This window comes from Macadamia integrifolia, chromosome 12, assembly GCF_013358625.1.
Source record: "Macadamia integrifolia cultivar HAES 741 chromosome 12, SCU_Mint_v3, whole genome shotgun sequence".
Lineage (NCBI taxonomy): Eukaryota > Viridiplantae > Streptophyta > Magnoliopsida > Proteales > Proteaceae > Macadamia > Macadamia integrifolia.
This window is the reverse complement of record NC_056568.1, coordinates 19,615,261-19,674,487: the sequence shown is the minus strand read 5'-3', so window position 1 is coordinate 19,674,487 and position 59,227 is coordinate 19,615,261. Positions and strand designations below refer to the sequence as shown.

The following is a 59,227-nucleotide window of genomic DNA, read 5'->3' as shown; positions in this document are numbered from 1 at the left end:
AGACATTGAATTCTACTTTGTATCCAATGCTACATAATTGACTTACACTTAGGAGATTGTAGTTCAAATTTTTCACAAAGTAAACATTCGAGATTGAGATACCTCCAAGTTTTATTTTTCCAATACCAGCAATCTTTCCTTTGCTGTCATCTCCAAAGGAGACCCATCCTCCATCATAGTCCCGTAAGCTTGAGAATAGGTTCTTGTTGGATGTCATGTGTTTGGAGCATCCACTGTCGATGACCCATTCAGCTTCCACCTTATTCTTCAAGCAAACCTATAACAAAAATTTAATTGTACATTGGTCCCCATAATCTCATGGGTCCATTATTGTTAGTGTCAAACTTCCCGACTGGAACCCAAATGGTTTTGTACTTTTTAGGATTTTGGTTCTGCCTTTGGAATGGCCTTAGGTTTCTTTGAGTCTTCTGCTTTTCATAAGATCCATTTGATCTTTGTGAAGTATAGTATCTATAGAGTCCTTGGTTTTGGTATTTCCCTTGTGATCTATAAGTCTCCCTAGGATAGTTATTGTATCCTTGGAATTGCCTTTGGATCCTCTCAATGGAGTACTCTCTATGAGGTTGGGTTTTTCTATACCTAGGCATAGGTCTAGAGTTTTCTTGAGGCCTATATTGCCTTCTTAGGGGTGTGTAATAGTAGGCATGGTTTACTCTTGATCTCTCAGTTTGAGAGTTGGGTTTCTTCCTTTTCTTGGAGTGACACTGGTTTATGAAGTGTCCTGTCTTTTTACAAAAACTACATTTGATGTAGGAGGTGGATGGTTGGTTTCTTTGGTCACCCTTTCTTGGATTCCCATTTCTAGATGGATTTTGTCCATTATAACCCAGTCCTTCTCTTTCATTTTGACTCTTCCTTTGAGAACCTAGAAGATTGTCAAGGTTCTTTTGCCCCTGGGTAAAGGTGCAGAGGGTGGAGTTCAACTTAAAGTTTTCTTCCTCCAGTTCACTTACCTTTGAGGTTAGTGCCTCCACTCTCTTATTTAGTGTTTCAACCTCTTTTTCAAGTTTACTTTTATCATACTCTAATTTTATACTTTCTTCATATAAGGCCTCGAAGGCTTCTTGAAGTTCCTCATTAGAGTCCCTTGCTAAAAGTTCAGGTTGAATTTCACATACCTCTTGTTCTTCATTTCCTATGGCCATCAAGGCGAGGTTGGTGACTTCTTCTTCAAATTCACTTTTCTCTTCTTCATCACTTGAGTCCCATGTAGCTGCATAGGCCTTTCTTTTTGATTTATTTGGGCATTCAGTTCTGAAATGTCCAGGCTTTCTGCACTCAAAACAAACTATGTCTTTAGTAGGAATTTCCTTGGGTTTAATTTTTGTTTTACCTTTCTCCCCATAGGATTTGTCACCGTAGGATTTGTTCTTGTGTTGGAACCTTCCTTTCTTTTTGAGGAATTTTTTGAATTTCCTCGTGATGAGTGAAATTTCCTTTTCCATGTCAAATTCTTCATCTTCTTCATCATCACTTACTTCTTCGATAGGTTGAGTTGATTTCAGCGCTATGGTTCTTCTTTTCTCAGAATTTGGTTTGTCGGCGTTCAGCTCTACTTCATGTGTTTGTAGAAATCCAAGCAAATAGTCCAATGAGATTTTAGTCAAATATTTGGCTTCTTCTATTGCTGTCTTCTTGGGTCTCCAAGTTGCAGGTAAGGCTCTTAAGATTTTTCTGACTTTTTCAGCGTTAGTATAAGTCTTACCTAAATCTTTAAGATTATTTACAATATCCGTAAACCTAGTAAACATAGAAGTTATTGACTCATTTTCTTTCATAGAGAATGACTCGTAATCAGAGACGAGTTGATCTACCTTTCTTTCTTTTACCTCTGCTGTACCTTCGTGTGTGACAAGAAGCATATCCCAAATTTCTTTAGCCGTGTCACATGCAATGACTCGGTTGAACTCTTGTTTATTGAGGGCACATTGAAGGAACGTAATGACGCGGAAGTTGTATTGGATGAGGGTGATGTCTTCAGCCATCCATTCTCCTTCATCCTTAGGTACTGTCTTTCCATCAACTATCTTGGTGATGGTGTATGGTCCATTCTCTATGGCTCTCCATACAAGAATGTTGTGACCACACACAAAATTCTTGAATCTGCACTTCTAGAAAGAAAAGTTTTCTCCATTAAAGTACGGGGGTCTCGAGGTGTTCATGCCTTCTGGTGGTCCTTGGAATGTGGCCATGGTCTTTGACTCACTATTAAGACGATATAGTCTTAAATAAATTGAGCTCCCGCTCTGATACCAATTGAAATAACCTAGAGGGGGGGTGAATAGGTTATACTAGTGGAATTTAACTCTTTTCGATGTATAGGTCACAAGTGTAACTATAAGTTAAAAGTGATGCTGAATAAATAAAATAACAACATCCACAACACAAGATTTATAGTGGTTCAACTCAATTTGAGTCTAGTCCACTCCCTACAAGAATCCTTTTGTAAGGTATTCCATTAGGTTTCCCTTTAAGTACAGTAGGTAGGGAAGAAACCTTTACAATCTTTTTACGGATAAGAGCATCCTTACAAATCTCCTTTCCAGGCAGAGAGACGCCTTCACAATCTCTTTAAGAGGTAGAGAGAGACCTTTCTCTTTTTAGGATAAGAGTATCCTTACAATCCTAAGTACAGTCTAGAATTGTAAAAACATAAAATAAGAAATAGTGGAATAAGAGGAATACCTCAAGTGTGGTGCAAATGAAAATGAATAATGATGAGTGATGCACCTTTTGTAAAGTCCTCTCTTATGGCTTTGACTTGCACAGGAGAGAGTAGAGGACTTTGATTGAGACTTGAGCCTCTTGTTTGTGATTTGTGTGATAGAATAACTCAAGTAGAAAATAACATTCTCTAATGCTTGCAACAATGCTCTTAAAGCTCTTTCTTAATGAATAATTAATTAAGAGTGATTAGGGTATTTATAGGTGAACTTAGTGAAGCATTTTAGGTAGGGAATCAAGCTCTAACGGATATATTCTGGGTCTATCGGTCGGCCGCCATCGGTAGCTGATCGACCGCCAAGAGCTGTTGTAGGAAAAAAATAGCCATTGGAATACTTCCAGACAGGCACCGGTCGACCGGGACTTTCAGTCAGTCGATCGCCTATAGTCTCAGACAGGTTCGATCGACCGGGGCTTCCAGACGGTCGACCGCCTATGGTCTCGGGTGGTTCCGGTCGACTGGGGCTTCCAGTCGGTCGACCGCCAACATGACATGCTCTGTCATACTGACCAATCACCAGTGTTTTGACCATAACTTTTTGGTCCGACTTCAGAATGATCTGAATATAGTTGCGTTAGAATCACAACTCAATTTTCTACAGTTTCTATGAGGGATTCATCTCCTAATACTAATCTTAAGATTCCCTAAAATACCCTTAAGTCAAGTTACTATGTGTTCCACGCCACTTAGTGACTTTCCATACCTGGTCAAGGCATGCTCTATGGTCATTCTAATATGATATAATGCACATGCATGAGGTGAGTGCATATAAGTAGGTGGAAATTACAAATTACATTATAACTGACTTAATCTATCCTAGTGATCTTCTTCTTCACTTGAATCTTCCATTCTTTGGCCCTTCATCTTCTTTCCTTCTTGTTTGTTGTTTCATGTCTTTAAGCTTAGCTTCATGTCTTGATTCGACCTTCGATCTTCTAAGGGTTTCTTCAAGCTAATCACACTTTAATAATCAAGTTAAAGATGTATGTTTGTTTGTTAACACCAAAACATGGCAAGGAGTGTGGACATGTTTCCCAACACAATGCTCCCAGATGAACTCCAGGAGTCTGTCGAGGCTCAAACAGAAAGGACTCGAACATTGTATGTGGATGGTGCATCCAACAGTGTGGGAAGCAGTGTTGGGATCATACTTGTTAGCCCTGAGGGATTCAAAATCGAGTATGCAATATGGTTTGACTTCGATGCATCCAACAATGAAGCTGAGTACGAAGCACTAATAGCCGAAATAAATTTGGCACGGGCCTTAATGGTATAAGAGTTAGTAGTACACAGAGACTCATAGCTCGTGGTGCAACAGGTGAATGGGGACTATAAAGCCAAGGAGCAAAGGATGGTCGAGTACTTGAAGACGGTGCGAGAGAAAGTAACAACCTTCAAGGAGTTCGAGGTAAGGCAGGTGCTGCGGGCAGAGAATGCCAGTGTAGACGTGCTGTCACAATTGGCCACCTCTGACTTCATAGACCTTGGACAATCGGTGTATTTCGAAGTATTACCCCAACCAAGCACCAAAGGACCCTGGAAGGTATTACCCATTGGCGAGGACAACCCTAGCTGGATGGATGCCATAATCGAATACCTGAAGGAAGGAATACTCCCCAAGGAGAGGGACGAGGCAAGGAAGGTACGAATGTGGTAAGCACGCTTCCTTTTGAAGGACGAGACGCTGTACAAAATAGGGTTCACCACACTATACCTCAAGTGCCTGAACCCTGCCGATGGTGAGTACGCACTCTGAGAAGTAAATGAAGGGATATGCGACCAACACCTCAGAGCTTGGGCCTTGGCCCATAAAGTGCTAAGGCAGGACCTGTTCTAGCCGACCATGAGGAAGGATGCAAATTTGTTCGTCAGGAAGTGCGTTGAGTGTCAGATGTTCACCTCCGTCCCTCGGCAGCACCCTATCGAGCTTTCTTCCCTTTCAAGCTCCGTACCATTTGTCATGTGGGGAATAGACATCCTGGTCCCATTCCCCCTGGTCACGAGGCAAAGAAATTTTGTTGTGGTGGTGGTAGACTACTTCACGAAGTGGGCAGAAGTCGAAGCCCTGGCTATGATATCCAAAAAGAATGTAAGGGACTTCTTTAAGAGGGCAATAATCTATCGATTTGGAATCTCTCAGGTGGTGGTAATGGATAATGGAACTCAATTTTTCAACCCAACTTTTGGCTTGTTTTGTGATGCCCTCATCATTTACCACAAGAAAACGTCCGTCGGTTACCCATCAACCAACGGACTGATAGAGGTAACAGATCATACCCTGCTCCAAGGGATAAAGAAGAGATTGGATGACGCCATAGGGTTACTGAAAGATCACCCACCGGAGAAACACCCTTTATTTTAACCTACGGTACCGAAGCTATACTCCCGGTGGAGGTAGGAGTCGTGACCCATCAGATTCAATATTACAATGAAGAAGAAAACGACAAAGGACTCCAAGCTAATTTAAACCTCTTGACTGAGGTCAGAGATGCCTCACAAGAAAGGATGTCGCCTACCAACAAAAGGTTGCGAGGTATTACAACTCCAAAGTCCAAAGGAATGAGTTCAAAATGGGTGACCTCGTCCTCAGAAGGTCAGAGATATCAGACCCGAGGCATCAAGGAAAGCTAGCTCTAAATTAGGAAGGTCCTTACAAAGTCTCGAGGATAATATGATCAGGATCCTATCACCTGGAGACTACGGGGGGAGAAAAGGTACCCCGATCATGGAACTCAAAGAACTTAAAGAAATTCTACCAGTAGTGAAGTAGCACGCACATTTACATTTACATTTTATAATTTTTTCCCTAAGCACATCCAAGTTGTAACTCTCCATCCCAAACACTTCAAAGGATTTTCATTTCATAAATATGTGAGCTGGCTTACGGCAATCACTTCCCGATAGTTGCTAATACAAGGCACTCACTTCGGTTGGGCGCTTTGGCCGAAGCCGAGAAAACATGGTCAAAAGAATAACCTTGGTTGGGAGCTCAGGCCAAGGTAGAGTAGACCTCGCCAGGAACCTTAGATAGGACCTTAGTTGAGAGCTGACAACAGATAGGGGTTATGAAGGAAGCACCTGAGGCGAGGGCTGAATGAAGACACCCCGAGGTTCGTGGGAGCCTCGGCCTTTATTCCCACACAATCGGACCAATGACTCAATAAGACCGAACCCTATGATAAAGGTTGGCTCCCACTGAACCCCTTGAATGAGAGCTTCGGCCTTCATACCCCCACTTGTAGGCCAAAGATCTAGGACATCCCTTAGGATTCGGAATCGGTCTTTGGGATTGCAAAAAAAAAAAGAGGCAAAAGACAAATCGAGAAGACAAGTATCTGAGAAAAAAGAATTTCATTCATAAAGATGCCCGAATGCCAACATTACATTAAGATGCCCGAAGGCCAACATTACATTACGATGCCCGAAGACCAAAATTACAAAAAAGAAAAAAAAAGGGGGGCCTCATGGAGCATCTGCGGGAGGGATGGCCTCGTCCCTGGTATAGTTAGTAGCGTCCACATCGGAGTCTTCTCTCCTAGGAGTAAGAGGGACTTCACGAGAAACCTGAGGGACCTCATGAGAAACCTGGACCCCTTCTCCCTTAATACCGCTATCATCACCATCTGCAACCTCGGTGGTGGCAGGAGTTGCATCGGGGTCCTCAAAGATGAGGCCACTCCCCTCGAAGGATAACTCGGGATGATGTTTGAGGACCCAGTCTAGAACATCGGTGGCGCCCATGATGAACCCGGGGGTGATAGTGTGCTTTACCACCTCCCGAAAGTCCTTAGAGGACTTGTAGCTCTCTACCGCTCGGGCTTTAGCCTTCCTCAGCTTTACAGCCATCTGTGCCTCTAGTTCTCTGAGCTTTCAATCGCCCTCCCGCTGTGGTCAGAGGAGGTCGGCCTCCAAATGTTCCACCTTCTCAAGGAGGACTGTGTGCTCCTTGTCGAGGGCTAACTTTTAGCACTCGGACGCCTCAAGGTCCCTAGCCAGGGCTTTGGCTCGGATAGTCAGCTGGCCCACTTGGTTCTGAGCCTGAAAGAGATCAACAGTTGGAAAAAATGAATAAAAAAAAATTACTAAAGGCCGAATGCCAAAGATTACTACTGCCATAAACACGTAAGTGCTTGAAATCATGGCCTTGGTCCCTTAGCTTTGGGCCTCGGTCGCATCTCCTAGCAGGCTCCCCTTCTGAACGAGCTCTCGGGCAACCCACCCAATGGAAAGTTTCTCGCCCTCCTTGATGGACCACTGAGGGACGAACCCAAATTTGGCTCGAGAATGACTGCCTCTCGGGCTTCAGAAGTTGGCACCAGGGGAGGAGGCCCTCAGAGGGGATGTGCCTCAGCTTGGGGCCTCGAGCGCCTGAACAGCCTCTGTGGTGGGGCCTTCAGATCTGGGCTTCTTCTTTGGGAGGGCGTGGGATGCCAAAGCCCCTCTTTTCTTACCTTTCTTCAGCTGCCTCTGCTGGGTGTCTTAGGCCTTGGCTTCCTTCAGCTGGGCCTGTCTCTCGGTCATGGTCGCTCTGGTTTTTGCTCTCAAAATTTGCATTGCAACAAAGATGGTCAAGATCAGTATGAGAATTCTAAATTCGAAGCAAAAATAGCAGCAAACCTAGGACTCACCTGAGCTAAGCCTGAACAGGAACAGAAAGGCATCCAACTAGAGGCTACTGGACTCAACAGGCCGACAAAGTGTCTTGTCCTTAGCCATTGACAGTGACTCTGCATCTGTCCCAAAGAGGGTAGGTGCAGAGTTCACGTCCTTTAGGTCTGGGATGTCCCAAGTATTATCGAAGGGGAACCCTTCTGACACCCTCATAAAAAAGAACTTTAACTTCCAACAGTGTATCGAGGTTAGGTATCGGTTTAGAAATCGAAGGTCTTTCCTAGGGCAAAAGTAGTACCAACCCAAGTCCCCCTTGCTGGAACCGAGAGACATACAGTTGAGGAAGAGAGGAAGGGAGAGTGCTCTCCCCATCCGAGAAAAGAAGACGATGAAACTAAGGACTTTCCACCACCCGTTCGGGGTCAGCTGGGCTGGAGAGATGCCATAGTGCAAAAACACCTGGCTGAAGAAGGGGTGAAGAGGGAGCGGAGGCCCAGCCTTGAAGGCATCCTAATAGAAGCAAAGCTCTTCGGGATTTCGGGAGCTCCCTCTATCTTTAGGCCTTAGTATCCGAAGGATGAACTCGTCCAGGATACTACATGATGCACGGAGCTCCATTAGCTCCTCCTCAGTCATGATCGACACGATATTCCTGGCTTCGACCTCCAGGGACTCGTTTACCTAGGCCCTGGAGTCAAGAAGCCCCTCCTTAATACCTCCACCACTCATGTCACTGGTGGTAGAGGACGAGGAGGCATCCGAAGATGTGGATGTGGAGAACGAGTCCGAAGACATCCCTCGGACCTGACCGAGACTCCAACGCCTAGAAATTGCGCCCTCGGATGACGTGGGGCCACTACCTAAAGAGCTAGACATAACTTACTTCTCAATGACTTTGGCCGAACCGAAGATCAGAGGAAAGCTAAGGACGAAGGACGAAGGGTCAGAGAAATGAGTAGAAGATGACAAAATGAGAGAAAGTGACACTATTTATAGGCAACAGTGCGTCGATATGACTCTCCAGCCTCATTAAATGCAATACATGTCATCTACGCGAGATTCTCAAAGTACACTCTAGCAAAAGCGTACGAGCGTAGTACCGCACCCGGATTCGAGCAGACATGATCAAAGATCTCAACCTCAGTAGGGGACTCAGGCTAAAGCTGAGTGGACCTAGCCAAAGGTCTCAACCTCAGTAGGGGGCTCAGGCTAAGGCCGAGTGGACCTAGCCGAAGGCCTCAACCTCGATAGGGGGCTCAAGCTAAGGCCGAGTGGACCTAGCCGAAGATCTCAACCTCAGTAGGGGGCTTAGGCTAATGCCGAGTGAATTTGACCGAATGTCTCAATCTTAGAAGGAGGCTTAGGCAAAGGCCGAGTAGACCTAGCCGAAGGTCTCAACCTCGGTAGGGGGCTTAGGCAAAGGCCGAGTGAACCTGACCGAAGGTCATTACCTCGGAAGGGAGCTCAGGCTATGGCCGAATAGACTTAGTCAAAGGTCTCAACCTCGGTAGGGGGCTCAGGCAGAGGCTGAGTGAATTTGACCGAAAGTCTCAATCTTAGAAGGAGGTTCAGGCAAAGGCCGAGTAGACCTAGTCGAAGGTCTCAACCTCCGTAGGGGGCTTAGGCAAAGGCTGAGTGAACCTGACCAAAGGTCACTACCTTGGAAGGGAGCTCAGGCTATGGCTGAGTGGACCTAGCCTAAGGTCTCAACCTCAGAAGGGGGCTCAGGCCAAGGCCGAGTGAACTTGACCGAAGGATACTACCTCGGTAGGGAACTCAGACCAAGGCCGAGTGAACCTGACCGAAGGTTAGGACCTCGGTTGGTGGCTCAGGCCAAGACCGAGCATAACTAACCAAAGATCGTGTTTTCAAGACGAATGCCAAAACCGAAGGCTGAAGGGCACACGAAAGCGAAATTAAGTAGTTACTTCCACTGAAAGAGCGTCCTAGTGGAAGTAAGGGGGCTGCTGATATGGTAGAATTTGTCACCTAATAAGACAAAGACACGTGGCATCCGAGGGAGGAACACATGTTGCCCATCCGATGGAGGCCGTAAGACTTCAAACCACGTGAAGAGAAGATGCCCGAGGGGGGTTCCCAAAACCCTAGGCCAAGAAACCCTATAAGAGGGAACCCGAAAGAAACCTGGAGGGAGGTACGCCGACACCCACTGTTCTGCCAGTCACTAACTTGGGCATCGGAGGACTAATCCCAGAGATACCTCTGGGCCTCTATCTTCTGTGCTTGTGCAAGGTCGGCTCATATGGATTTTTGGCAGTAACAGGTCTGTTATCAACTATTTCTTTAGGAGACAGAATGAGGAACGACATGTCATTACAACCCTATAATTTTTCCTTGAGAAAAAGAGGTTAGCTACCTCCTAATTACGTCAATTGAGTTCTGCGGTTATTTCACTTCTCTTACCTTAATTACCTTCAAGATAGGAAAGAGGGCAATCGGTGCACGTACCAAGTTAATTATTCCACAAAGGTAAATTTTTCAGTGCATATTCCTTCTCAAGTGCAGCCCATATGGTATTAGCATAGGTATATTGAGGAACATACACATTCGTTTGATAACAAATTCAGGATTTGATTATTCTTGCTTTGGCAATCTACTTGAATCCAAGCGGCCCTCTTTTCCTTGAGACTAGGATCATTACTCTCTTGTAGTAACGGATCTATCAGAGCAAATGACATTGCCTATTTGCCCAAAGCATATGTGATCATTTGCTTCCACCATTGTAATGTAGAGAAATGTGAGTTTCATCTTCTCATTATAAAGGGAAAGTACCCTTTAGATACACCTATTTGAGAAGATACACCTCCCCATAATTAAGGATAAAGAGACAATTTATTGCAAAGTCATGCCCTTTACATAAAGTAAATGACATTGCAAAGTCATCCCTTATGGTTGTCTTTTACATCTCTTTGTATTCAAGTTTATAGACACATTTTATATATAGGGATATGTCTCTAGAGGATATCCACATATGGAGGTATTTGTAGTAGATATCCATATGTAAGGTACATAAGAGTTTCAATTTGGTATCGATACCAAAATCGACTAGTTAAAATCGAACCAAATAAAATTCAATATGGTTTCGATATTAAAAAAAAAAAAAAAAGGGATACCTTCCTCGGTTCGGTAAAATACTGGTTTTTAATATAAAACTGTTTGGTATATACACTAAACATACTGATATATATATATATGGGAAAAAGGGTGGGTATGCCGCCGATATCAAGTATGCTAGCACCCATTGTGTCTATCTCTCTCTTTCCTTTTTCTGAAATGACCCTCATATCCTTCCTGAATGATACTCCATCATGTGATCCTATTGGTGCTATCCGCTAGCATACTTGATATCGGCGGCATACCTATCCCTCTCCATATATATATATATATATATATATTTTTAACCAAATACCAAATTACCAACTACATATATGATATATCTCGTAAAAGGCAAAAATACAAAATAGCGAACAGAAACGTCATCAAAACCATATTTGTACCGAATAGAAACCATATTTATAGCGAATAGAAACCATATTGTACCGATTTAATATTGGTATTGAATTTTAGGATGTTCTTGGTATGGTATGATATGATATAGTTTTTGTATCTATTCATTGTCTTCTATACCATGCCAAAACTATACCGAAATATCAAAATTGTACTAGTTGCCATCGTTAGGGATACATCTCTACAAAGAGATGTGTCTACCAATGTAGAAGCATGTTTCTAAACCACATATAAATATAAGAGGTAATTATTTGAATCTTCTAATTGTATTTTTGAACCTTAAAATACAATACAAGTGTAAGAATTTTTTTTTTTTGAAATTTAGGTTTTTATTATATAAGAAACGTGCAAGAAAATATGAAAATAGATGTGATCCACACATTTCTTAAATTTCCCTTTAATAATGTTCAGAATGATGACCGGAGAAGTTCAAACTTTGAACGCACACTTGTTTCTAAAAGATCCATATAAAGTATAAAGTAATAACAATATCTGGAAAGATGCACAACTTTCACCTAAAAAAGAAAAAAAAAAGGATCTACAACTAATCACATTTCAATAAACTTTGATCATAAGAGATAAAGGAGAAAAGATAAGAGAAACTCAATACGTACATCAAGAGATATAGTGAACCAAATCTCAAGAAGAAAAATATTAACACCAAATAAATTCATATATTCCCTCATTTTTCACCATTACACGAGTGGACAAAAATCCATAAAATCCCAAGAGGAGTCAATAATTGTTCATGTGAAAAACGGTCCATAATTGTTCATGTAAAAAACACTCTTTGAGAGGGGCAAAGAGTAGCCAAGGGTTAAAGAACAACATTCAAGATTAAACATTCCCTTGCACCAAATATGAGAGAGAGAGAGAGAGTGCACGACTGTGTGTTGGCATTCACGAATCAAGCCTCGTGAGTGCATCTTCTCTTCTATTTTATTGGGGAAAAGAATGTTGCATAGCCACTATGTTCAAACACAATGTTGATATGTGAAATTACCATCCCACCCATTAAGAAATAAAAAAAATCTCATTCATATTGATGTCTTTGCATACACTCTCATTGACCCCCACATTAGTACAGGGGCCACGTGATTAGGCAACAATCTTTTACTCTATTTTATTAGAAAAAAAAAAAGAAAGTTGCTTGGTCACATGGGCCCCAAACCCAAACAAAGAGGCATGTAAGATTACCACACCACCCCCTATGAAATAACAAATCCCTTTCATGTTGATGCCCTTGCATGCACTCTCATTAGTCCCCGTGCTGGTGCAAAAGCTACACGACCAGGCATCGATATCTTGCCCATTTTATTGTCATAAGCAAGTGTAGGGTGTCAAATAGTCAGTTTGGACCAATTTCGATCAGGATAGATTGGTTTCGTTTTAGAAATGAGTGAGATCAAGACCAAACCATTAAGGAATTTTGTCTAGTACAATTTTAAATTTTTTTTTTTTTTCAATATTTGATTAATACCAATTTAGATCAATTTGCTTCGGGTTTTAACGACAATGAAATCTTATGTTCATAACCTTTAATGAAGAAAGGATTCGATAAAACACACATTAAATCATCTTCCCCAAGTCAAACAAGTAAACAATATCAAGAATAGAAAAATTGATTTCATGAGTTCATGTTGTAATCGGAACAAAGATGAATAAATTGCAAGAGGAAGATAACTATTGAAATCAGTGGACGAATATAGTTTGTAGCGAAATCATTTTTACAAATCAAATCGTTGTTTATCATTGTAAGGGGAAGACAAATAATATCGAAATCAAAAAATCAACCTTACTATCAAATTATTCATTTAACTATCCAACTAATTTTGTATAATAAACAAGGAGATCAATGGAAGCATTATCACATAACAATTTCCCTTGTCATAATATCATACTTATCGATTCTAAAAAATTCCCCTTAAAATAAAAAATCTTTTCACTAATATTGAAAATAAATGGATAATCAATTCACTTATTCATAACCTTGTATTCAATGATATTTTTCAATCAGTTTTTGGTATGGATATTGATTTAGTTCAACATGATCCAGCTTTCAGCCGGTCCCATCATACCCCAATCCAACAAAATCAGTCCAATAAGAATCCATTCGATTCAGTCTGGGTTTTTCCTGTTAATTTTACCAGTTCGGGCAAAGTTTTGACGTCCCTAGGGAAATATTTCTCTGAACAAGCGGTGTAGAAGAACATACCCATCAATGCAGAGGGTGCTGGCGTACCTTCCCTTGGCGGTTGAGAGATTAGGATTAATTTCAACCAGAACGTCCAACCAACGGTCTCTTTTACACATTTCCACCTGCCCCATTCAAGAAGTATACAATCTCCCTTCACTTATAAAGAACAAATCCTTGAGCCCTCAACGCCTCAGTCCTTTCTTCCTCATAGCGTAAGTCTCTTCTCAGGAAATCTCAAAGTCCAGACAATGTCGCCTGCTGGAATCTTAGCCGTTCTGTTCCTCATTGCAGCTCTCTACTGTGGAATAGACCCTTTCAAGCACAGCGCAATTTCTGACTTCCCAGATTTTGAGGCTTACGAGATTGATTCGGTTCCGTGGTCTCAGCTCCCCACCGACAAAGACACTGAAAATCTGTTGCAGAGATCGGAGATTAAGTTTCTGAACCAGGTCCAAGGTCCCGAAAGCATGGCTTTTGACCCTCTTGGTCGTGGGCCTTACACTGGAGTTGCTGATGGGCGGATTATTTTCTGGAATGGCGAGTCTTGGACTGATTTTGCTTATACTTCTCCCAATAGGTGAGTTGGGTTTAGTTTAAGTTCAATTCTCTGCTTCGGGATTCTAATTTAGCCGCTCAGAATTTCAAAAATTGTAATTTTTTTTTTTTTTTGGTTGGGGGAATACCAACAATTGTAATGGACATAACTGATATTTGGCAGAAGCCACTCTACTCTGAATGTATAAGCTTTGTTCTTATGCATATCTTGTTCAGGATTAGATCTGCCCCTTGCATCATAGCTTAGAATTTGACCTGATTGGAAATTGACCATAGGAGAAGTAGTGAAATTGACCACTGGAGTAGTGAAAAATTATATGCAGTCTCGGTCTTATCCAAGTATGACCTCGATAGAGCCTATTGGAGGGCAAGGATCCATGTAGTCGACTAGCTGAGATTCTCCTGACTTCATGGGCTGTGACTCGTTCCTCTTACTACCATCTCTTTGTTCCCCCTTTTCTGTTTAGACTTCTTTTTTCCCTTACTTTGGGTGTATGGATCCCTGTAGCCGACCCCATTGAATTGGGATAAGGCTGAATTTTTTGTTGTTATTGTTGTTGTTGTAAACTTCCAAACTAACATGGTGACTTGCAAATTATGTTTCCAGCCTTCCAGGAAAGAAACAAACTGATAACTGGAAATTTCAATTTTAAATTTTAGTCTATTGGGTGAATTTCTGTCTCTGTTGGTATTCCCCCAACCCAATCCTCCCCCTAAACATTGGATTGTTTACATCTGGATTTGGTTTGGCCCTAGACCTAACAATAGTCCAATGTCCTTCTCACTGTGAAATTCACTTGTTGGTTGATGCTTTTTTTAATCACCCAACTTCATTGTTTTTAATTAACAAGAACACAAACGAACAGGGCCAGAACTCAGAAGTATATTTTGTTTTTTCCAAAGATTTTTTCTTAGTTGATGTATTCTAAGCATTCGTTCCTTATTAATTGCCACTTTCTGAATTCTGTGTTTTTCCTATCTGCTATCTTCTATCTGTGTGTAGGTCAGTACTATGCAGCACAAAGCCATCACCTTTGAGTTACTTGAAGAATGAGCACATTTGCGGCCGGCCTTTGGGGCTTCGGTTTGACAAGAAAACAGGGGAAATGTATATTGCTGATGCATATCTTGGGTTGATGAAAGTGGGGCCAGAAGGTGGGTTGGCAACATCACTTGCAACGGAGGCAGAAGGGGTGCCATTAAGATTCACAAATGACTTGGACATTGATGATGAAGGAAATGTTTATTTTACAGATAGTAGCAGCAAATACCAGAGGAGGCATGTTGTTTCCAGAATGAAACTATTCGTCATTTCCAGTAGTTTTAACTGTTGAATTATTTCTACATTGACTGTATGAAACCTGAATGTGGTTTTTGTTCTTGCTGGAATTCAACAAGAAGCACATTTTCAACTTTTGGTTTATAAGGAACACTCAAGGCAGGATTCGAGTAAAGTGGGATTTCAGTCTTTGGCCTCATGGGTCGTTGATATGCATCCTATTGAATTAATAGAGCTCAGAAATCTGAAATGAATGTTGGAGATTTATGAGATATTGGAATTCTCTGACTATCTGCAAAACTAGTTTAGCAAATCCTAGTTCAGAAACTAGCAGACTGAATAGGTAATTTTGCTTTTATCTGGCTGAGCACTAGTTATTGAATCCCAAATCCTTTTAATATACAAGTGTAGGAGCTATTATATTGAAACCTGTTTGTATTAGAATAGTTTGAGAAACGTCCTCTTGATCAAAATCCATTGCTTTTATTGGGGCATCTATTTTTCTTTGTGACTAATTGCCTTAATGATCTTCATTTGGTATAGTTATAAAGCTTCTTGAATCACCAACAACATGTGTATAATTGAAAAATGATCCGAGCTTCTACTCGCAAGTTTCAAATCATTTTAATCAAGTCTAGGTTTTAGAAGGAGTTTTGTGGGTCATTAGATTTAATTCCGAACTGGAATTATATTTCTTTCCTGATTGTTACAGAAGTAATAGTCTTCTTAGTTTTTGTGGTAGACAGGGATTTGGGAAAATAATTTTTGGAAGGATTCCCAAACTCATAAAGTACTAAAGAAAATCCTGGCCTTATGCTCTTTGCTTATATATTCTTCATTTGTTTCTTACAAATAATGTATTTGATTTCTAAATTGACTTGTGTGCTGTGGAATTCCTTGCTTATGTGGTGCTTTTTGATCCACTGGAAACCCTTTAGTTCATCCTACTGATTTTTGGGCATCAACTGCCTGGGAAATGCCTGAACATCTGGCTCTCCAACTCCAATTTCTCTTGTTGGACCCTGAAGCACTTTGGTAGGCTGCTTTTATCCATTGTATGGCGGGTTGGAGGTTGTATTCTTCTGGACAGTGTGTATGTCATCTGTACTTTCTATGATCAGTTTAATTGGAATTAATGTCAGTTTGATGGGTTATCTTAGATTTCCTCCATTGTGTCGATTAATTACTAGATATTGATTTGCCTTTGGTGGTTCCCTGATTGGACTCCATATTATGGAGAATCGAATAGGTTCTCTGCTTTGCTTTGCTTCATGTAATATTGGTTCTTAAAGGATGTTCTGTTACCTGTTAGCTTTTTTCCATGTTGAATTCACTAAATGTCTTCTGTTAGATCATTTATAGTACCCTATGCCAACATTCTAACACACTATCTTATTGTAGGAACTTCATGCAGCTGGTTTTTTCTGCAGAGGATAGTGGGAGGGTTTTGAAGTATGATCCAATTACAAAGAAAACCACTGTCCTTGTTCGTAACCTCCAATTTCCAAACGGTTTGTCCTTGAGCAAGGATGGATCTTTCTTTATCTTTTGTGAAAGCTCCCCTGGCAGGTAATTTCTGCTTCATTCAAAATGCTTGCAACTTTTCTGTGCCCATTTCCCCTAATTATCTGCTTGTTCCAAAAGAACATGATAAAATGGTAAAGGGTCACTTGAACCATTGGGTTTTTTTCTTACTTCTTCTTCTTTTTTTTTTTTTTTTTGAGGGGGTGGGGTGGGGTGAGGGGGAGGTTTTTAGGTTGCTTAAACAAGTTTGTTGCTCAGATTACTAGTCCATGAATTAGCTGGGGCCTTTCCTAAGAGAATCCTAGAGTTCCTTCTTTACCTTCCGATTAGTCTTGCTTGACTGTACATGACCTTTTAGATTGTTTTTAGGTGGTTTTCAATTGGACTAACAAATCTCTATCCATGTTAACTCTTATTTCTGCTAACTTAGGTTAATGAGATATTGGCTGAAAGGCGAAAAAGCAGGGACATCAGAGCTATTTGCAATCATGCCTGGATTTCCAGACAATGTGCGAACCAATGAGAATGGTGAATTCTGGGTAGCAATCAGCTGTCGTCATTCTTTGTATAACCATATATGTGGTCTCTACCCTAAACTCAGGAAATTCTTGCTCAAGCTTCCTGTTACAATCAAGTATCAGTTTTTAGCAACCATTGGAGGTTGGCATCATGGAGTGGTTGTCAAATACAGCCCTGAGGGGAAACTTGTGCAGATATTGGAGGACAGTCAAGGGAAGGTGGTGAGAGCAGTTAGTGAAGTTGAGGAAAAGGATGGAAAAATATGGATGGGGAGTGTCTTGATGCCTTTTGTTGCAGTTTACCAGTTGGGATGAGGTAATGTCTTTGCTCAACTGGCCTATACTTCGAGATTGAATCCTGAACTAGCTTCAAATTTTGTCAGTTTTCATTCTCTTCATCATGTTAGCTGTTTTTTTTTTTTTTTTTTTTCTCATGTGTATGTCACTTCTCCCTTCTTTCACCCTTCCACCTTCCTCCTTGCATTTCATTTACACTCTATGTGATTACAAAGCAATATATATATATATATATATATTGTAATCCCCCTCTTTCTCTCTCTCTCTCTCTCTTGGAATTGTTAACAACCAAAACTAGTACTTTCCTGCAATTTTAGCCATTTGGACAGTTAGTTTTAGCTGACTGAACTTGGGATGAATTGTACATCTGTAATAGCCACGTGTCAAATTTCAGACTCAGTTCATTCAAACAACTTCCCGAGTATTGCTGTATTTTTTTTTTCCCAGTCCTGGCTTTTCAAGGTTTGCCACTTGAAAAAATCTGTTTGAGCTGAAACTTGACATTTAGGCAGAGGACCTTGTAGGTCTACCCATCCACAAAGTTTGGCCCTAATCAAGTTGTAATGTGGAAGATATATATCATATGGGTAAAACCTTCCAGCATAGGCCGTTTTGATAAGCTTATGAAAACCGCTCAAATATCTACCATGGCAGATTGAATAGGCCAACTTTGGAGACAGGTGGGCTCTAAGGTTCATTTTTCACATGTTAAATTTCAGCTCAAATGGAGATCACCAAGTGGCAATAGGTGTGCATGGACATACAAGAACCTTAGGGCATAGACATACAACATGAAAACGTGGTTTTAAAAATCGCCTGGATTGGATCGGTATCAGCTGAGATCAATCCCTGATACTGATTCAACCTGTACCGATCCATTAGTAAGGTATAAAGATAAAATGATTCAAAATACCATTTTTTTAATAAAAATAAGGGTAAATCAGTCCGATTCAGATCTACATTGGAATCGGTTGAGACCGATCCCGAGTTTTAAAACCTTGCATGATAAAACACAGAGGGTATTTGCTTGAAACTTGACACATGACCGATCTAGTCTTTGTCTGCTTCTATCCAGTAGTCAAAATAACCACAACGGGATTATTATTATTATTTTTTTTAAATTATAAAGCTTATAATTTTTCTACAGATTAAATATTAGGTACTCACCAAATCCTATTTATAATGTATACTATATAAGGCTGTGTTTATATTAAAAGAGAGAAAAGGCTCTTTTAAGCCGCTGGGGCAGAGGGCATCTTTGTGTCACAAGAAATGACACTACCTCCCTCCTATGTATGAAACCCTTTCACCACATCTCATTGGTGTGTTCTTCTACGCCGCCTGCAAGACAGCAATTATGAATTGTATTTTTAGCAAACTGTTCAAAATGGGGCAGTAGCTTCAGCCTCCTGATGAGATATGTGAAGTGTGAACTACCATGTCCTACTAAGCCCATGTTTGGTTTAAATTTTTTCGATTCAGGCTAAGAATTAGAATTGATGTCATGATGTATATGCATAGCTCTGATTATAAAAAGAGCACACCTAGTGCATAAGGCTTCCACCACTGCGGGATCTAAGAAGGATCATAACATATGCAGCCTTATCCTGCTTCATGGAAAGGCTGATTCAAAAATTCTGCCAGATCGTTACACAAGAGAGCAATTATGGGAAGGCATTGAAGACTTTAAAGATTGTGCATTGCACGTGTTTTAGTGCTGGTATTCGCAGGAGAGGTGTGTAGGTTATCATCAACCAAAGGAGAGGAGGAGAATTGGAGATGCAAATACTGGATCCAAGTATAAATCTCCAATTCCGAGAAACAGAGGCTGAACAAAGAATTAGAATTGGATCAAAATGTGCCCTAAAGTCCACCTTCTTTCAATAACAACCACCATAACCTTATTCCAACTTGATGGGGTTGACTACACGAACCGATAAAGTCTAAAATAATAATAAGCATAAGCATAAAGAAAGGCAATTCTAATAATTAATTTCCCATACATCTTCAGCTGTAATAAAACCAGATGATATACCAACTCCAAAAGTTGAATAAGAACTATGAATTCTGTGAATGAGTTGGAATGCCCTGTGGTTTTTCTGTATACAAAACATGTCCCAAGGCAGTCATATGCTAAATTCTCCAACCTAAAATCAATCAAGAACCACAAAGCTCAGTTTCCATAGCACTCCATTGCACAACCTGGCAGCCGTCAATCCAAGTTTATGCCCTAATTAAGCAGAGAGTTTATTTCATTTTTTGTAGACAGCTCATCTTTTCTAATTAGTAAATACAGAAAATTAAGAATGAGGATTATAAAACGACCAAATATAATTCAACTCCCCCAACTAATATGAGATATTGTTAGGAAATATCAAGGCATAGGTCCCCAGGTCTGATCTAATTACGTAAAATTTTATTAAGAGGCAAGATTGCACCATATGGAATCCTCCCCATTATACATGGGAAGGTTGGAATTGAGGACTCCAAGGTCCAAGAATCTCCTCATCCAAAAGGTTTCTAAGGTTTCTCTTTCTAGTACCAACAGAATTTCACCTCATGTTATAATTGTCAATAAAATCACTTACCTTCGCAAAAAATATCAAAATTAACTGTAACATTCAATATACCTTCTTAGACAATTATCCACAAAAAAGAAGACCCTAGTTCCATCTACCAAAAGCCAGTTTAATATTTTTGGCAAGAACTTTCTCTAGTCAAAAGGAATGCCTCTCCAAACTCAGCAGCCTTTAGAGATTATTTTTCTACACTGGCATAAAACTCAGAAAGGGAACCCCTGCTCAAGCCACAACACTTGGTTTACAAGCTTTGCTTTTGCGGTTCCATATTGGAGTGGTCTCAATAAGTTTATGTGGTACAAGCCGACTTTCCCTCTTCGAGAGTTTGCGGAAATTGCTGACTCTCAGTCTGGCTATCTCAGCCTCCTCTTCGGGGGTCATCTCCCTCACTACCACCGTCAACCTACACTCTGGTCTGACTTTAATTCCAGATCGCCCTTTTGAATGGTATGACACTCTCTTTTTAAAGAATCCCTTCCCGACAAATGCCTCCGCTGCAATAAGACACAAGAATCAGTATTGTGGTGCACTGATGGAAGAACATTTGTGGATCAGTTAATAGTTACCAACGAGAAGACGATCTGGATCCAACCCATGATTATGGGTTGCATTTGCACGGGCTGAGTGAATAACCTACACAATAAATAAAAAATAATGTTACAGAAGGTCTACCAAGGGAGAGTGGGAGACTGAAGGAAGCTTGTGAAACAGCACAATAAAAAAAAAAACTCAAGAATGTAGATAATTATAGGGAAGAAGAGCAGGTCAATAGCGTGTAGTTTGATGTTCTGGTGCTAATAACAATGTGAGAAAATGTCACCACCTGATAGACAGTCTTCACAGCACGTTTTATTGTTACTTGCAACTGCAACAATGCATCTTCAACACGCATGCCACGAACCAATGCAGCCACCAAATTGACCTTCTTGGGGCTCTGATACCACAGTGCATGTCAGAACCAAGCAGATAAGCATATATATCTGGTCTAGGTGTAATCAACTGATATGTTTTAATCTTCTACACAATAGAAATTTGGAATATGATTCACAAAGCAATGTATATGTTGGTAGTTCAGATTATCAGCAGCCAATCTAAAGTGAAAACTATCAAGAGCTTCCAGTGAGGACTAGCCCAAAAATTAAAAGAGGTGATAAACAATCCTCTAAAAGTAACTCAGAAGGAATAAAAGGTGATATTAGTTGCACAGTCAAAGTAATGCACATGAAAGTCAACTCTCTTTTTGGATCTTCAATGAGTGAAAAAGGCATAAAGGAATAACATCAATAGAAAGAAATTATTCAAATAGTGATTGATGGGTTGATCACTTGATCCCAACAAAGTTTCTTTATTAATAGAAATGCAAGCAAAGTTTGATAAAAATTTGGAATTTCAACTTCATTTAGCTTTCACACCACAGATATGGAGCTTAGAAGTTCTCTACATACATTGATAAGAAAAAAGATGCAACTGGTGGTATCTTTAGCACCTGTTTAATGCCCTTTAAAACTGCTTGAACTTTTGCAGGCTTAGACACAACAGCCTGGGTTTCAGTTTTTCCACTGTTTGGTGCTGAAATGGGTATCAATGGAGAAGAAATGGGTGTTATATCAGATGATGAATCTGCAAGTAATTTCCTTGAACTCGAGATGCCCTACAACAACAGAAATAGACAAAAAACCAATCTTCACACCAAAGTAACGGGATTTAAAAAAATAAAAATAATAAAAAAAAAATCAATCTTAACGCCAAAGTGAAAAATGGATTTAGAAATGTACTCTAAATGTTCATAAGATAAGGGACACAACAAAGAAGTATTTGATAGACCTGAAGCTCATTACCAACGTGCCCTATAACTTGCATTCCAAGTGGCTCACCAACTGTGTTGGCTTCGACCATTCGTCCGATGTGCCACTTAAAATAAAGTGTTTGTGCAAAATATTTGATTAATTACAAGACGGTCATTCTAATCTAAATATAGAAAGGAGACCAGTGGAAAAGTAAATGAGGCTCATGAAAACCCAGTTGCAACAATGTATAAATGTCCCCTCTGTCTGCTATTTGGGATTCAATCAAGAAGTTGCAACTGATTGGTAGTTTGTGTCAGTAGGTTAGATTTTTAGTGGGCAGGAGGAGAGGGATCCCTGAGAAATATAAACCTCATATATATGGTATGTTCTCCCCGCAAAACAATAATGCTATCATTTATCAAATGCAGCAGTAAGATTTGAAATCATTTTGTGCTAGACTGGTAAGAAGAGAAGCTAGAAGGTAGACCTTGGTGCAACGGTAAGGTTGCTCTCCATTGTGACCAAGTGGTCATGGGTCTGAGTCAGGAAACAGCCACTCTGTGAAGCAGAGGTAAGGCTGTGTAAATTATGACCCTCCCCAGACCCGCATTGCAGGAGCCTTGTGCACTGGGTATGCTATTTTTCCAGTAAGAAGAGAAGCTAGAAAATACTAGCTTGGTTAAATTAACCAATGCAAATCTCAGTACAAAAGAAACATGTTATCATTACCAACTGTTGTAAATATTGATGCAGAGGTCTTGGAATATTTGTGTATGGTAGTGTGCTCGGTTGATGTGGAAATTCACCTGCAAAAAAAAAAACCTAATCTATTTACTCAACAACCAAATTGCATTGCCTACAACAACAAACAACAAACTCAGCCTTATCCCAACTTAATGGGGTCGGCTACATGGATCCTTAAAAAACATAATAAGAAAAAAAAAGTCCAAACAGAATTGGGGGAAGGAAGAAATGAAAAGATGAAAAGAGGAGTAAAGAAAGAAGAAGATAGTAAGAGAAAAGAAGCACAGCCCAACAAGTCAAGAGAAACTCAGCTAAATGGGTCAGCAACATTGATCCTAATGAATAGAAATCTCTCTCTCTCTCTCTCTCTCTCTACACACACACACATCATTGACTTTTTTCTTTTGACACTCTATTCAATGACATGATCATTAGCATAAGATTTTCTAGTATGCTTTACCACAGAGAGTTCAGATTAATTTACCTAGTAAATAAGAGGAAATTTTACGAGCACTAGATAAATTCAAGGATGCACTCTCAATTTGGGCCTCTCTTCTGCCAACATGACAAAGTATAGACTGTAAATGCTTCTGCCACCTCATCATGACTACAGAAGCTTAGTGAAATCCTCTATCAACAAGCCTATCAAAGCAGGGTCAGTTCACCTATTGGATGAGGGAAACAGTCAGGTAGCAATAAAATATAAAACAATAAACACCGTATAATGAACACCAATTTCAACCAAAAGGGAAAAAAATGATCTCAAAACAAAAAAGGGGAAGGAAATTGAATCACATAAGCAGTTGGTACACAAAAAACTAATACTGTGCACCACCACTATTGTGCCTAATTGTTGCCGGAGAGACCGTCACATGAGAAATACATAGCACCAAGTGGTTCTGCCTAGTTTGTGAAACATACACACAATCACGAACAGAGAAACCAGAGGGGAAGGGTTGACTTCCACACTAATGCCATTTCAATATCTCCTACATTGCAATAAAAAATATAAGGAATTATATATTTCATGGGATTTGCTTTATTGAGAGCATGAGAAAACTATGATAGCACAAACATATTTTTACCTAATTATAACATGTGGAACACCCCCCAGAGGTCAAAAGAAAATATTATGAAGAATAGTTGTCACAAAAAAAAAAAGAGCAGAGCATAAAGACTTTACATTTGAAATGAACATTGACAGCAAATGTCAACATATTGGCTCGTATACCAGAATAAAGTGGCCATATTAGGTCCGACGACCGGCAAAAGCTCTTATTTGACACGATATGTAGTGTTCCATGGCATAGCCAACACAGGAAAGAAACTTAACAGGTAAACTAAAGCTCTTGAGAAAATGAATTGGGAATAAGCAGAACATAATCTTCAAAAGTCAAATCGACTGCCCAATATTAATTCAGTCAAAATCACCAAGTCACAAACTTCAGAAATTTGGTCAAATTGATGGCATTTCTGCATTTTTTTTTCCCCCCCAAATGACTAAACGAAATTCAAGTGTACCAGAAAAAAAATTGCTTCACCAGAAACAAGAGAAAATGACAAAAACGCAGAGGATACAAAAAAAGGGTTAAATCAGAAAACCAAGGTTCAGATTTCGGTCAAAATGACAGGACTCACGAAATATTTTGGTTCCAACCTTGGTCGAAATGAAATTGCATGCAACTCTATAGGCATGCAATGATCCGACCGAAATATTCAAGTTCCGGTCGAAATTGCGTACCGTTTCAGCTCCGTACCACCGATGGTACATCCCTTCTATTTAAAAACCAAATCTTGATTGAAATGGGTCTCTATTTCGACCAATTTCGACAGAATTCAACTGAAACCTGCTATTTTGACACCAAACCTTTGGAGTTTTTTGGCCATTTAACTTGCAAATCTTGGTGGAACGTGTCGGAGGCTTCTACAACACATCTACAACAAAGATTTGGTGCATTTGGGCAAGATTATGTGTAGCAAATGCTATATATATATAGATATATATATATATATTCTGACGGGGGGGGGGGGGGAGCATTTCAATGCATTTTGTATGTCATACTACTAAATTATGTGTAGCATACGCTACAACAACAACAAAAAACTCAGCCTTATCCCAACTTAATGGGGTCGTCTATATGAATCCGAGCAAGGACAAAATAGTAAAAGTAAAGGTGAGAAGAAAGTAACAAATTGACAGCAAAACAAAAGAAACCATAGACTACAAGGTATACTAAGCTCCTTTCGTGTATTCCGAGTTTAATTCATCAATCTGATAATAATAATATGCTTTTATCAATTCCTTTATTTGAAGAGATTAAAGGAACTTTCCTAGATCTTGATCTGAATAAAGCTCCAAGCCCAGATCGTTTTCCTGGTGCGTTTTATCGTAAATGTTGTGGTAATATTGGAGGTGATATTTGTCTAGCAGTTCAAATTTTTTTCCGAGAAGGGGTTCAACAGTAATTTTGTCACTCTTATTCCAAAGGTTGAAGGAGTGAAGTCCTTAGAAAAATTCACGCCTATTTGTGTGGAGAACTTCTTCTTTAAATTAATCCTAAAAATCTTGGCTACTAGGATGTCTACTTTGCTTCCTATGTTGGTTCAGAAGAGGAAGGTGATTTTTTCAAATATTAGTATGGCTTCAGAGTTGGCTGATGCCTGATATTATGCAAAAAAGAACTTGTGGTGGTTGTATTGGTTTGAAGTTGGATGTTCATAAGGCTTACAACACTCTTGCTTGGGATTTCTTATTTGATGTTATGAGGAAAAGTTTGGCTTCAGTGAAGTTTGGATACATTGGATTCATCAAATGCTCTCATCAACAAAAATATCTGTTCTAGTTAATGGAGGTCATGTTGGATACTTTGGTGTTTAGATTGGATTTTAAGGTAAGGTAATCCTCTTTCCCCTATGTTGTTTATTATTGTAGAAGTAGTTCTATATAGAGGCATTTCTGCTCTCAGGCTAGATGGGAAAATAAAAGCATTACAGGGCCCGAGGAACGCTTGGGTTCCAACACACCTACTTTTTTCTGATGATGTTTTAATTTTCAGCATTTGCACAAATATCTGAAAATAATATCAGCTTTATTCTGGTTAGATGATCCATTAAGAGAAAAGTAAATTATGCTTACAAAAATTTCAGCGGCAAGAAAAGCTAGAATTGTGGAGGTTCTTGGTTTTTCAAATCAAGTTTCCCACTAGATATCTTGGAATTGAGATAATTAAAAGGAAAAGTTAAAAAAGACTTCATTTTACCTTTGGTGAACAAATTCAAAGCTAAACTTGTTGGTTGAAAAGGGAAGTTTATCTCTATGGTAGGAAGGATACAACTGGCGAAATCTGTTCTTTCAAGTATTCCTATGCATAACTTCTCTATTTACTGGTGGCCGTAATCTTTGGTCAAATTAATGGAACGCTGGACGAGGAATTTAATTTGGTCTGGGGACCCGAAGCAATTTAAAGCTATCACAATGAAGTGGGACACTTTGTGTAAGCCCAAAGAAGAGGGAGGTTTGGGTATTCGAAGATTAAGGGATATGAATATGGCCTTGTTATCCAGGCTATGGTGGTCTATTAAAAATGAATCAACCATATTAGAAATTGAGAGTTAAATATGTTCATCCTGACGGTTCTCTCAGGAATTCATATCAATCCTCTTCAATATGGCCATGAAAGATGGGTTATAGGAGATGGAACAAAGATTAATTTTTGGAAGGATAGATGGCTGGGTGATTTCTCTATTGCAGAGAGTTCAAGGTTGGAAGAAACTTTTTTCAAGAACTTCACAGCAAAGATATCAAATTTTATTTCTCATGCAAAACGGTAATTCCCAATTGTTACCAGTTTTTTTGCAGGTTATCGTTTTGTCAACCAACAACATTCTTCCGGTCCATGGTGAAGAGGACACGCGAATTTGGAATTTCTCTCAGTTAGGTTCTTTCTCAGTCAAACCAGCTTTGATAGAAATTCGAGGTAAAAGTGCAGCTGTTCCATGGAGTTCATTTATTTGAGATGATTATTTTCAGCCTAGACAGTCAACATTTTTTTGGAGATTGTTGCTTCAGAAACTGCCTACAGATGACTTAATCTCTAAGAAGGTGGTTCCATTAGTATCCAAATGCAATCTTTGTTTACACTAATGTGAAAGTTTAAACCATATGCTTATGGAATGTTCTTTCTCTCGACAAGTATGACAGCAATATCTGGATGGATTTATCTAATATGTCTTGGCATGTTTGCTCTTCGATTCAGGAGCTGTTTTTTTTCTTTTGGTGGAAAAGGAAATTATCTATTACTTCTCTCAAGAGCATATGAATGTCAGCTTTTATCTTGGTGTCAATGTGAATCTGATTTGAACGAAAGTCATGGAGATTTGAAGGTAATCGTAGACAACCTCGCGAACTATTATTGAGGCAGTTAAGAGAGAAGTTCAAAAGCATCTTTTATTATGTCCCCCCCCCCCCAAAAAAAAAGAAGAGAAAATTGCATTGCCACCCCCTGAACTTTGGTCCTTATTCAATGCCACCCCCTAGACTTTTCGAAACACCAATGACACCCCTTGAAAATTCAAACAATTCCAAATCAGTCCCTGCAGTTAGCCGACCGTGTTAAGTGAATGAAAGTCTGTTAGTTTTTTTCCAAAATGCCCAAAACACCCCCAGCTATTGTGAGAGGACAATATTGCCCTCCCTTTCCCTTCTTCTTCTAAACCCACTCTCCCTCTCACTCCTCACTCAACTCATACAAACAAGGAAGAAGAAGGGAAAAAAACCTGCAACTCGACCGCTCCCCTCCAACGAGCGATTCTCAGGCCAATAGCTGACCGGCGTGCAATTCCCCAAGGATGGACAGAATTATCTGGACCACCTGTCTCTGTGCAAGGGTTGGAACATAAACGTCACCACAAAGAGACTTGAGCTATTTAGATTCCATACCCTCAAAACCTTTTTATTTGGGAAAAGTAATAACCCTAAAATCTTGTTGACCCTCCTAAATCCTTTTGTCACACTCCTTGAAAGAGCTGAAACTTCTGAGGCAGCTCAAAATCATTTAGATGCAAGTTCAAGATCAGGAGACCAAACACTAAACAGCCCATCTTCTTGGGCATATTCACCAGTGCACGCTTGCCACTGGCCAACTAAAAAATCAGGGGAAAGGCATCCTCATGGCATCTACATTCCAAATGAGTTCCTTGTGCCGTAATCTTTCTTGATTTTAATATGCCGCTTGAAGGTTGCATTAGAAACCATGACATTACTCCTCCATAGGCTGGTATTGGTAACTATTCCATATCTCTACGATCCCATCTTTTCCTCTTCTCGTCAAGCATGCTTGGACCAATAACCATTCTCTACTGGCTGTTTTTCCCCAACCTGAACATCCAAACCTGCTTTTATTATCGAAGGGAAAAAAGCAACTTTGATAGTACTTCGTTGATGGGATTACTCTTCTAAATCCAACCCAATTCTGCACTTTGGCAGCAAAGTTTCATTCATTTCTCTTCCACCCCCCCCCTCCCCCTCCCCCTCCCCTCCCCCCCTTTGGTGCCGCCGTCTTTAATCTGAACTTTCTGTGATGATAAGCCAGCTTGTTAAGTTGGTAACTTTCATAGTGTTTCACTTTGCAGATCGGGGCTTAGAAGCCTTTTTGTACTTCACTGCCTACAGATAACCAACTTGATTATCGAAAAATACGACATTTTGATTTAACTAGTTATTTACATTCTGGGATCTGTCTATGCAGTACTATGTATTCTAACTCTTTTAGGACATTTTATCCTGGGCTACAATGTTGAATCCTCAACCAGTGATTGGGATTTGTGTATGCTCTCCTCACTAACCCCCTCCGTCTTCCCTTCTCTCTCTCGCTCTCTCTCCCTCCTTCCCAAGGCAATGACAACAATTTCTGTGTTCTCATTTTCTTACTGCAAACAACAGTCTTTTGAATCTTTCCAACCAACCCTGCTTTGCCCTTCAATTTCCAGCATCACATTTCCATTTCTCCCTTTTCCAATTACACCCTCTCTTTCACGTCATGTATTTAATTACAACATCTGACAACCTCCACTCTTGTATCACAGGGGAGGGGAATCGCACGCCGGTCAGCTATTGGCCTGAGAATCGCATGCCAGAGGGGAGCAGTCGAGTTGCAGGTTTTTTTTCCTTCTTCTTCCTTGTTCGTATGAGTATGAGTGAGGAGTGAGAGGGAGAGTGGATTTAAAAGAAGAAGGGAAAGGGAGGGGAATATTGTCCTCTCACAATAGTTGGGGGTGTTTTGGGCATTTTGGAAAAAAAACTAACCGACTTTCATCCACTTAACACGGTCGGCTAACGGCAGGGACTGATTTGGAATTGTTTGAATTTTTAGGGGGTGTCTTTGGTGTTTCGAAAAGTCCAGGGGTGGCATTCAATAAGGACCAAAGTTCATGAGGTGGCAATGCAATTTTCTCAAAAAAAAAAATCTATGGCTGATCTTATAAATTTCAGACGATTGAGAATTTCAAGTCCCAATCCTCCTTCTCCAAGTATCATTGAGGTCACATGGCGCCGGTTGGATTAAATTGAATATTGATGGGAGTGCACTGAGTAATTTGGGGCAATCAGGAGCTAGAGGAATTTTTAGAAATCATGAAGGATCGCCATGTGGATACTACATTCATTACCTGGGGAAATCTACAAACTATTTTGCAGAATTTTCAGCTTTTCTCTATGGCCTCCTCTTGGCTAAGTAAAAACGAATTTAGTGCCTATGGATAGAATGTGCTTAACTGCAGTTGTTTTAAGCATTCAAAACAATTCTATTCCTTGGATATTCTTCAACAATGGCTTCATCTCAAGAGTTTTGAGAACTTCCAATCAATGTGCAGAAAATCCTTCTTTTATACAAAGTGATATCATTTGGGATGCACAAGACAGATCAAGATACCGGTTTGATAACTGATTTCTCAGTTATATCCATCTACGATTTTAATTGGTTTTTGTAGTTTTTTCCATCTGGGAATGCCTGGACACCATTTTGTACTTCTTTATATTTATTCTAATATATTGCTGACTTTTAGGAGGGAAAATATATATATATATATATATATATGATTTTATCAAAGTGAAACCTCATAGATGAATAGAAACATAGAAAATTTTCAGAGTAGAACAAGAATGTTTAATTCGTGACAGCAAAAAAAGAGGATTCTGTTCTGAGAAGAAAAGGAGGGAAAAACAGAACAGAAAAAATACAAAACAGCAACATTGATAATTTCAGAGAACAAAGAGAGTCACTGACCTGAGGCGAATCATGTAGCCTCATGCGAGAGAGCCCTCTGTAATCTGCAACTACACCTGATGCCCTGAGAAGAAAAAAAAAAAAAAAAAACTACACCCGATGCCCTGAGAAGGGAAAAAAAAAAAAGGTTTAGCAGACCATGAATGATCTTCTTGACTAGCATTAGGCGAAATCCTGTGCTTGGCCCCGCGAAAAGAAATTAAATATGATAGGGGAACGGCTTCAGTGACTGGGAAATGATTCGAAGTGCCCCTCTTATCGTCTCCATCAGTTTAATTCCCCTCAGCTTAGGTTATCACTCTTGGGTTTGAGCTACAAGTGTACAACAGCAGACCTCTGCATTTAACGTCTCACCCTCTTAATCAACACCAGAGCAGACAGGCAAGCCAACAACCTTCTTGCCCTCTCAGTCAATGGCAGATACAAAGGCCAGTAGCCCTCTTGATCAGGACCACCGACCACCTCCATTTCCATTGGTTGCCTCTTCTGTGTTGCATAGTGATGTTCTTTTCCTATATGTGTTTCCTATTATTGTTCTCTATTCAGTCATAGCGTGTTATGGAGCTTAATAAGATTGTTAATTGATCAACAAACAATAACTTCTTTAGATTGAAGCAACATTCTTTAGATATCAGCAGCAATTTCACTACGTCCATATTTCTTATCTAAGGAGGACATGAACTTCAACTGTAGAATGAAAATCTGAAAACGAAAGTCGAAAATCGCCATCCACACATTGCTGACTAAACATTTAAAGTGATAGATCTAAATCATCTAATATCCTTAGTTGAAGAAATCTCGACGTTACATTGAGATTTGAGGCTCAAATCTGAGTTCTCTAATTAATGAAATGGAGACCTAAGTCCCCAGACTTCATTAGGTTCATGGATGGCGGCTGCTATCCGAAATCTGCCACTGCCACCATCACCATCTATCTCTATAGGCATTTTGAAGAGCTCTAAAACCCGTTTGCCCTCCCAAAAAGATGAAGGTAGAGCTGGAGAGAGAGAGAGAGAGAGAGAGACTTACCTTGTTACTCCGACGATTCCAGAGAAGGAGAGAGAAAGGACAAAGGATTTGCAGAAAGGCAAATACCTCAGGTTTTTAAAACCATGAATCGGGGATAGAATCGGTCCCTGCCGATTATGTTCCGATTTCAGAACCCTAGAATCGGCCATTTGATCTGAAAATAACCGATTGAAAGGAAACTTGGCATGAGTGTTCCGATCCAAGTTGACAGGAATCGGGATCGGTTTGACCGATTCCCAATTTTTGAAACCCATTGTGGAACCATGAATGAGGGTTTCTGATTTCTGAAACCTGAGGTGATAAAAGGCCTTATCATTGTTGAGGATCCACTAGCACTGGGGGTCCAAGAGAGCAATGTTAAAATTCCTGAAATCCCTAAAACCTAGGCTTCCAACATATTTGCTATTGGAGAGTTTATCCCAGCTAATCCAAAAAACTCATTTTCCTCCTCATTTTTCCACCATAAGTGAGAGATGATATTGTTAAGTCTATTGCAAGTGGATAGAGGTTATAAAAATAAGGACATGGAGTAAAGTAATACAAGTAGTCACTGATTTCATCAGAATCTCTTTCCCCGTAGTAAACAAGAGGTTCTCTTTCCAACCAGCTAGCTTAATTTGAATTTTCTCTACTAGACTAGAGAATAAAGCTTTTTTTTTAAATCTCCCAAACTCCGTTGATAATCCCAAATATTTTCCATGAATGGGAATAACCTTAAAACCCAAGCCAAAGGAGACCTCAACTTTGACAGGTAACAAGACAGGGCTTCTTGGCATAAAATAAATAGATATGAACTAAAAAGACATTCCTGCCTAAGTCCATGGGAAGGGTTAACATGACCATTATATTCCTAGACTTTGATTTGGTAATACCATGACCAATATATTCCTCATTGACTTTGATTTGGTAAATAACAGTGGTCACAAATTGCATAACCTACTAGACCCATTTTTCAGCAAAACCTATTTTAAGGAGCATGGACTCAGAGAAGGTCCATTCAACCTTATCATAGACATAAATCTAATTTTAGGGCTATGAGACTGATTTTACCTTTAGATGTGAGCTTCTGATGAATGATCTCATGAGCAATATAGATGTTGTCAGAGATGGTTCTTAATGGAATAAAAGCACTTTGAGAGTGACTTATGAAGGAATTAAGAAGGGGTTTAAGCCTATGAACAGACATTTGGCAATTATTTGGTAGAAGACAGAGCACAAACTAATGTCCCTAAACTGGGTCACATCCTCGGGCATTTGACTTTAGGAATCAGGATTGCTGCAAAGAATGTCTTTTTAGAAAACAAAATGAGCAATTGGAAAATTTTCAAAACTTTCCATATCATTGGAAAATGTATTTTTTAGGAAACAAAAAATTATAAAACACATAAAGGCAAGGGTTGGACACGTAGATGGCTTTCTGCAAACTAGCGATATGCACCAATTTGGAGTGCGGGGTGGGCTGGGTAGTGACGTCATTTCCTAGGGGATGGGGAGAGAGAAAGACACATGCTTGGGAACGCGCCCAGCCTTTTTCCTTGAACAAATTATTATGTGTGGGAGTTGAAATCGAGTTTTCCTCCTAGGCCATCATGGTATTCAACACTTGGGTGGGATTCTTTGATTAATGGAAAGGTCATTTCAAACCTTGGTGAATCTGATGGTGAAGGAAAACTTTCCAGTATGATGTGTTTGCCCAAGAATCTATCCTTGTGCCAAGGTTCATGAAGTGGGTGTTAGGCTGAGTATACTTTCACCCTCCCTAAACCCAACAGTGGTAGGAACCTTATGCATTGGGTATGCCCTTGTTTATGTTTGAGATCCTAAATGCGCTTCATTGTTCCCACACACCCATCCAAGCGCAATGATGGCTATCAGTGAAGTATACGCCATTTTTTTTATGTTGGAGAATTGCGAGAACAACAGTTATTTAACGAGAAATGTAGGCATAAGGCTTAAACTCAAATTTGAGCTGACTGGTATGATGAGTCTCCCTAGCTATGTTTCTACATGCTTCGGAAGAGCGATTATTGCTTCTCTACTCCTTTTGCAGGATGCTGCAACAATCAACAGCATCTACCTCTTCTTTTATTTTATTTTTGAAAACAGACACTATTTATTAGGATCTTTCAAATAAGATACCTGACATTGAGAAACATTATCTTCATTTTCAAGAAATAAGGTAAGCTCAAGCAATTCAAGAGTAAACAAAAGGTATGCTAACAGTAATAGGTTGCCAGGAAATGAAAATAGTGAGCAGAAGTTATTGAAGTCAACGAGTGGTTCAATGCACGAGGCTCCCGTTACTGCAGGGTCTGGGAGGGACAAATAAAGAATGTACACAGCCTGTTTCCAAGAAGTTATTGAAGTCAACAAGCAATGAATTTGAGATTATATCTAGAGGAGTTACCCAGGTCTCCTTTAGATCCATGCATTGATCTCTATCTCCCTCTTCTGAGTTTCTAGCGACACCCACTCAAGTTTTTGAGTGATGCTCGCTGCTCAAAGAAGCAGAAGATTAGTGTTCTGTTGCCAATTTCCTTGTCATCCTCAAGTCATCTATACTCTCAGAGACTAATTGATTAATTCTGTCGACTAGCTTCTACTAAGTAGTTAGTGTTTTGGTAAGCAGCCACCACTCATCACCAGCCAGTTTGATAGATCACAAATATCCAAAGCCCACAAGTGATCAAATTGATTGATGCACCTCAATATGCAAGGCAAAAAAAATGTACATCACTGCAGTTGAAAGATCTTAGACATCCAAAACTGACATACAATAAGAACACTACGGACGAAGCTTCCTCGTCAACCACTTCTTTCGTAATTTAGCATCCAATGCCAAAAACGTCTTTGCTTTTACTTCATCCTCCAAAAGATCACATGCATCCAATAAGAGGTCTTCATCTATGTCTGGTATGGCCTGAAGCACTTCAATTACTTTTTCTGTTAAAATGGAGTCATCATTCTCTTTCTTCTTACTTGAGATTGATGTAACTGCAACAGCCATCTCACGAAGAACATCAGCCATGCCTTCATCTGACGTCATCCTTGGCTTTTTAGAATGTAGAGAGGTTGACGGCATCTCGGGTGGACGCTTACTTTGTTCAGATGAGTCCATGTCCCTCTCTGAAAGTAACGACTCCTGTTGTGTATTATCCACATGATTTTCATCATGCATAGGCACTGTTGAAGCTTGGAGATCCCATGATACTTCATCCCTATGGATATCATTGTCAAAATTTTCATCGTGAACAGGCACTGTCAAAGCTTCGAGACCCCATGATACTTCATTCCTATGGATGTCATTGTCAAGATCCTCATCGTGATCCAAATGAGTTTGCTCTGTATCAACAGTTGCATCACCGCAAATCACACACAAGCCACTATAATATGGGATGATTTTATTCCTGTACACTCTCACAGTAGGGTGTGCCTGCAAGGATCATATGTAGGTCAACAGAGACTGTCAATAGACTAATTGGGTAACAGGACAGAAAACAGACGTTGTACCTTGATATAATCATCCCAAACATTATCATCAGCAGAAATCATTTGCCGTGTTTTGTCCCAGCCAAACCCACTTTGGCCAAGAAGAACCTTTATAGTACTGTATTGCCTCCTCAAGCCTCTGTACCGATTTTTCAGCACATCCTTTTCGTACTGAAATCCAAATTTTGTATTGAATGATGTGATCATGTGCACCCATGATCTTTTCTTGAATGTGTTACCAATCTTATTCCCTTTATGCACCTGGTCTCGCATAAGCTCAACAAAGTAATTGTCCATTGTCGGTGTCCAATCAATCTTTGAACGATCATCACTGGCAGGGGGTTGGGTATCGATCTCCTTCTCTAATATTTGGAATAACTCAGTCATGAGAATATATACAAATAACAAATCATGCTTCCACACACCAACAGTGATTGTTAATGTAGGTGAGTAGCACTTGTTATCAAAACAAAAAATTTATTAGTACCCAAATAAATATCATGGCAGAATGAACTTGAGCCAACATAAATCATCAGAGCAATCGGTCCTAGTTTGTTTTCAAAATTAAAGAAACTGAAGTCATTTTTTATCCCAATATTATGTTGGTTGTTAGGATAACAAATTTGATCCATGCGCTGAAATTGAAATTGTTTGAAGTTAATGTATATCTACCTTCCATGTCAATGTCAACATCATAACATGATAGACTGTATCTTCCATCAGCAGTTGAATGTCCATATATCATGCACAAATCACTATAGAATGGTACAATTTTCGTTTTGTAAGGTCGCAAATCTGGGTGTGCCTAAAAACATAGCATGTAAGCAATTTGCGATCAACAGTGTTTTATAAGTAACATACCCAAAATAGAGTGCAACATACCTTGATGTAATCGTTCCAGATACAATCATCAGCCACTACCATTTGTCGGGTTTCATCCCACCAAAACCCATTCTGTTGAAGAAGGATCTTTATATCATTGTATTGCTTCCTAAGACTTTTGTACCGGTTTCTCAGAATGTCTGTATCATATTGAAATCCAAATTTGGCATTGAACAAGCAAATCATATCCTTCCATGCTTGTTTGCTGAATAAGTTACCAATTCTATTCCCCCTGTGTGCTTGGTCTATTAAAAGGTCAATGAAGTAACGATCCATTGGTGGAGTCCAACTTGTCCTTGAACGGTCACCACTGCTTGGCTGCTCACCATCCATTACTACACCTACAACTAGGAACGAACGGTAATTAGAATTTAAGGAATATTCACAAAATTGCATTATACTTCCTGACGGCATACCAGATTTCTTATACCACCCTAACCTTGTTCAACTTCTCAATTTTTTAGAAAAAGTATTGAGTTAAAAGAGATCAAGGAGATAAAAGGGTGTGCTGTGCCAACAGTTCTCGAAGATTCATTGTTAAGTCTCAACTGAAGCCATGGAAAGGTAAAGTTTCATTTTTCTAGTTGAGCTAGCAGCATAGTACAGCTCAAAGCAGTACCAATTAAGTATAGCTTTTGGATGGATGCACTAGCAGGATAGAATCTTAATAATCAATCACTTGGATCTCCAGAGGATGTTGTACCCTGAATATTTGTTTACATAGTTAGCAAGTTTCAGGAGAACGTCCCAAATATGCTGATCGATCGCAAGTTTACTTTGAGGAATATTTTAGAAGACATGGGAGTTAGGAGAGACCCCAAACAACATGGAGGATCTTTTGTTGTCTTTGAAGTGGAAAAAGCTCGGGAAAGGGGACGAAAACCATGGTTCTATAGCTGGGAGCTAGTCTTTGGTGTAATGGTGTATGTGTCAAGCAAGAAAAAACAGGGCACTAAAGAAATTGGATATACATTTCTGCTGACTGATATGTAGATCTTTTTCTCTAGCTTGACCTTGTGCCCTTCTTGTTTACTCATATCTGTTTTACTTGCACACAGTGAAAAAAAAAAGAGGGAAAGACAAAAGAAATGCAAAAATTATAGTTAATATTCAAATTAGCCAAGCCCTTTACGTGAATTCTGTTCCGTCATTCAAGTTTATTTAGGTCATTTAGTTGACAAGCCGAGGCTATTCATTTCTTCTCTCACTACTTCCTCCCAAGTCTTCTTCGGTCTATCCCATGGTCTTTTAATCTCTTTAATGTGTAATATATCACCCCTCCTTGATGTTGCACCCAAAGGCCTCCAAATGTACATACCACATCAAAGAAAACTTTCCCAACTTGCCTTCTATTGGGGCTGCTCCTTGATCACCTCCAATATTTTCATCTCTTATCCTACATTTTCTAGTTTTACCACTCATCCATCTCAACATCTTCATCTCAGCTACATTATTTTGCTTAAATTAGCTAATCCTAGTTAGAATCTGTATTAGTCCTGCAATATAAATGATGACGAGTTAAACGCATTGTTACTAGTTCACACCCATTCCCAAAGGTACTTCATGCACGTATTTCTATGCAGAGGACCTTAGAATAATATACAGCATATTCTTGTATGATCAAATATGCTCAGATCGGTTGTACAAATCCAGCAATTTAAATCACAAGTACAATGTTTCTAGTTCACATCTATCCATAAAATTACTACATGCTTACATTTCTATAAACAGCCTCTTGAATCTCAGAACAATATTGAATTTCCCATGCACAGTAAATCTCTCACACACCCACACCCACACCCACACACCATTGGAAAAACTAAATACCAAAACAGTGTATACATGTTTTTCATGTTCATCTCCTTAAGCTATTCACCAACTCTCCTGTTCTTTCTATAACATCCCAATGTCACCATCATCCTTTTTGGCAATCCCAAAAAGGCTACCCTATCTTGGACAACATCCACTTGGTTTCTGAATGCTGACAAATATATGTCCAACTATGTTGTTAGCCAACATAGGAATGTACAACAAAAAAAGGAATATGTTATCAACTCTTACTGTCCAAGCGAGAGCCCAACAATATTCTGCCTTTTAAAAGCTTCAATCCTATTTCACAGCTTAAAACTGCTACTCTTGTGATGTATAGAATCTCTGTGGTCCATTAGGTGGCCCTTGATGCACATTCTTTTCTAGATATGATGAAATAAAAACATGCCAACTCTAAAAATGTTAGATAAAGAAAATTTATTGTTTATTAACCTTCATATATATGGAACCAATGAGAAATAAGTTTTACACAGGATCCTTTCTGATGCAATAAATGAGATTTTCTGCTTAATAGTTTCTTCTTCAAGACATGCCAAAGGGTAAGTTTATGTGGTCCATCCTGTGCTCGTGAGTAAAACACCTCCTTTCCTTCTTACTTTCGTTTTTTAGGGGGGATGAGTACAACATTTCCCCCTCCCATAACCCCCCTCCAGGCACCAAACCCCACAAGATGAAGGCAGGATTCAATACCAAGACCTGGTGACAATGGGCCAAGGTTCTTACCAGCATGCTGGGATGGCACCTCCTTTTTTCTTTTCTATTTCTTTTAGGGTAATTTACAGTGCCACCCCCTGGAGAATGCCACAATTATAAGAACACCCCCTCTGTTTCACCAAATTAGACTCAGACCCCCTACCGTCAGTCAGTGTTAAGGAATACTATGAAATGACGCTTTCGCCCTTATGAGTAAAACACTGATAAGTTACCCATTTTCATTATCCCAAAAACACCGCTCTTTATCATTTTACCATTTCATACCTGCGACCAAGGGTTCAGACCAGTACTGTTAGTTTTGTCGCCGGTGAATACTTCTCCTTTCGTCTCCGGCGAGAAGTGCGCTTCCCATCGCTGCTGTCTTAGGTCGCTAGCAAGAAGGTTTTTTTTTTTTTTTTTTTTCCTATTATGCAGTACTACAGATTCACCGGCAAGAATGGATGATCCAACATCTTCAAAATTCTTTTCTCACTCTCCTGCTCTCAATTTTTTTCTTCAATGTCAGTGCTTCTTTGTCCACCACTTTCATGGCGTAAAAACAAAATTAAAAGCAGGAGCAGGAACAGAAGCAGTGAAGGGCGTTCAGGTTCAGATCCCGCAGACAAGGAGAGTACTGCTGGATTTCTTACAGAGAACTGCATATCTGAAATATGTCAAGTTGGGTTACCATTACCTGATGGCCCGTCTCTTCACCCTCTGCCTTGTTCCTGCCATGGCCGCGGTCTTGATTGAGGCATCATGGCTGAGCCCGGAAGATATTCGTCATCTGTGGCTCCAACTTCAGTACAACTTCATGAGCATGATGGCCTGCTCTGCCTTCTTGGTGTTGGGGGCAACCATATATGTCATGAGCCGCCCACAACCAGTCCACCTCGTCCACTTCGCCTGCTATCATCCCCCATCCAAACTCAAATTTTCGAAAGACAAGTTCATGGAGAAATTGAGGCTGAAGGGTGACTTCAACAAGTCATCACTAGAGTTCCAGCGTAAGATCCTTGAGCGATCTGGGCTGGGGGATGAGACTTACTTCCCTGAAGCAGTGCATTGCAACCTCCACGCCAGTCCTTGGCGGCCGCTAGTGAGGAGGCCAAGCAGGTCATGTTTGGCACTTTGGACATTCTCTTCAAGAACACCAATTTAAACCCAAAGGACACCGGAATCCTTATTGTGAACTGTTGCATCTTCAACCCGACCCCAATACTCCCTTCCATGATCGTAAATAAGTATAACTTGAGGATTAATATCAAGAACTTCAATCTCGGTGGCATGGGTTGTAGTGCCGAAATAATTGCCCTCGACCTCGCCAAAGACATGCAAAGAAAAAGGAGAAAGCACCTCCAACTCCACCTCCAGAACCCCTCTTCTTTTCTCCTCTACCTCTCAGCAACAAAATTAAAAGCAAACCTTTCTTGGCATCAACTTCTCATTACTTCTGGATCTCAAATTTAATCTAGTGAGAGTTGTCACACCCTGGCGTTGGTCGCCATCTGTCCGATGCCGATGCCGATGCCGATGCCGCTGCCACTGCTCTAAACGATCACCGGTGGTCCAACAATTACGATTTGGGCGAAAGAAATATTACCTTATGGCAAGGGTATTTTTGGTGCTTCGTATTTCAAAAGGGCATTTTGGTATTTAAAATAAAATATAATTGTTGACATCAGCAAATAAGGAATATTCCTTAACAGTGACTGACGGTAGGGGGTCTAAGTCTAATTTGGTGAAGCAAAGGGGGAGTTCTTATAATTGTGGCATTCTCTAGGGGGTGGCGTTGTAAATTACCCTTTCTTTTATACAATTAACTTGATAAGCCATAAACAGAAGTAATTATAATGTAGGAGTAGAGTACAAGAAACTAACCCCCATAGTTTATAACCCCAAACGAGACAAACAGGACCAGGAAACAAAGAAATAAGACCCCCAAATAAACCCCCAAGTATACAATACCAATATAGGAGCAAAACCAGCCCAAAACCCAATCCGATAGAGAGAAAGACCTGTTATAGAGCTGGAGAGAGAGAGGTGCGGCCAAGTCTATAGGGCTCCAATTGAGCTGCAAATTTGGTCGATTGTAGGGCCCAGGGAGGGTACAAAAACCCCCAAATATGAAGAGCTTTTGATGGCTGGTTTGAGAGTTATGTGCTTTCTTGATTCTAGATCTAGGAGAGAGAATGAGAAAGATTTTGCAAGAACAGAGATATTGTACAAATCCAACCAGGGAGGGAGAGAAAATCACATAAAGAAAGGGGGGAGGGGAAGAATCACTCACAGCCATAAGGCTCTCAAACACAAAGTTAATTCATCATTCTTCAAATCTAAAATTATGAGTGCATAGGCTCCTCTATTTAAATAGGGCAGAATAGCAATCCTATCATAACTAGGAGCTAGTTTCTAAATAGGACTAGACACTCCTAGCAGGACTTGGACTCATAATAGGACTAGGACTATAACTCCAATATGGAGTAGATAACTAACCTAAATTGACTAATAACTGCAATAACAAAGAAAATAGACTCAAAACAAGACTCTAACTAAACTAATGAAGTAAATCCCGTTTTCCTATTTGCTACCCATATTTTAGGCCCATTAAAGTAGTCTATTACAAAGAAAACCCATGGGATCAAAAGTCCAACACATACATAACCCAACCCAAGGCTTATTTGCAATAAAATAAACTCATTAAGTGACTTGTCTACATGAAATTGGGGTCTTTTTCTGACTTTGTTCCCCATAAGTCTTTGCTATGCTTTTGCATGGATAATGAATGTGATTTCGTTTTCTCCCCATGCACCAAAATACCTCAAAATGGGTCTCATATTGCATCCAGAACTGTTTGGCATAAAATTCCTATTTGATACATCAGAATGATGCGTTCATGATGTATCCAGGTAACATAGGTTTCTGCATATTGGTATATTAGCAACGTTGATATTATGATGTGCACTTTCCCTATAAGTAGCAGAAACTAACTCAACTCTGCCCTTTGAATTTACACTAAACACTAAACTCTAAAAGCTTAAACACTGACGTAGGAAACAATTGAAAGCCTGTTCATGGAGATTCACGTAAATTTTTATTGGAGGTTCACGTAAATTGCTGTCAAAGTTCAGATAAATAAGTTTAAACAGACCAAGTCCACACTAAAATACTAAGACATCTCTTGAAATACCAACATTTCTAGAATTCCAAGCTGACCAAGCTGAATAACTTTTAAACAGTCCACGAAGAATTTCAACAGACCCAATGACTTAACTTGGTGTTCACATATAAAAATATATAAACCAGACACTTGTACAGAAACCTGACAATGATCCAGATAGGTATATATCACATAGTATCAAGCCCCCATGGTTATTTGGGCAAATCAACTTTTGTCCAGTCATAAGTTCCTGGTATAACAATGAGGTTGCAAGCAAGTTCTAGATTCCATCAAAATCCAGTTCAGTTTGACGAATTTACACTAGCATAACTTCAAACACAATTTCCTAGCCCTCCTCTTCAAACTGCAGGCAATGCTTCTAATATTAAATTGTTTCAAGTGTTTGAAGATGATGCATATGCTTGATAAGTTGATAGTAGTTTTCAATTAGCATCATAAAATCTCACATGGACGAGATTAGAGGAAATTAATGTAGTCCCATTAGATACATATTCAGAGACTATTAAATGCAATACCCAAAAAAATTAACCCACTTTTGATCATATTTCTGAAAATACTCCATTCCTATGTTTCCTCGGTGCTCCAAAATGGCATAGTTGAAACAGATAGTAAACCTAGCAGAAATGCAAGGGTTTCTTAAAATTTTCTATATTTTTCCATGTTTAATTATCATAGAGCATTTCAGCAACCACCCACTAATGGATTTCAGTAAAAAACCTACTTAAATTCCAGAGCAGACATAGCGAAAAATACAATGCCTAGAAAAGAAAACAGAAAATTTACCAGGATATGAATTTTACTGTTATAAGTTTTCTGTAGATCCATGGCAGAAGAACATTCAAATGGGTGAAATAAAGGAAACAAAACAAACCGAGCACTGATATAACCTAATTTTTCATTAGAAAAAAAGGACTAGAAACAAACTGTAGCAAAGTTTAGAAACTCACCTTTCGACAGGGAGAAGGTGTCAACGGCGAATGGAAAATATGCTTATCCAGGGATATAAGGAGGGTAAGGGGCTTGTTTTTGGGATTTCCAATTAATGCGAAGAAACCCTGATTTCCATTCAGTCTATATTGTCGCGAAAAAATAGTTCACAAGCAATGGTGTTTGAGGATTGGGAAATTTTGATAATAATAAGTGGTTATTCGATTTTATTAAATCTTCTGGAGCGGTTGATAGAGAGGTCAGAAATGAACCGTTTGTTTTCATCTATTAACACCTCTTAAAGAATCTAAGTATCCCCCAATCCTGAACTGATTACCTTTGGTAGATCATTACCTGCCAATGGAAAAAAAAAATCAACAAATAATAGACTTTGGAAGAGATCCTGTAGTTAAGTGACATTTTTTAAGGTTGAGGTTCCTGGTTTGCCCTCAAATGGGTATTTGGATGACCTCCTACCCTAATGATTTTCCAAAGATTGTACTATTGCATTTGTCTTTATCGGCCTCTATATCATTGCCCTACTAGTGGGAGTTTTCGCACCCAAAAAAAAAAAAAACAATGGTTCTAGGTTTTGCTGGTGGATAAATCTTCTTGGTCTGCCACTTAGGGTCTGTATGGCAACACTTCTATTCCAAATTAGTAATTCTGAGATTGAAGTACTTTTTTATGTTTATGTTAATTTGGAATACTTCCGAGCCAACAAACGTTGTATGGTAAAACATGCAAAAAAGTACCTCTCCCACTGAAAAAAAAACAGAAACATGTACAGGAATGCATCTTAACAGAAGTATTTTATCTGTTTATACCAAATTACATAAAATGTCATCTTATAGACTCAAGTAAGGATCATAACCATAGTTGCCTTGGGCATGCTTCGATGTCAAAAGTCGAATAGCAATGTTCATCTAGGCTTGTTTGCTGTGCAGCATCTCAATCAAATTGTCTGGTTCTATTTGGAAAATATACTTTTATACATCATCTCATCCCCTTTGGAAGATTCACTTGGGACGTGATGTTGCATTGCTAGGAGTAGCTAGCAAAGTTAAACTCTAATTGCTGGAAGGGTACATACTGTTTCAGTCTCCTGAGCTCTGAAGATAATGTGTTTTGGTTGGATGACACATGATGCATAGGCATACAGCGTTCTGGCTGAGTGCCTCATTAGGCATTGGTATTATATGCCAGCAACACAAGAACAGGTATGCACTTTCTGTTTGCAAGAGATTTAGCATTCTGAAACATAGGCATTACATCACACATGAGGCACTCAGAGAGAAGGAAACAGAGGTTTTTCTTGTATTTGGTTGGAGTCGCTAGAATCATAAGACAGAAACCCAAGATGAAATTCGGTGGACTGAGGGAGATTTCCTAGGGTTAATAATGAGAGAAGAATCAAGGGAGCAATCAATATAAACAATAGAGATTGCTTACCGAAGGTCGTTGCAGTCAACTATGGCGGCAAGTAGCGTGGTCCTTCCGTCAAACAAAATCAGTCCTGAATGTTATTTTGCTCACAATACAGAACAGAGAGCAACAAATTAACAATTTTCGCGACAAAAAACCTCCCTGAAAAAATTTCTAGCGTTATTGATGAATGGAGAACGAAGGGAGAAATCACAAAAAAAAAATCTCTCGAGCTGCAGCCAAATCTTACCGATTGATCGTTGAAGCCAATAATGGCGGCCAAATCAACATCCTTTCGGGCTTTGGCAATGGATTAGCAGTGGTTTCCTTCGGTGGCTTCGATCAGAGGGCTTGAAGAACTTTAAATGGTATTTAGGGAGACATACGCATGTGGTGATAATGCAGCCGGAAATGCTGAGGATGTTCCTCTCTCAGATGAGGAGAATGATGACGCTGCTGCTGCTGACGAGGGTTCTTTTACACAAGCTTTTGCTGGGTTTGATGATACTGGTGGAGAACCACTAGAGAATCGGTTGATGGAATTGGTCTCTGCCGATTTCGATTCAGATCGGCCTCAAGAACCCTAGAATCGGCCATTGGTGGGAATATTCCGATTCGAAACTACGGAAATCCGCCATTGATCGAATTAAACGATTCCCAATCTTATTCACCGATTTTTTAAACCCTGGCCAACAGAGAACCCCAAACCGGCCAAACGGAAACCCAAAGACATGATAGGTTAGCAGAAGCATCCTAAGTATTCATGTTGTCAAAGCCTAATGGTGATATTTTTCTGAAGGAAAAAAAATCCTAAAAAGGAGTGCGGCCCTATGCCTATACATAATGGAGGCAGAAATAACAACTACGCCTTTCATGAAGATCGGAAATTTCACCCCTGTTAATATTTTTATTAGTGCTCCCATTGCCCCTACATTGGTGCAAAGGCCACGCTGCCTCGTAGGGAACCCTTTCCCTTTTTTTAATTACTGGATATGTAGAACTTGCCACATGGTTTGTAAAAAAAAAAAGTGAGAGAGGAAGAAGAAGAAGGAGAAGAAGAAAAGACACTAATTTAATCTCAATGTATAGTTGAATATACAGAATCTATGTTGCTGATGTACTGGTAATGCTTTTGCTAATGTATCTTTCAAATATGATTCTATTTTATGATTCATATATAATTTTTACTTCTTGTTATCAAACATGTGTCAGACCCCCAAAAGTGTCCATTGGCAATAGAAATAAGGAAAACAGTTTTAGAACACTTAAGCTGCGTTTGGTTGTCTTTTAAAAAAGGTTTCTGACGTTTTTTATTCTCCACAAAAACGAAATAAAGTGTTTGGTATCAACTTGGTGTTTTGGTTTGTTTTTTTTTTTTTTTTTTTTTTTTTAACCAAAAGGGGAAAAAAATGCTAGAAACACAAAATGATGGAAGAGACGAAACCTTGTTCTGTAATTTCGATTTAGTTCCAAATACAAAAAAAGTGAACAGTTAGGTAATCATTCCTGAAACAGGTTTTCACCAAACACTATTTTTTTTTTTTTTTAAACGGGGTTTTGACACAAGCTAAAAATTTAGTTTTTGATACGAAACACCTTTTCTAAAACTGAATGACTACCAAACGCAGCCTTATATTGAACAAAAGTGTTACCAAACAGGGCCCTAGCACAAGGTATGCCAAGTTGGAGTTGAGGGTCGAGCACATGGGATTTGTTTTGAAAGTTCTATTTCTATTTTTTAAACACTTTGTTTTAACGTTTCTCAAATGGGGCTCAAAACTACTTTTTACCTCGGTTCATTTCAAAAAAACATAAAAACAAACCAGTGAACACATACAGGTTCTACTCCAAATGTGTTCAAAAAAACAAAAAAGCAACATAAGTAATTTTTTGAACCATTGCCATATAAGCATACAAGCCCTTATATGTATAATGTGGCATGTTGATTAGGGCTAAAAAATTTGTGGGCAGGGTATGTATGGTAACATTCAAAAGAAATAATTCTTATGTCTTTATGATTTTTTTTTTTAAATAAAAATTGAACAGAACATGTATGTGACGTTCAATGTGTTTTTGTTGCCCAAGAGTTTGTTGCCCAAAAACACATAATCATGTTCATTCTTCTTGAGAGGTGCTTAAAATACCTTTTCAAATAAGCATAATGTCGAGCAGACGAGCACCTATGGCATACTCTATGCCTCAGCCATTTTCAAGACTCAACCTAGAAGCCCCATTGTGGCCCGCAACCTGCCCTTGTGCGCATGTGGCAAGTCAGGTGTGGCTTGGTGCCATGTTGCTTATGGCTAAGTTTGCGGCCATTGCACCCCTATGGGCATGAGTTGCATGGGCATTGGCCTTGGCCCTTCATGGCCCTACTACTTGCTCGACTGTGTGGCAAGCCAGCCCAGGCTGATTGTTGCTATGCTTGGGCTGGTGGTTCAATACTACCTATGTCGCTTGGCCCCACTGGCTGCCATGTGGCTCTATCACATGTCAATGTCATATAAAAATATTATTAATTGAAATTAAACACCCTAGCCACATGCCACTCATGCCTATGTCATGTTATGCCATTAATGACCCCATACATGCATGTCACTCATCCATGCATCCTACTAGCTCATCACCTTCACCGTCACCATGTCACATACAGATGCATCACAATGCCATGTCACATGCATGTCATCATGTTGTATACAACATACTATCCATATTATCATGCATTGTCACACATTGCATGCCCATACATGCATTCACCCATGATATTTGTCATGCCACATCATCACCATCAACATGTGGGGCCATGGTTCTAAAATTTAGATTTGATCGATCAATATCTATTGGATCAGAATGGTATCGACCTTGATCGATTTTCAATCCTGTACGGTTTAAAAGTAGAAATATACTAAAAATTGATTTCTATTAAAAAGTAACGATAAATCTGTCTGATATGATGCAATCCAGATTGATCTAGATTGGTATTAGAACAATATCAGTCTTGGTCGAACCCGTGATCGATCCCAAATTTTAGAACCTTGTGTGAGGCAAGCATAGCATTTCACATGCACATAGACATCCTCACTTGCTTGAGGCGCTTTTTTGGGGGCATTTTATCAATATTTGGCCCTTAAATATTGACTATACTGGATTAGTTGTATCTCCCTCGTTCAGAATCTAATTGACATAATATTTCAATTGGGTTGGAAATATGGTCCTACGCTCTACACATTTCTAGTTAAGGCGAACTTCCAAGTGTACCATTTGGCCTTCCCTAATCAGTTTTGAAGTTGATTTATTTTCCTACTCATTGTCTCATTCCCAGTCACTATTATAACTCCCTAGACATTGTTAAGTTGATTGTGATTGCCACGCCATTGCCTGCTTTTGTTAGTAAGTGTACAACCCTTGCAATGTCTGATCAATCTCAACTCATAAATGGAGCCTCCGAGAGAATCATCATTTGTTTAGCAAGCGTTTTTTATGAGCAGTCATAAAAGCTTCATCAATACCTAAAGACACTAAGAGTTTGATATGATTTCTTGGAAGTAATCAAGTAAAAATCAAGTCCATAGCATGTGGTTGTTCCTCTATTTTATATATTCTTTGCAACCATGTATTTGTATATCTATAATATTTGAAAAACCGTAATTAAGTCAATATAAACATAAAAGGAACAACCCCCTGAACTTAGGTGGTTTTATTTCGTGATTTAGATCTCTTCGAACATTGTTACGAATGTTTATACTATTATTTGCTAGTCGTAGATGTTAGTATCCTTGGATAGACATTCACATCGTAGTGCACACATCCGAGCTTAAGTTAGTGCGATTCATGGTCCTTTAACAGCATATGACTACAGTCTTGTGTAGACATCTGTATGACAATAAGATATCTACCACTAAGATTTCGATATCTAGGTCGAGAAAATGAATTTTGTGTCTGCTATTAAGGACATGTATGTTTAAAATCATTAAATGTAGTCCAACGACAACAGATGTCAGCATTAGTGTGCAGATATTTATGCTCGACTTAAAGTGCCATAGTTAATATGATTGGTGTATTTTACCGTAACATTTATAATTGTTGGATCTTAGTGGGCATCTACACTCATACGAAGAGATGTTTGTGGTGAGTTGTCATATTTCAAATCATGGTTATTTCTCTATAGCTATCTTGGATATATATATAGCAAATTTATAGACCTTCAAAATCATCACATAACACTATTATTCATTGCACTTGATAAAAATATTCTTTCTTGTTTGGAATAGAATCTGTAGACACCTAATTTTGCCCCTGACAATGATTAATATCGAGCACATACAAGACTTGTACTCTTTCTCTCTCCCTCTCTAGGATTCTATTTTTTAAAACACCCAAACACCCCCAACCTACCCTGTTATGCAATAACTCATAGAGTTCAATGTTGGCGTGACAAAATTCGACAAGGCAAAACCATTATAGCCAATTGTGTAGAAACTACATAAGAATAAATGCAATCCCCTTGTTAGAAAAGTGCAAAACCATTTGTTTTTAACATTTTGCAAACTTTCAAGTTAAAAATGAGCTCAACTCTCATGCTACTGGACATAGTCGGATTAACCTTAATGGACAGTTGAGTAAACCGTAGTGCCTCCTACAAGTAAAAAAGGGTCAAAATTAGGCTTTTGAGCCTAATAGGCTAGGCATAGTGCTTTGCCAAGCTAAAAAATCATGATTTTTAGATATTTTGGTCATTTCTCACTTGGATCCTATAAATAGGAGGTTATTTTTTCACAAATCATATTTAAAAAAAAAATTCCTAAAATTCTAGATTCTAGAGCAATTTTCCATTCTTTAATTTCCAAGACCTGAGTCCCAAAATTCCGTAGAAACCCTGAAAATCCAAAAAAAAACCCTGAAGTTCCACAAAAATCTAAAAAACCCCCTAACTTTTGTTGAAATCTCAAAATTCTGCATAAAAACTAAAAAAATCCCAGAAAGCTATGATTTTTCATAGAAATTTAAAAAATCTCAAAAATTATAGAAATCCGATTCCTTTAAGAAATAGAGACGAATGTTTAGTCCATTCCCTTTCTGGAAATCCATCAAAAGTTTGCATTTGGAGCAAAGGGGCCTTCCCATTTACAACCTTCATCGAAGATCGAACTCAAGTATTATTGGGCACAAATGTATGCCAAATTAATTATACTAACTGCAAGCGCAAAGTGTCAGTTGTAGCTATGGGTCGAACTCAGGGAGGGCGAGTCCTTAATTAACACACTTTCAAATTAGGCAGGGTATAAATATCAAGAGAGTTGACTATACTAATTTAACTAAGCATGCAAGATAATTCTAACAATTAAAGTATCAAATTAAATTAGTGCAATTGAATTAATTAACCAATGGAGAATAATTGAATAAAATTAATGGGGAAGATGCATTTAAGATTGGGATTCACCATGGGAATAAGTTAAATTAACAATAGGCATGGGGATATGTTACACATAGTATGATATAGGTTTATGGGAGATACGGCAATGGTTAACATACCACATGAGTAGTATCATTCAGTATGTAATATTAAGCTAAAAATCATAAATCCTAATTAGCGTTACTATGGCTATGGCGGCTATCATGTATATGATCCTATTGGATGACATACATAATGAGGCAGTCAACTGTAGTAAATCTAACTAGATTCATGTCCGTTAAAATAAAACATGCCCATTATTTATTCATACTAATCACCCATGGTTTCACCTAAGTTCTAAAAGAATGGGTTTAGCTAGCCATGAGAGTAGTGGTGATCATGCTATTTAAATTAAAAATAAAAGACATATCAATGAAAATTAAATTTAAAATAAAAGAACCTGAATTGAAGAACACCTGCAAAATTTTATTGAAGAAGAGAATAAATTTGAAACTTCTGCACATCCAAACTCCAATGATGCTTCTAAATCTTCAATTACAACTTTAATGGCTTTAATGAAAATTTGCAGAGAAAATAAAAAATTACAATTTGTAAATATCAATTATTCAAAGCTAAAATAATGAAGTGAAAGAAGAAAGATAGGGGAGAGGGAGCTTAATTTTCTTAGAGATAGGAGAGCTCCTTTATTATAGGGTTCAGCTACCTAAAGAATGAGAAGGAAAAAAAAAAAAAATCAAAATCAAAATCAAAACATATAATAGAAACTACCTAAAATTTGACAATCCCAATTCCCTTTACAATATTTCCCTTTAGTCTCAAAATAGAAGATATGATAGGATTCTTCTAAAATATTGTCTAATATGAAAGATCATGAATATAAAACTACTAAAAATTCATCCCAACATGTGGTTAAAAACTAAAATAGAAGATTGACTCAGTCTAAATGTTCCTTGTAGAAATCATCCATTTTATAGGAAATCCTTGGAATTTATTTAACAAATTTTGCCAAGAAGAATCTTCTAGGCTCTGGTCAGGCTGGCTAGAATTTAGTTCCTTGGGCTGAATTTGACATTTGTACTCCACTTGGTTTATTTTGTGCATGAATTCTGAAAACAAGAGAAAATACGTAAAGTAGTCATGTTCTGAGAAATAAATGATGTAAATTATTGGAGTAATTTGCATAAAAAAAATGCTCAACAAGTACACCCCTCAATCTCAATAGGCATAATGTAGAACTATTTATGCCATGTGCTAGTATAAAATAACATAAATGTTTGTTTTTGCTCTCTCACATGAGGCATGCTAGTGTAATTGATCAAATATAATTACACATGTTGGTTTTGTGACTCTTTAAATTTGGGGAGAATATTCGCAATCCGAGCATTTAGTAGAAAGACTAGTTTAACTAGGCGAGGTGGGTGTCTAACACCTCCCCACCCTTGTAATCTGACATGAACTTGAATCTCTGGGCAAACCCTATATGAAATAAAATATGAGTTCGATTCCATAACAAATATTGGGCTCCCCAATAGGGTTTTAGCTCTCAACTTATGTGGTGACTTCAATAATTATGTTTCCCCATCCTCCTCTCTTGCCAAGAAGGAGAAAAACCACCAATTGTGGGAAAACCAATACCCTTTGATAAAGAATGAAAATAGACACAAATCCCCAAAGATAAGAGAACTAATCCTCACTGCCGAGGTCCATTGCACTTAAATTTGGCCTTAAAGATTCTGAGAGATTCATTGTGCTTTCATTTATGATTTTGCCTGTTTTAAATACTATTTTATTGCTCTCACTTTCAAAGTGTTGTTGCTTTCTGTGAACAACACTAGAGGAGTCACTTGGTGACTACTATGAAGGTTTGTCGTCTACAGTTTGTACAAATTTATTATAACCTAGAAAAGTAATAAAGTGAGTGAAAAACAAAGACTACGAGTATCTCCTTCGAGTGGTGGAGGGGGGGGGGGGGGGCATGGGGATTCCAAATCACTATAAATTATTGTCTCTTTCTCGCTCTTACTATTATTATTATTATTTTTTTACAAATCTCATTGGATGGATGTTTGCTTGAACTTTTATTTACTTTGTACTTACATTCTTATTAAAATATCACTTATAGAATATTGTTTTGGTCATTCTAATATGTTTGTTAAAATGTTAAGTGTTAAAAGATCTTCTTCTCTATTCTACATGCTTTGTTGGACATCAGTCAAAGGTAGGGGTGTCAATCGATTGGGTCGGTCAGATTTCGATCGGGCTTTAAAACTTTCAAAGGTTGCACCGTGTCCCATTTAACTAATCGGGCTTAGTTATTGAGGGCATGGTACACTTTATATTCGGTCGGCCTCAGGCTATAATCGGGCTACCTTAATCGGGCTTTAGTCTGATCTTAACCGGGCTACGGACATGTTAAATGTTAAACGGACTTTAACTGATTTTTAAACGGTCCCTCTTTAAAATGTGCTTTTATATTCTAGCCCACTCATGCAAGCCCAAAAAAATGACAATAAATCAATAAATGATATCAAATATAACCATTATTTAAAATGTGAACATGTCTTTACTTTTTAGTTTTTACTCTTTAATTTTGGGGGTAAAATAGGTATTCTACAATCATTAAAGGGTCGGGGCCAGGCCGGTGGACAATAGGCCGGTCTAGGTCAGGTGTTATTCGGTAGGTCTCAATCGGGTGTTATTCGGTCAGTCTCGATCGGGTGCCCGACGGTCCAAGTAGCAAAATCAAGACCGACCGTTTGTGAACGGGCTGGGCTCAAGCTCGACATATTTAATAAATAGTCTAGGTCGGGCCAGTCTATAAACAGTCCGTCCCGATCGATTTAGTTGGGTCAGGCCATGAATTGACACCCCTAGTCAAAGGATTACATTGACAACAATGTCTTTCCAATTAACTCTGAGGTATCAAGTCTTAAAAATTCAAGCCAAGCAAGCATTGATCATTGAAATTTGAGCAATAACGATTTATCTCTAAGTTTTACTCAGAAGTCATCTTGTTTTGGAGACTTTGGAAATCTCATGTGATTTGGAAAATCAAAACACAATAGAAGGATAGAAAGAAATAGAGAAAAATAAAGTGTATAACTAGATTTATAGTAGTTCGACACGACCTTAATACCATCCTACTTCCACTCCCAAAGCCCTTGTTAGCTTTTAACTCTACTATCATAATTTCCTTATCAAGGTAAGAAAAGCACCCCTCACACACAGACCTCCCTGAGATCAACATAAGATAGTTTCCTAAGATTTATCAACATTTATAAATAGTTTCTAGGGACTATCAACCCCTTCATAGGATCATGGCTTCAATGCCCTTCATTAACGATCAAGATCTCAATGCCCTTCACTAATACAATCACTAGCTATGAAAGTGATACATAATGACTCAAAGTCCAAATCATAAGTTACCTCTTTACATTAAGGTTTTCAAGATGTAGCTTATTCATTGATATTTTTTGCTCAACTACTCATGCTCTGCAATGCTACACTTTTCGTAAAGGAGATATAGAGGTTAACGGTCCAAGGATCATGTTTTTTAAGGTTGAACCGTGAATCAATTGAGTGATAAATAAAAGAAGAAAATTTCAAATATATATTAAATACAACCTCAGAATAATAACAACGAAAATCTTTAAATTAATATTTAAAAGTCACAAAAGTCTCAAATTTGTCAAAATTTAATAATATCATCCATAACCAATTAGATCCTTTATGAAAATTTATTATATCCATATTTTAAATTTCTAAGACAAATAAAATGATTTAGGATCAACTTAAAATAATAAATGTTCTGCACGTCCCTATCAATTTTCTTGGTTCTAGCCACTAACCAGCATGTTAGAGTGCTCTTCATCTTAGGAATGATTTGAGTAAGTTTATGGGGAGAAACTCAACAAGTAAAATCGTATAAAATATCCACAAGTTTGAAAACATCAGCATATAATAATAACACATGCAATAATATCTTAAAATCAAATATGCAGCATTTATGACCGTTAAAATTCTTATTCCAACCCCAAGTTCTTTTCATTTTTTTTGCTGCTTAGATTTCAGCTAATAGGGATTTTTAGATACTCAATTTTTAATTAAAAAAAAAAAAAAGAAAATTTGATGCTTTTACCTAATATGATATTTTAAGGATTTTTAAAGCCCATCTAAGACCCATTTTATTGATCCTAAGCCCTTTTTTGAGAGACCAATTTTAAGTCTTTTAGAGTTAAACGGCCCAGTATCCTATCTAAGTCCCTTATAAGGCTCATTTAGCCCAATAATAGGTAACTTGATTAAATACATCATCAAAATACGATCTAGCAGTTTTGCAAAGTTTGATAGGTCAAACATCCAAAAATTCAATTTCTTCTTGATCAATCTCTATAAGTCATTTCTCTCTATTTCATAAAATTCAAGTTCTTCTCGTTCAATCTTTGTAAGTCATTTCTCCCAATTTCGTAGCGAAAAATTAGTTTAATTTGATATTTTTTCAAAATTCAAGTTCTTCTCGTTCAATATCTATAAGTCATTTCTATCAATTTCGTAGCTAATAACTAGTTTTATTCAATATTTTTTTAAAATCTGAGTTTTTCTTGTTCAATCTTTGTAATTCATTTCTCCCAATTTCGTGGCTAAGAACTAGTTTTATTTGATTTTTTTTTCAAAATCAAATTTCTTCTTGTTCAATCTCTGTAAGTTATTTTTCTCGATTTCGTAGCTAAAAACTAGTTTTATTTGATATTTTTTCATAATCCAAGTTCTTCTCATTCAATCTCTGTAAGTCATTTATCTCCATTTCATTATAATGTCATCAGTTTTAGAGTATTTAATATTGCCTGAAAATATTATTATTTCTTGCCATTAAGTGCATTATTATATTAATCCATGGATATTCCATTTTGTATAAGGAAAATAAAAAATATTTTCATAAAGGTGATATACTTGGGATATATTCTTATCTTGGGGGAAACCCTCTCTTAAATCATCTCGAACATCTTTCACAATGGTGTGAAACATAACATTGGCTACCATTGAGGGTTTCATGTAATTTCATAACAAGCTATGTATCATTCTCACGTATCCACTCTTTATATCCCATAGCATCTGTAGATGGTGGAGAAGAAATTATACATTCCAAATTACGTTTGGCATCAATGTATACCTTCACAGTCTATGCCTAGAGTAGGTAGTTGGATGCATTGTTCATCTTAATGGAAGTAATTTGGCATTAACACTGTCTATTATAAAGCTTGCTTATATTTCTATTATATAGGAAATGAAACCAACTCTATTACATCACAATCTCAAAATTCAAACTTCAAACCAACTATAAATGTTGAGATGAGAGATGCGGGTTCTAAACTGTGGGCTAAAAAAGATCTACTTTACAACCAAATATCATAATAATGTATTTCCTAGATCTTCCTAACACCAACTATAATAAAAACCTTGAAATAGATTTTAATCTCTTAAATACTAGTTAAGTAGTTTTACAGAAATGAAATTTGCCCAGACAACTTAAAATTATTCACAATTGCCCCTTTCTGTTGTAGAATCGGCCAATCAATATAACTCAGAGGAGACATTTAGTATCAAAAAACAAACTCAGATTAGGTCTAACATATGCAATAGGCCATACTTTAACCATGTGGTTGGAGTAAAAGGTAGTGTGGAGAAGATATCTGCAACGACAATGATTGCACTTGCCCTAGAAAGCCTAGGTTCAGATCCTCAGAGGCAGGGGAATTGAAACAATTTAAGTTGCAGGAATCCGGTGAATAAATTTGATCCAGATAGGATCACAGATCACTTGATCCACCTGTACACCCAGGAATCACACAAACTCGGGATTGGGACTGACTGAATGCATGAGCCTGATTCGAATAGAACAATAACACTAGTTTGTAATAATATCTTAATATTTGATTTTGAGATATTATTGCATGTGTTATTATTCTATGCCGATATTTTCAAATTTGTCGATATTGTATGTGATTTTACTTGTTGAGTTTTTCCCATAAACTTATTCAAATCATTCCCCAAATAGAGAGCACTCTAACATGCTGGTTAGTGACGAAAATCAAGAGATTAATGGGAAAGTGCAGAACATTTATTATTTCAGTTGATCTTAAATCATTTTATTTGTCTTAGAAATTTAAAATATGGATGTAATAAATTTTCATAAAGGATCTAATTGGTTGTGTATGATATTATTAAATTTTGACTAATTAGAGACTTTTATGACTTTTAAATATTAATTTAAAGACTTTTGTTGTTATTATTTTTAGGTTGTGTTTAATATAGAATGAATTTTTTTCCTTTTATTTATTCATGGTTCAACGGTTCAACCCTAAGAGACATGATCCTTAGACCATTAACCTTCATATCTCCCTTACAGAAGGTGTGGTGTTACATGCTCAGAGGTTAGTATGAATTGCAAGTTGTATTTTATTCAATAGCTCATATGATTTGCCAGTTCAAGCATATGGGCAAGGGAAAATTTTCGAGTTTTAACCCAACAGAATTTCCACATTTTTTTTTTGGTATTTTTGAAAGTCAGGCGATTCCTCTAATTATATACCAAATTTCAACAGTAAAAAAACTATCTGTTATGATTTCAAATTGATCTAAGTTTTCAAATACTGATTGATTGCAAACCAGGTCAATCGACCGCTACCTGTAGTCTAAGAAGAACACCTCTTTAAATTTCAACTGGTGATGAATCTATAGATTATATCAACATTGGCCAAATCAAGTTGTTCTCGGTATCCAACAGATCATAAACCAGTTGATTGCCAAGGCACACACTAGTGGACTACTCCACTCAAAGCCTATGTTGACAATGACCTTATTTCACATTTGAAGCCTATCACAGTCCTCATACCAAGCTAAGTTAACCAATATAAGGTCCATTCAGGTTACCAAAGTGGCTAAGCCAAGGTTCATGATAAATGTTAACTATTTAAGTCTAGTTGGCCTACTCTACATTATGAACCACCTATCTATGATATTTCATTTTAAATCACTAAGTTATGAGGTGAGGTGAGGTGAGGTGAGCTTAAACATATGAATAATTACATCCAAGGATCATCTAGAAACATACAAAATGAAAATCAACACATAAGATTACATTTAAGCAAACTAAAAAAATCTTCTAATCTTGGCTCGAGTTGCTTGAATTCTAATGAATGGTTTTGACTTGATTTTCCTAGATTAAGCTCCACCACCCCATGACATAGTATCTCGAGCAACTAAATGTTTCCAATTTAATGCTTTGGCTTTAAGAACATGATTCACAATGCTTGGTACCTCTATACTCATTAAATCACTTAGAATAACTTAATAACATAAGCCTTAAAAAGATCGATATTGTACTCATAGCATAGCATCCTTTGCCTCAACTAGTAGGTTCTCTTGGCTTTCATTAGTGATTTTTTTGGGATTTTTTTTTTTTTTTTTTTTTTTTTTTTTTTTTTTTTTTTTGATTTTCTATTTTTTCTTTAATTTTCATACTTTGTTGACATCTTTTATTTTTCGTGTTCTTTAATTTGAGTTTTTGTTTTTCTTTTTGATTTGATTTTTTTATGTTTTGCTGATTTTTTTTTTCTTATGGTGTCTTTCATCAGGTCTTCATGGTTTCCATTAGTGGTTATGTATATCGTACATTCTCCTTAGTTTTCTCATATTTTATTCTCCTACTTAGGCTAGTTTTGCACATATAGGTATTTTGGTAATTTTCTTTTCATGTGCACGGATTTCTATGATTTTATCTATGGGTGTCAATTTAAGGCATGGCCCAACAAGACCAACTGAGCCCAACCGTTTGAAGGCCAAAACGACCCAGATCGATTCATAAACATGCTAGGCTCAAACTCCGCCCATTTATAATTAGTCATTCCCGATGCAAAGGTGCAACTGGACAGGTGCCCAATCAAGATCGACTAGTTACTAGCTACGTTTAAAGCACAATTACAGTTCTTTTACTCAACCAGATAAGTTTAAAGCCCAATTAGAGCCTGTTTATAGCTCTAAACATCCTCGTGTGAGTGGCCCAAGGTATGCCTAGTGGGAGTCAAACTTAGGATGTCCAAGTTTACGACTTGTACCAAGTTCGTTGCTCACCAACTGCACTACCCCCTAGGGTTATTCCATCCCTAATTAAAATTCCCTATTCTTTTCATAAATGCGTGTTAATTGTTTCCACTGTATCCTCTAAAAATCAAAATATATCAGGCTGGGTAGCTGCTGTGTTCTCCCATAATAAGTGTTTAATATTTTTTGCCAATTATGTGATGACATGAAAGAATTTTGATGCAATGGCGCAAGGAATACTCTATGGATTAGAGGCGTGTCCAAGCAAGAATGGGACTTACAAGAAATTTGGACTGATGTGTGGGGTGCCGATAAACTTATGGAACCTAAGAATTTTGACCATTTTTGCTTACGCATGGAACTACATAATTTTTTGTTTGAACCTAACTTTTTTGTAAAAGATGTAAATGACCATATCATTAGTAGAATTAGGGATGTGGCCCTCAATGCTTTAACAACTAAATCCGTAATTAGGAACAATAACATTCTGACCAGTGATGTAGAAACTTTGTAATTTCTTTTTCTGTTTTATTCAAATAAAAAAAATAAAAAAATAACACGACTGATTGACACACCTAGTTTTTTCTTGGTCAGTGGATGGTTAATTCTTATTGTTACATGTTTTCTTCGTTTATGATATTGATATGTCATGCTTTCTTTAGGGAAATCATAGAATGATGACATGTGTTGATTAAAAAGTTATAAGTTGACCACGTGTCATATTGAAAGGGAATCAAACCAATTCACTTGACCTATCCTATTCTTATTTTTAAATAAAAAAATACTTTTCTTAGCGGTCCAACCGGATTGGACCACCCTCTTAGGGTTGACTCAGGCGAGTCAAATCCTAAACCTTCTGCTTTTAGCTGCCTTTATCCTACAACTTCCCCATTAATGGAGAAGTAAAGTCTTGGTTGAGCTACCTACTTATATACAGTTGGATATTGCCCATCCTAGGACCCAGACCAACCACCGAGATTACTTTGGAGCTCGGTCCCCACCCCCCCCGCCCCCCACCCAACCACTTGGCGAAATTGTTTACCTTCACCATCGCCATGGATGGTTTCGTTTACTTGGTTTCCCTCTTCCTTTGTTTACGTTTTTTTGGGTGAAAGCCGCCTTAAATCATCGGTTTCGTCTCTGTGTTGCGTTATTACCGATACTTGTCCATGTTCAATTGCTATCTCCATCTGGGCTCCGTTTCTATCATGTTCTGTAACGTGAGTTCATCTTTTTTGTTGATATAAATTAATTTCTATTGAAATCTGCGTCTGTGTTTCTGTGAACTTAAGAGTTGCTACTTTAGTTTATTACGCTAATATATGAAATGGGCACATCTCGAGAGAGTTTTTTTTTTTTTTTTTTCAGCTGTTTGTTTCTATCATGTTCGGTAACGTGAGTTCTTTTGTTTCTATAAATTAATTTCTGTTGAAATCTGCGTATGTGTTTCTGTGAACTTGAGTTGCTACTTCAGTTTATTACGCCAATATCTGAAATGGGCATATCTCGAGAGAGCTTTTTTTCAGTTGGGTTGGGATGAATTCCCAGTTTTTTTTGACTTTGGGGTTTGGTTTGATTTGCTGAGAGCTTGAGATACGAAATCTGGAGAGCTATCTTTATATCTCTGTATATCTCTGTTTGGATATCTGAATATTTGCTTTCTGTAAAATACCGTGAGCCCGTGACCAGACTTTGGGTGGTTATACCGATCACATCATCATAAGGTTACGTTTCGTACTCCCTGAGAGAACTTATTCTCCTCCATTTTTTTTCTGGGTTTCCCGAATTCTAATTTTTTTCTTCTTCTTCTATAAATCTGATCAGAGTGTGAATGGCTCATCCCTTTCTTCCAGTCTCACTGCCTCTTTTTTTTTATCTATTTTTATGAGCTTTAAGATGAAGTTGCTGCCATCTAGGGAACTCCCTTATCGTGTATCTTAGTTGTTTATTTTGAATTTGCTTCTGGGTCTTGTTGAAATTTAAGGATTTATCTTTATCTACTTAGAGAGCTGAACAGAAGCCCATTTCGAGCTTTGTGTTGGCTAGTTCGATACTGTGCTATGAGTTACGGATAGAGCTTATTTTTGTAGTCTCATAATAAGATAAGAGAGAAAAGGTCAGTTTCTACAGACATTTATGGGCTGTATCAATAGTATGTGAACTCTGGTTATGAAATTGGAGGTGCTATGGTTAATCAACCCCCCCACCAGAAAAAGGGGGTTGGGGGGTTCGTTGGTTTTATTTTTCTGATGAGGAAGAGAATATTCTGTAGAGACTTTGTTAGTAATTACTCTCGATCATTGTTAATTTTTCGTGTTTAGGAACAATTGGCTAAGTTGCACAACTTTTCTGCTAAAAAGGATAGTCTTCTTAAAGCATTTTATGGTTGTTAAGGTTTCAGATAATTCATATTTGTGCTTGTGCTGCAGGGTGGTGCAAATGTGTTAAGCTAACACACTTTTGCATGCTTGACTGAATGAGTTGGTTGATTTCTGTAAATTTTGCATCCCAAAAGGTGAGGTTTCTAAGGACTTTTTAGGTTTAGTTTTTGGATGAATAAATAAATTCATTACCAAGGAGAAGAGGAAATATATGAGGGAAAAAAGGGGG

At 38.3% G+C, this 59,227-nt stretch overlaps 4 protein-coding genes across 18 annotated transcripts in view; 2 read left to right on the top strand and 2 right to left on the bottom strand.

The window, feature by feature from the left end:
* Positions 1–13,230: 13,230 nt before the first annotated feature.
* On the top strand, positions 13,231–17,340 carry LOC122056995 (protein STRICTOSIDINE SYNTHASE-LIKE 3-like). The gene is made up of 4 exons (XM_042618974.1): positions 13,231–13,659; positions 14,641–14,916; positions 16,318–16,485; positions 16,871–17,340. The coding sequence occupies exons 1-4, from the start codon at positions 13,331–13,333 to the stop codon at positions 17,271–17,273; spliced, it is 1,176 nt and encodes a 391-aa protein (XP_042474908.1). The 5' UTR covers positions 13,231–13,330; the 3' UTR covers positions 17,274–17,340.
* Positions 17,341–19,820: 2,480 nt separating this feature from the next.
* LOC122058261 (39S ribosomal protein L22, mitochondrial-like) lies at positions 19,821–30,774 on the bottom strand. Of its 2 annotated transcripts, XM_042620869.1 has the most exons (8): positions 30,678–30,713; positions 29,649–29,712; positions 22,850–23,030; positions 22,351–22,427; positions 21,321–21,485; positions 20,658–20,768; positions 20,401–20,467; positions 19,821–20,328 (listed from the first exon to the last, which is right to left on the bottom strand). In XM_042620869.1, exons 3-8 carry the CDS (start codon positions 22,968–22,970, stop codon positions 20,057–20,059), a joined length of 813 nt encoding a protein of 270 aa, XP_042476803.1. In that variant the 5' UTR covers positions 22,971–23,030; positions 29,649–29,712; positions 30,678–30,713; the 3' UTR covers positions 19,821–20,056. The 2 variants fall into 2 exon arrangements, with proteins under 2 accessions (XP_042476803.1, XP_042476804.1); XM_042620870.1 differs by lacking the exon at positions 29,649–29,712 and having other exon boundaries at positions 30,678–30,774.
* Positions 30,775–32,822: 2,048 nt separating this feature from the next.
* Positions 32,823–43,826, bottom strand: LOC122058118 (L10-interacting MYB domain-containing protein-like). 6 transcript variants are annotated; one of them, XM_042620611.1, is made up of 7 exons: positions 43,355–43,826; positions 43,132–43,266; positions 41,700–42,033; positions 35,049–35,395; positions 34,839–34,971; positions 34,188–34,528; positions 32,823–34,110 (listed from the first exon to the last, which is right to left on the bottom strand). In XM_042620611.1, exons 4-7 carry the CDS (start codon positions 35,379–35,381, stop codon positions 33,463–33,465), a joined length of 1,455 nt encoding a protein of 484 aa, XP_042476545.1. In that variant the 5' UTR covers positions 35,382–35,395; positions 41,700–42,033; positions 43,132–43,266; positions 43,355–43,826; the 3' UTR covers positions 32,823–33,462. The 6 variants fall into 6 exon arrangements, with proteins under 6 accessions (XP_042476545.1, XP_042476548.1, XP_042476544.1 ...); XM_042620614.1 differs by having other exon boundaries at positions 43,132–43,195; XM_042620610.1 differs by lacking the exon at positions 41,700–42,033 and having other exon boundaries at positions 35,049–35,389; positions 43,355–43,825.
* A 13,819-nt stretch (positions 43,827–57,645) lies between these two features.
* The window catches only part of LOC122058043, a 14,001-nt gene continuing 12,419 nt past the window's right edge, over positions 57,646–59,227 (top strand). For 2 of the 9 annotated variants that reach the window (XM_042620444.1, XM_042620449.1), the window contains exons 1-2: positions 57,646–57,837; positions 59,047–59,132. The gene's annotated coding sequence lies outside the window, so the exon portion shown is untranslated. Of the gene's footprint in view, positions 57,838–57,916; positions 59,133–59,227 lie in introns of those variants that run through there. The other 7 variants (XM_042620447.1, XM_042620452.1, XM_042620446.1 and 4 more) reach the window with 4 other exon arrangements.

Excerpts from the sequence above, each read along its gene's own strand:
- LOC122056995 (XM_042618974.1), top strand. The coding sequence starts at position 13,331 with ATGTCGCCTGCTGGAATCTTAGCCGTTCTGTTCCTCATTGCAGCTCTC. Across the intron at positions 14,917-16,317 it reads AGCAGCAAATACCAGAGGAG|GAACTTCATGCAGCTGGTTT; the intron begins GCATGTTGTTTC and ends ATCTTATTGTAG. Across the intron at positions 16,486-16,870 it reads TGTGAAAGCTCCCCTGGCAG|GTTAATGAGATATTGGCTGA; the intron begins GTAATTTCTGCT and ends CTGCTAACTTAG.
- LOC122058261 (XM_042620870.1), bottom strand. The coding sequence starts at position 22,970 with ATGATGAGGTGGCAGAAGCATTTACAGTCTATACTTTGTCATGTTGGC. Across the intron at positions 20,769-21,320 it reads TTTTAAAGGGCATTAAACAG|AGCCCCAAGAAGGTCAATTT; the intron begins GTGCTAAAGATA and ends CTGTGGTATCAG. Across the intron at positions 20,468-20,657 it reads CTGTGAAGACTGTCTATCAG|GTTATTCACTCAGCCCGTGC; the intron begins GTGGTGACATTT and ends TTTATTGTGTAG.
- LOC122058118 (XM_042620611.1), bottom strand. The coding sequence starts at position 35,381 with ATGGATGGTGAGCAGCCAAGCAGTGGTGACCGTTCAAGGACAAGTTGG. Across the intron at positions 34,529-34,838 it reads TGTTGACATTGACATGGAAG|AGAAGGAGATCGATACCCAA; the intron begins GTAGATATACAT and ends TCCAAATATTAG. Across the intron at positions 34,111-34,187 it reads TTTGGGATGATTATATCAAG|GCACACCCTACTGTGAGAGT; the intron begins GTACAACGTCTG and ends TGATCCTTGCAG.